The 52,551-nt window shown below is 44.3% G+C and overlaps 3 protein-coding genes and 1 pseudogene across 6 annotated transcripts; 1 reads left to right on the forward strand and 3 right to left on the reverse strand.

Moving 5' to 3' along the window:
- Positions 1–3,461: 3,461 nt before the first annotated feature.
- Positions 3,462–19,061, forward strand: LOC129159803 (uncharacterized). 4 transcript variants are annotated; one of them, XM_070550098.1, is made up of 7 exons: positions 3,462–3,957; positions 13,923–13,979; positions 14,311–14,384; positions 14,555–14,766; positions 14,838–14,985; positions 16,920–17,029; positions 18,373–19,061. In XM_070550098.1, exons 3-7 carry the CDS (start codon positions 14,345–14,347, stop codon positions 18,751–18,753), a joined length of 891 nt encoding a protein of 296 aa, XP_070406199.1. In that variant the 5' UTR covers positions 3,462–3,957; positions 13,923–13,979; positions 14,311–14,344; the 3' UTR covers positions 18,754–19,061. The 4 variants fall into 4 exon arrangements, 3 of the variants coding, with proteins under 3 accessions (XP_070406199.1, XP_054592981.1, XP_070406200.1); XM_054737006.2 differs by having other exon boundaries at positions 13,923–13,974; XM_070550099.1 differs by lacking the exon at positions 3,462–3,957 and adding an exon at positions 5,658–8,450.
- A 1,944-nt stretch (positions 19,062–21,005) lies between these two features.
- On the reverse strand, positions 21,006–24,108 carry LOC129159804 (uncharacterized). The gene is made up of 3 exons (XM_054737007.2): positions 23,646–24,108; positions 21,795–22,321; positions 21,006–21,119 (listed from the first exon to the last, which is right to left on the reverse strand). The coding sequence occupies exons 1-2, from the start codon at positions 23,695–23,697 to the stop codon at positions 21,795–21,797; spliced, it is 579 nt and encodes a 192-aa protein (XP_054592982.1). The 5' UTR covers positions 23,698–24,108; the 3' UTR covers positions 21,006–21,119.
- A 5,516-nt stretch (positions 24,109–29,624) lies between these two features.
- On the reverse strand, positions 29,625–41,727 carry LOC129159800 (uncharacterized). The gene is made up of 5 exons (XM_054737003.2): positions 39,735–41,727; positions 34,824–35,778; positions 32,937–33,104; positions 32,019–32,114; positions 29,625–30,430 (listed from the first exon to the last, which is right to left on the reverse strand). The coding sequence occupies exons 2-5, from the start codon at positions 35,775–35,777 to the stop codon at positions 30,098–30,100; spliced, it is 1,551 nt and encodes a 516-aa protein (XP_054592978.1). The 5' UTR covers position 35,778; positions 39,735–41,727; the 3' UTR covers positions 29,625–30,097.
- A 1,041-nt stretch (positions 41,728–42,768) lies between these two features.
- On the reverse strand, positions 42,769–46,454 carry LOC129159810 (protein NLRC3-like; annotated as a pseudogene).
- Positions 46,455–52,551: the final 6,097 nt, after the last annotated feature.

Genomic DNA, 52,551 nt, shown 5'->3' on the forward strand with positions numbered 1-52,551 from the left:
CTTTGATCCGTATGAAAGACAAGGACGATAACATCATCTTCATCATGTCCTTTCTGTTTCACTAACTGTTCTGTCACAAGAAACTGTTCTAAATAATCTGTAGAAAAGTTTGATTCCAGGTTTAGGAGGAGCTCTCCATGTCTGTTTGTGTCCTCACGTCCTGCTGGACTGAGCTTCTCTGGGCTTTGTGGTCCTGCAGGAACCAGGAAGGAGCTGAACAGCAGAGCTCTGACACAGACGGAGCAAACAAAGGTTTTAGTGTTTAAATGTGCACGCGTTTAAAAATAGCTCTTTACAAAAGTTAAACAATAAATACTAAAATATTAAAGGCTAATAAAATATAGTCTAAACATGTAAATGATTAACTCATTCACTGCCAGCCGTTTCCTGATCACTAACGGCCTTCGCTGCCAGCGTTTCTCACCGTTTTTACTGTTTTTTTTAAGAGTCACAGAACGTTGCGCGCTAGCATGATGTCGACGCCAAAAACACCAAAACAAAGAGGAGACTCACCTCTTACATCAGGAAGAAGCTGCGTGTTTCGAGCGTTATCCGTTCTTTCATAATCCGTTGTCGAATTGTGATCGGCAGACGCTTTTCCGGTTCGCGCCTCACTTTTTTTACAGGAACGGCCCAAAACGATCTCCAAACACATGGATGTGTTGCTTCCTGATCATGTGATCTGTGACATATGCGGATGAAGATCGACTTCAGGGCTGAGATGTTTGTTCTCTCAGCGCGGCGACTCGTTCCGATGCTCAAACAGTAAAAAAAAATGCAAATGACAACTTTAGTCGTCATTGGCAGTGAATGAATTAAAGCAATGAAGACTCAGATTATTTACATTCAACATAACTTTAAGATTCACCGCAGAACAAAAATACGATGCTTTTGACCGCGGCTAAAAAACGGATAAACATCGTAAAAGAACGAGAAGTAAACGAAAAGCATAAAAGTCAAAGGAGGCTCTAAATCTGTAAAACGTTTATAAAATACTAAAATGAATTTAATTAGAAATAATTTTTTAGTCTGACGGTTTCTTTTTTCCTGCTTCAAGACAGAATTTATGTTCCAACATTAAATGCTTTGTTGATGCAGGTTTTGCTTTACCGTCTCCGGTCGCCCAAAGCAAAAGGCTCTGGTAACGGAACTCTCAGTAATGAGACGGGGTTCGATTCCCTGCAGGGCCCTGCTGCTTATGCCGACTGAGACTAACGCTGTTTCACTACACTTTACCATCTACATAAAGATAAACTAGGTTCAGTTATTCATTTTAAGGAATTTTGTCATAAATCATCATAAAAATCTAAATTCCTCTAAACAGTGAAGAGCTGTTTGTCATACGTCACTAAAAAGATGTCTTACAGGGCAGCTCATGCCGCTAGTACGTCGTGATTAGCTGTATTTTAATCAACTTCATATTCAATAATTACAGAAAATTGTGTTTACAGTTGCAGCAAAACGTCTGAACCCTATGTCGGAGTCCTACACACATTTTAAAGCCATGATATGAAATTTTTATATTTTAAAATTTTCTTGAGCCAGTGTGTGCTAAAATGGCCGTTAACAGCAGTGGTATGAAGTTCCCAGCCTGGAGGGCCGGTATCAAGCACGTTTTAGTTTTAACTCCGTTTCGACACACCTGATTTCAACCAGCAGGCGATTAACTCCTTAGCATTCCAGCGTCCCGCCCGAGGGACAAAACCCCATTGCGCTGGAAATTTACGGGGTTAAGCTTCTGCAGAGCCTGAACTGCTGCACAGGTGATTAAACCACTGAATCAAGCATATTGGAGCAGAGAAACCACTAAAACCTGCTGGATACCGGCCCTCCAGGACCGGAATCAAATACTCCTGTTTTAGAGGGTTAATGAACAGCCACCCAGCACACATCGCACCCCTTTGGCCAGAATGTTCTACTTTCAACTCCAGACTGGCATTTGGCTCTGTTGGGACTTAAGCAAATATTGAGCTGACATACCTGGAGCTGCAGTCTGCTTCCAGCACATCTCCTGCATGTTTTAAATCATGAACGCAGCTGATTTATAATATGTTTATTGCCAGACTTAAAGTCCATTTTAAAAGAAACATACAGATAAAAGAAAAAGATACAAGAAAAACACAAGAAAAGAAAGGATACCAATTAACATTAATACCAATAAAAGCCTATATAAAATCACAGGATATAACTGCAGTGGAGGTAAGGGACAACAAAACTAACTAGTTGAGATAAATCCACCCAAACATTTTAACCAGTGCATTCTCAGCCTAGACATATAACGAGAGCAGCTCACAGTGGGATTTGAGAGTGCGACTATAATACTATTGGAAGACTCTTGCAGCCGTCTCATAAACTTGAACATTAAATTTCTTAGAAGTGCCTTAAATGTGCACACGCTCACAGAAACACACGTTTGACTAGCACTGCCTCCCCTGGGAATTTTGAGGAGGATTCTCGTTGCATCATTGTATGCCACTTGTAACCTGTGCAAGCTAGACTTTTTATAGAATGACCACAGATGTGCAGTATAGAGTGGTGTGCAGTATGCTTTAAATAATGCCACTTCAACAGGTGTGGAACAACAGCTGAATGTCCGTGCAATGGTGTTTGCTTGCACATATAGCTTGCAGCACTGCCTGTAAATATCATCATCGTCGCTCATATTGGCTGTGATAAAGTGTCCAAGATATTTTATCTGTTCACAGACTGCAAGACTGTTGCTGGACAACTTAAACACAGGAAAATTAAGCCTTTTATCCTGGGTGGTTCTGTAGGTTAGAACAACACTTTTGCTCGAGTTATATTTTAAATTATATTCCATTCCATACCCAGTAGTAACAGCTAGGAGCTGCGGCTGCTGATTTGTTCAATTTAGTGATGAATCACTCATGTAGACACTGAGGGTGGTTTCCCAGGAGCACTACTCAGCCTAAAACAGCTCTGTACAGCGTGGTTTGAGTCAGCCCATCTGAAAGCAGTTTTGTTCCCACGCCAGCTCCATGAAGCCCCTAGCCAATCAGCGGCCAGAATCACGATACCGGCCCAACTCAGCCTTGCCAGGTACCTCAATGGAGCAGGGACTAAAAATAGGGGAGAAAATACCAAAGCGTGCCCTTGGAAACCGTGGTCGGGCTGAACTGCATCGGTCCGAGTTGCCCTGAGTAGTGTTCCTGGAAAAGCACCTTAAGGCTGCAGAACCAGGCATATCAGCTCTACTAACTCCAACAGACCTGACCGGCAATCTGAAGTTGCAAGTGTGGTATTCTGGCCACAGAGCGGTGAGGGTCTGAGTGACATTTCATTCACCATGTAAAGGGTCATTTTGGCACATACTGGCTCAAGAAAATGAGTTCAAAATACAAAAAAGTTGTAAAGTATCACTTTAAGTTATCTTGGTGTCATGGTCTGGGGTGAGTCCTCCTCTCTCTGCTAAACCTTCTCTGAGCTTCTCCTGCAGGTGGGCGTGTCAAGGAGTGGACCAGCTGCAGCCCATCTGCTCATCAGTTGGCCAGGGACATATAAGCTGCTGGGAGACATCTTTATTCGCTGGATGATTAACTCAACTTCGGTATCTATGACTCCCGAGCCTGATTACTGAGTAATCCGAATAGATATCGTCCAAGTCGTACTTCTAGCCAGATTGCTGGTTCCTGTGTGTTTTTCCAAGCTTGCCTGATTTTTGTAAGCTGCCTCTTCTCCAGATTTCCACCACCACCTTTCACACCGTCCTGCAACCTACCGGACCAGTCCCGCTGTCTTCCAGCCGCTCCCTGGCTGTCCGCTCCATACTGACCTTACCTTACCGGATCCTGCTCCCTATTCCGTGCTCAGCTCCTCCAGTCCTCCAGCAACCTGGAAACCCAGTCTCCTGTGATCCAGCGTGTGTCTCTGTCTCCCACTCCTCACGGACTACCCCCCCAGAACAACTCTTCTCTGGTTTCCCCTGGATCACAAACTGTAAGTCTCGACCTGTACCTCATTTGTCCAGATCCTCAACATCCACTAACTCTTCCCCCATCTCTAGATAACCCCCCGGAGCCACAGCTGGATTTTCCTGCTGCGCTTTTAGTTCACGTTTTATAAACTTTCTTTTTTATACCATACTCCGACTCTGTGAATGATTCTGCATGTGGTGGGTCAGACACCTTCCCCCCTAACATGACACTTGGTTGGACAAGTTTTTGTTTATATTTATACATTGTTTTCATTTTGTTCTCAATTCTCTCAACTACTTAGCTTTAGTAGGAGGATGTTTTATCTCAACAAGCTTTATTCTGTAAGTGAATAAATATATGGGTGCATATAGGACACACCCAAAGCCTTTTCTGGATTTGAATCATTTGGATGTGATACACTGATTTAACTATAACGCTGTTGGCAGACAAAGCAGAAATGTGATCAGTAATTCTCAGTTTTTACTGTGATAAAAGCTGAGCCAATCAGGGGATGGGTGGGCGTGTCTAGCAGCAACTTTAACGAGCCCCCAATGAAACGACTCATTCTGAAAGGTACTGAAAATGTCAAAGAGCTGGTGAGATTGCATTTTCCTGTTTTGTATAGACCACAAAATTGTTCTAACTTTAAAAATATAGTCGCAACACGTCCCCTTTAACATGTGCTTTTGTAGCAGGAAGTCCTTTACAGTTCTCCAATCAGCCCCAAGACAAAATGCACATTGCCGTACATGAAGCATTAAAAAGGCAAAGCGAGGTTTAATTTATACATTTATTCTAATCACAACTGTACAGGAATGTATCGTCACAGCAGAAACGCAACCTAAACCTGACCGTGGAACAACAGCCGTCACAACACATCCAGAACTCCAACAGAAATGTACAGGCTCAGATCATTTCAACTCAACATTTAGATTCCTCTTGATTATCATCATAGTTATTATTATTCACATAGAACTATCTGTCTTTCAAATATCTTTGTTTTAAAGAGCATAAAACAAAGACGGTGGCTGATCCACCGTCTTGGCTTATATGAAGGGAAAACACTGAAAACTGGGGGCGTCGGGAGGAGTGAAGCCAACTTATTACAGCTTATCAGATTTTTCTGTTATTTAATGTATTTATATTAGCTCATACAAGGCTTTGCAGTAGTCACAGAAGGTTGCAGACATTTGGGGGTTAACTTTTAGGGTTAAATCACTCGGACATCACTGACACAAAGGGGCGTTGACAAAGAAATCATGAAGCTGTTAAACAACAGGAATAGATAAATACGAAGGCACGGAGATTTGCAGAATAAACACCAAATTTAGAAATAATGGTGATAAAAGAGGAAGACGAGAAGGAGGTTAAGTTGATTAAAGGCAATTTTACTAACCAAACACTAGAGGGCGCTTTAGGAGCGCCTGTTTTAATGTTGATTGGATGGGCTATATAAAGCCTTGAAATGTGAAGAAATATATTTTTGAAATCACTGTTGTGCCCAGTAGCGGTTTTAGGCACGGGCAGACAGGACAGTTGCCCGGGGCGGCATTTTTTCATGACACAAAAGGGGCGCACAAGCGCTGAGTAAAAAATAAAAAAAGAAATCTGCGCCGCACCGAGGTGTTCTATTATCTGTCATATCACAGTGTCTGGATTGGAAACGGCAAGTTGGCGCCCCCTGCAGCTGCAGGCGCTCCTGCTGACTGAGAATGTTCACGAAGAAGAGGAAGGGGAGGGGTGCGGCGGGGGAATTCACCTCTGGGTCTTTCCCAAATGAAATGAGCAGGTAGAGGCTGAATCAACTGTAACATGGCTATAGTCAATCACATCTTGATGTTCTTCTATTTAACGCACATTTCATTCATAATATCATAAACACAGGCCTATCATTCTTTCAGTTTTTTCTGAATTGTGTGAAATGACCAAATAAAAAAGGAAAAACAATGATTTTGTGGTCACATAAAGTGATAAAGATAAAGGTATGTACGCTCTCATGATGCATGTTTTCAATTTTTTAAACCAGTTAACTGGGGTTTTAACAATTAAATTCGGTCAACTATTTGCTAACAGAGCTAATAGGGCTGAAATATTGAAACGAATATTCAAATGGTTTGAAAAAATTCCTTGAATCGTTTTTTACTGATTCAAACTAGGATTTGTTAAATGCTTGCTGTGGCCTGTGGCCTGCCTGAACAACAACAAACACATGTTGATCATGTTCACATAATAATAAATAAAACAACTCTACAAGCAAACAAAGCTACTTCTGTCTCTGCTTCTCCGTCTCCTATCTCTTCCTCTCTGTGTCAGATTTTTAGTTACTCCTCTGCCTCCTTTAGCGATAATGGTACGTGTAATAAATGTAGCATTTTTGTAGCTTTGGAGGCGAGGGTGTCGGAATTGGAGTCCCGGCTCTGCGCTGTTGAAAAGCCCGTAAACAGCCGTAGCTACTTAGCTAGCGCGGGGCTAACTAGCTCAGAACCATCCCGTAGCGACCCTCCAGCAGAACCCAAGCAGCCGGGACCTCAGGCCGGCTGGGTGACGGTACGCAGGAAGCATAGAACTCAGCCTGTGGGCCACCACCAACCCGTCCACGTTTCTAATAGATTTTCCCCGCTCAGTGACGCACCCACTGACAAGCCGACTCTGATCATTGGCAGCTCCATAGTCAGAAACGTGGCATTAGAGACTCCAGCAACCATAGTTAAATGTTTACCTGGGGCCAGAGCGGGCGACATTAAATCTTATCTGAAACTGCTGACTAAGGATATGCGTAAATACAGTAAGATTGTTATCCACGCTGGCGGTAACGACACCCGGTTACGCCAATCGGAGGTCAGTAAAATTAATGTTGCTTCGGTGTGCAAGTTTGCCAAAACAATGTCGGACTTCGTAATTTTCTCTGGCCCCCTGCCTGATCGGACCAGTGACGTCATGTTTAGCCGCACGCTGTCCTTCAACTGCTGGCTGTCTAGGTGGTGTCCTGAAAACAACGTGGGCTACATTGATAATTGGAAAACTTTTTGGGGAAAACCTGGTCTGATGCGGGGAGACGGCATCCATCCCTCTTTCGATGGAGCAGCTCTTCTTTCTAGGAACATGGCCAGTTTTATTAGTCCTCCATGACTACCCAGGGTCCAGACCAGGAAGCAGAGTCGTAGTTTAACCCACCCCTCTGCAGCTTCTGTACTGTTACCCACCCACTACCCCATAGAGACAGTGTCCTGCCCACGGCCAAAATCACACAGATTGAATATCAGGCTTAATAAAGCAAATCATGGAAATCTCATAAATATTAGAACAAATTCAACCGAGCAGAAAACTAGAAAAATTAAATGTGGGTTGTTGAACATTAGATCCATTTTTTCTAAGACTTTGTTAGTTAATGACTTGATTTGTGATAATCAGATCTCTTTGCTCTCTCTCACAGAATCCTGGCTGCAGCAAGAGGACTATGTTAGCTTAAACGAGTTGACTCCTTCAAATTATTTAAATCATCATATTGCTCGAAGTACAGGGCGAGGAGGAGGGGTAGCAACCAGTTTTCATTCGGACTTATTAATCAGTCCCTTACCAATTAATAGCTACAGTTCGTTCGAACATCTTATTCTTAGTTTTCCTAATCCAGATTGCAAAACTGTAAAACCACTCTTGTTTGTAGTTTTATATCGTCCACCAGGCCCTTACTCTGAGTTTTTGGATCAGATCTCTGATTTTTTATCTGATTTGGTGCTACATACTGATAAGGTCATTGTAGTGGGGTGTAACAGACGCTGTCTATTTTGGTGGCCACAAGGTGGCCTCATCGCTACATCTTGCTCTCCTGGCTCTAACGGAGCCAGGTGCAGTTCATTTCAATCAGTGCGCTCCCTGTTAAAAGGCAGCTCCTTCTGACATTCGAGGAGGGAAGCTTAGAAGAGGCCTGGTGTTAGAGCGAGTGTTCCTCTTTTTCCTTCCTAGAAAACCTGACGTTAAAGTCTCGTTTGATACCTATGTGGTTAGATTATCCTTCCTCGAAATATCAAGCTTGGTTGTGTTTCACTAGCATACTCGTAAAAGAGTTCAGCTCACCCTTTTGGTGGAGTTTTTGGTGTTCCTCCAAATTCCTTCCTTTTACCCGGTTTAGTCCCGGCGCTTTGTGTTTAATTGTTTATTGTTATTTACCCACGTGTTGGATGACCTCTTTGTTTATTAATCTTAGTGTTGTTTGCCCAGTGTAACCGGGTCACCTTAGTTCCCGGAAGTAATTCTAGTTGTACGTGTCATGCCGCTGACACAGGAGAGGCCAGGTGTGTAGTTAGAGGGCTGCTATAATTAGGGCAGCTGGGGTCTAGCCGCAAAAGTCGAAAGCCTCGCTTTGGGTGCAGACGTGGGTGTAGCTAAGTGGTGAGTGATCTGGCTTTGCTTTAGTTTAAAGGGTTTTTTCCTTAATCGGTTTCTCTTTATGAAATGTGAGCAGGACTGAGGGGTGAACAACCGGGAATTTACATTGGCAAGCGGTCGGCCGATGAGGTACTGGTTTACAACATTCATAGCATTTTTGTGCTTCGTTAGAATAGGACTAACAATGCGTGTTTTGTTCACAGATCTTAGCCTGCTACTGTTTTTCCAGTTCTTTTTATTAAACCTTTTCCAGCTCTTTTATTAAACCCTTTTTCCGGTTCTATTTGATCAATAGTCGTCTTCTCTAGAGGGGAAAGGAAGGAACACTTTTATGAGACTGGTGGTTAACATTGAGGACAGTGCTGTCTCTGGGAGGGTGTCACGACGTGCTGCGGAGTGGAGCGGAGATAAGGCGAGGATCCAGACCGGGGAGGAAGCAGGCAGACAGTTAGAAAAAAACTTCACAGGTTTATTAGGACGCACGCTGACAATGAAACAATGACTCCGCACAGGACACAAAACAGACAGGGTTTAAATACAGGAGGACCGGGAGCTAAGGTGATTGGGAAACAAGAGGCAGGTGGGGGTAATTAACGAGACAGAGCTGAACTAAACAGGGAGACAGGACAGGGTGTGACAGTACCCCCCCCCCCCCCCCCCCCTCAAAGGGCGGATCCCAGACACCCACAGGAACAAGGAGCAGGGCGGGAGGAGGGGGACCCGGAGGGAGGGCCCAGAGGAACCGAGGGACCGATGGAGAGGCGGCAGGGAACAGCAGAGTCCGGGGGCCTGCGGCAAATGAGGAGGCGACGGGCGCTTGGAGGCCGGCGCCTGCGGCAGAAGAGGAGGCGACGGGCCCATGGAGGCCGGTGCCTGCGGCAGATGAGGAGGCGACGGGCCCCTGGAGGCCGGCGCCTGCGGCAGAAGAGGAGGCGACGGGCCCTTGGAGGCTGGCGCCTGCGGCAGAAGAGGAGGCGATGGGCCCTTGGAGGCCGGCGCCAGCGGCAGAGGAGGAGACGAGGACGGACCCTTGAGGGTCTGCGTCCATGATAGAGGAGCTCTGCAGGCTGGGCCGGTGACAAAGTCTCTGCAGGCTGGGCCGGTGACAAAGTCTCTGCAGGCTGGGCCGGAGCGGCCCTCAAAACCACCATCGGAACCGGAAACCGTGGAGACGCCCGGCTGGACGGAGTGTCGACCTCTTGAGTGCAGAGAGCATCCCCAGATGAGGCGACTTCAGACGAGGCGACATCGTCAGACAAGGCGACTTCAGACGAGGCGACGTCGTCAGACGAGCCGACTTCAGACGAGGCGACGTCATCAGACGAGCCGACTTCAGAGACGGCGACGTCATCAGACGAGCCGACTTCAGAGGCGACGACGTCATCAGACAAGCCGACTTCAGAAGAGGAGGCGATGTCATCAGAGGAGGAGGCCACGTCATCAGACGGGCCGACTTCGGAGGAGGAGGCCACATCAGACGAGCCGACTTCAGAGGCGACGTAATCAGACGAGCCGACTTCAGAGGCGACGTCATCAGACGAGCCGACTTCAGAGGAGGAGGCAACGTCATCAGACGAGCCGACTTCAGAGGAGGAGGCGACATCATCAGAGGAGCCGACTTTAGAGGAGGAGGCGACGTCATCAGAGGAGGAGGCCACGTCATCAGACGAGCCGACTTCAGAGGAGGAGGCGACGTCATCAGAGGAGGAGGCCACGTCATCAGACGAGCCGACTTCAGAGGCGACGTCATCAGACGAGCCGACTTCAGAGGAGGAGGCAACGTCATCAGATGAGCCGACTTCAGAGGAGGAGGCGACGTCATCAGAGGAGCCGACTTCAGAGGAGGAGGCGACGTCATCAGAGGAGGAGGCCACGTCATCAGACGAGCCAACTTCAGAGGAAGAGGCGACGTCATCAGAGGAGGAGGCCACGTCATCAGAGGAGGAGGCCACGTCATCAGACAGGCCGACTTCGGAGGACACGCCTTCGGACACGTCGACTTCAGAGGAGGCGCCTTCGGACACGACGACTTCAGAACAGGCGCCTTCGGACACGTCGACTTCAGAACAGGAACGGGCGTCGACTTCAGAACAGGAACGGGCGTCGACTTCCCTTGACTTCTTGTCCGAGGGCGTCGGCTTCGGGTCCGGGGGCGTCGACTTCTGGTCCTTCGGTTTTCGGACGGTCGACCTCTGGACCGGAACCGGAACCGTCTACTTCGGGCCCGGAGGAGTCAGCTTCTGGTCCCTCGACTTCTGAACCGCCGAGTTTTGGTCCGGATCCGGTACCGTCTGCTTTTGGGTCGGTAGCAGGGCCGCTGCTAGGAGAGCTTGGAGCGATGAGGAGAGGCGGGAGGTCAGCTTGTCCAACTCTAGCTCCCTGAGGCTGAGCGCCCAACGGAGCTGGGCCAGCTCAGTCCGCTGACCAGCGAGATCTGCTGGGTGAATCCCGCGCTCGCTCCTCTGGCCCAGAGACGAGGAGGATAGAGCATCCAGGTGAGACTCCTGGCGGCTGAGGAGCTCGCGGAACCGGTCGAGCTCCGCCCGTTGTTCTATCAGCCGGGCTGCGATTGCTGCTCCTTCCTCTGCAACCGACGGAGGCTCCGGTTCGGCAGGAGACGGGACTGGTGGTCTGGCCGGGGGCGTGTCCGAACTGCCACGCCGGGCACGGCCAGTGGCGGGCTCGAAGCTCCGTCCAGAAGCGCAGGGCTGCGGTGGCTTCCGGCGTCTCTCCCCACGCCGTGGACCGACTCCGGGGGTACAGATCGCCAGCCTCGTGCCCCCATAGCTGGAGCGATCTGGCAGCGGCTCCCAGTCCAAACATGCCTCCGGTTCCGGGAGGACAGGGAGGAACGCCGCGGCCGAAGGTCGGCGATGCCGGCGGCGGCAGCGAGGCGGAGCTGGGCCTGGAGACGGAGAAGCCGGCTGGTGGGTCGGGGTAAGCCACTGGAGCAGATTCTCCCAAGGCAGAATCTCCCGGCTGGATCCATCAACGGGTTCGGGTGGAGTCATTCTGTCACGACGTACTGCGGAGTGGAGTGGAGATAAGGCGAGGATCCAGACCGGGGAGGAAGCAGGCAGGCAGACAGGTAGAATTAACTTCACAGGTTTATTAGGACGCACGCTGACAATGAAACAATGACTCCACACAGGACACAAAACAGACAGGTATGGCGTCAGAGGCGTGCCACAACACGTGCACGCGGATTGGGTCCACATCGCGCGTGTGAACGGGACTCGCGAGTGAAAATATACATAGCGAGAGGTCATTTGTGCACTGAGAGGGAGCAAACTGTGTCTGTGAGCGCACAAGGATGTGCACAAGTGACAAACCTGCGTGCGCGCGTTGCCAACGAGCACACGGCAGAGGAAAACGTGCGCGCGCGGCAGCCTCTCTGCGCGCTCGGCAGCCTCTCTGCGTGCTCGGTTTCTGACTCTGCTCGCTCGGCTGTAAGGGGTTTTGGCACTCTGGAGGCGTGGCCTGTGGCAGATCTTCTCTGTCCTCTGATTGGTTAGTTTACCCCGCACTTTACCCTCTACCTATCTATATAAAGAAATCTGATATTCAGTAGTTGTTGTCATAGCTCAGCTGGTAGAGCTGGTGACTCTCCCCCCAGAGGATCCAGGTTCGAGTATGGGCAAGGCAAATAGAGTAGATGTTGTGTAATTTTTTCCTAATTCCTGTGATATTATTTTACAGTTGTGACCGTTCAACTGTCATTAAACGTCCGAATGTTTGCTGGGCAGTGTTTTAAAAAGTGCACATAAGCTAGATGATTTTAACCATATAAAATTAATATTTTTTGTGATACTGGAAAAATACATACTGAAATAAAACTACTGATTGAAAACTTTATGACTGTGGTTGTATAATATATGACTCACTAATACACTGCAAAGGCCCTTAGAGTGGGGCTTCCAGAGAGGAAGAGAGAGAATTTGTATTCTGTCAAAGTAGTAATATTACTTCAGCCACTCTTGAGAGGAGACTCCAGGTAAAAATAGACTTGTGGGTGTAGGTATGTTCAAGTTTAAAAAGTTCTTGCCTCATTAATGTATTGTTTATTTTTTTCAGCATTTAATTGACAAATTATCCTTTCAAATAATTAATTGATGAGTTACATAATTGTCCATTTAGAATTGTTGAATGGACTGAGTCAAGTTTGGTGCACTTTATATATTTCAAAACATGTTTTTTTATTTATTTTAATGATTCATATAAATAATTTAAATGTTAATTTAATGAAATATTTCTATTTTTTCATTACCTCACCCTTGTTTTGACAAAAACGGGACCTTGCTGGATAATATCATGGAGAAACTATTTGTTCACAGTACTTGGCTCAGTGAGGATCTGTATACCAAAGGAGGAGATACTCAGAAATCTGTCTGCAGATTGTTACAACCCAGACTGGAAGTGGTGGGCTGTAATAAGAAAGGAGACCAAACAGAGGAGTGGGGGGTTCAACAACTGATTTATTTAACCAAAGTAATGATTTACTAAAGCAAGTTAGTGAACAGAAAATGGCCATCTCAAGGTTTTACTCGGATGTCCCTCAGCAGGGTGCAGCACTGTTGAAGGTCATCTGAATGAAAGCTTGATATGCAGCTTCTTTATGAAAGTGTGTAAATATACAGTGTGGTTGCCGTACATATGTTGAGGTTCTCAGACATCAGGCGTCTTTGCCCAGGCCTTCACTAGTGGGCTATTTTAAAAGTTGGTAAGGAGAAAAACCACAGCATATAGCTGATTGTTTACAAATGCAAGGAGGGGAATAACAATCAAAAAGCTTGTGTTCTTGGACCAGATGAATGGAGTGCTCCACATGCACTCTCAGACATGTTATGGCTTCTGTTTCTATAACTTCACATGCAGACATTTGAGTTTTGCCAGAAAGGAAAGGACTAACCTGGGAATCTGGTGTGTTGAAAATGCTACAACTAGAGATGGTCATCATGGTAGACAGGGGTTTCTTCATTGATGACATTGTGCCCTGCAAAGTGTACAGGCCAGCTTTCCTTTCTGGCAAACCTCAAATGTCTGCATGTGAAGTTATAGAAACAGAAGCCATAACATGTCTGAGAGTGCATGTGGAGCGCTCCATTCATCTAGAACAGCTGAAAAAGAAAAAGAGATATTATGGGTGGTGTGTGTCAGCCTTCAGAAAGATGCTGATCAACTAGCTGAACAGGCAGAAAATAAACCGAGCACGCTCATGGCTCAAATGATAACAAAATCTAATACTCTAAGGAAGAGATACAGGGACAAATGCAGTGAACTGACAGATGTTGAGTCAGAGCTGGAATCAAAAACTAGTGAGCTAAGGCACATGCATTAATCCTGTTGTGTGTGAAAAAAATGCTGTAGCATGTTCAATAACATGTAACTTTCCATGCAACTATGTATTTGCTATGTTCCAGGCATACATTTTTTTGTTGTTTATCTCAGGGTACATTATAATACATTGAATTCTCAGAGGATTTTTTATGTACATACATATCCGTGGATTCTCATGTGTGTTTGTTTATGGCATTAAAAAGGTTAAAAATGGCATTAAAATGGCATTAAAAAGCATTAAATTTGTTTTGCTGATTTCTGCAGAAACCCTGGATAAAGAAAGTCACTCATCCTGCCGGAAAGATTACACACGAGTGTAAGGTGTATGGAGCTTTCAGTGAACTATTTTCAGTTGGTGAAAAAAAAATCATGAATGAAAGAATTTGGAAAATCAACAGTTCATAATTGTTTTTAAGAATAAAAACAACAGGTTTTTTTTCAGTCATTCTTGTGAAATTGATATTACTAATATTATTTGAAACACATGATCAAAATACAGTTCAACCCCAATAAAAAACATAAGAGATGTTTGATGCTTTTGGTGCTAAACTTTGGATCCATGACAGGTGGTCACTAGACTTTTAAAACCAGTCTAGAGCAGTTTCCGTTTTTATCTGCATGGCACAGCATGATGGTTGTTTCTGTCCTCCAGGTAAAGGCACAGTTGAAAGGAACACAAGGAAATCATGGATGGATTGGATGATTTTACAGTATCGATTCTAAATGGTATTTCAACCTTGTGTTTCAAAATATATTCATCTGTGTAAACTGCTGAGTAACTGGATTGTTTATGCTCACAGTTGTTTAATTTAACTATGTTATGTAATCCTTATTCACATAGATTCTGAGATTGGAGATTCTCCTATGTTTTTTAAATGTTTGTTATGTTTTTTTAGCTGACAAGGATAGTCGAGTAACGCAGGCCAGGCATTACAAGACTCTGCAGGCAATGTATAAGAAGCCAAGGCCCAACCAAGACGCTGTCCGGCAAATCCTTGACCTTGAGTTTCAATCAAGACGAGCCTTCATTGACAGTGATGTTCTGAAAGAAGAGGAAAGAGCCGGAAAGATTCTCGAGGCATACCCATGTTTCAAGGAGCTTCACAATGTAAGTGGCTTATTTTTTATTGTTTCTTCCCCATAAAGCAAGCATATACTTTTTTGTTTCTTTCACTATAGGTGATGGACGAGCTGAGGCGCATCCTGGATAAAGGCAACTGCACATTCCTGACAGAATTAAAGAAGCGATGGGATGACTTCTGCTCCACGGTTCAGTTTTACGGTGTTTGGAAGAAGGTGTTGAAGCCACCCATGAACCTGGATGAAGGTTAGTCATTGTGCTGTCATCCACACACCATGTAACTGTTGCTACAGATATAAGTATGATTATCGTTATGTATATTGTTAACACTGATGAAACTGGAATAATTGTACCATATTGGTTAGAATGTCAGATGACCCCTCTTTAATAAAGTATATAGTTAAATATTTCTTAAGCTGAGGAGACCAAACTTTCTCAGAGAAAAAGATGATAGCTGGGGTGCAATGTCACATCCACTCCTGCCGGAACCAACCGGACTCCACCTCCCATCAGGCCAGGAGTCGAACCTACTGCTCCCGTCAGAAGCCAAATTTCCCGCTCCTCTCGGAAGCACACACCTGGAGCAGCTGGCTTTTTCCTGCCTCCCGCTCCAACTCCAGCCGTGGGGTAATTCACCGTCTGTGACAGCATGACTGAGCCCTGTCACGGATGGTGACTTACCCCACGGCTGGAGTCGATGGAGCGGGAGGCAGGAAGAAGCTGGCTGCTCCAGGTGTGGGTGGAGTGTGCTCCAGAGAGGAGCAGGAGATTCGGCTCCGGATCGGAGCAAGGAGTTTAGAGTCTGTTAAGGTAAAAGAGGCTCTAGTCTTGAGCTTGAAGAACCCTCGATGACTGACGGCGTCTGGAAGAATGCTTCCGGCTTTTATGAGTGGCGTAGGGAACGTTGGCGAGTGCCGGAGGCACGAGGCCTGATAGGAGGTGGAGTCCGGTTGGTTCTGCTGGGAGTGGATCCGGCAAGAGTGGATGTGACAGTGCACTGTGTGTCCTTGAACATTGATAAGTTCGAGGGGCAACAAGGACAAGAAGCTTGACCTTTCTGTACATTACATCAACTACATTTAAAATTAAACACAACAACCCATAAAAATAGTCTACAGTGTTTAAATTTATTTATAATTTTATTTATATTGCTCTTTGTGACTGCTAGGATTCTGGGGCCTCATTCACCAAAACTTTGTAGAAATATTCCTAAATTCGTTCCTATGAAAGAAATTTAGATTGTTCGTACAAACAGTCAAAATCCTGATTTATGAAACATGCGGTGGCCTCTCGTACGCACGTTCCTCTATACTCGTCTGATTAAAAATCACACATGCATACCCAGGTGCTCATGTCTGTTCAGTCATTTATATACAGAAACACCCTCAATTAACCATATTTGGTCACGCTACGTCCTCAGCACATTAAGGGATTCCTGTGTTCTACCCAGAAAAAAGAAAACTTGCGAGATCGAGACACTGGCTGCCAAAGTGCAAAAGAACCAAGCTAGTTGCAGAGGTTATAAACACAGTCGGGACAGATGAGAGGTTCCTGTCGGGAATAAATTAAAAATAGAATTGAATACATCGTAGAGTAACGAGTTGTTATTTACATTTAAGAAGTCGATCTGCCTGGTGTTTGTTTTATTTGGAAATGTCTGAGAGTGCAGCCTCTTCTGAGCTGTCATTCAGTCTGGTTACCTTGAAGCGTGTGATTGGGGAGCAGAGGAGGTTCTGGAGGGTTCTAGTTGTAAAATAGAATATGGACTGGATTCGGATTTGTGCGGTTCATCTGTCGCTCCACAATGGATCCCAAATCACAGCATAGCTCCAGATGGATCTCCTGCCAGTGCATTCAAGGACACGAGAGCATGCTCAAATCCTTAATAATAACATAGAAACAATCTTTTATTTAATTCAGGCAGTAAGCAAGTGCCGACTGGCTTGAGATCCAGTCAGCTGCGGAGTCGATGCTCTTGTGATTGACTCTTGAATGTCTAGACCTATAATATAAGATGAACAATTTTTGTCAAATGAGTGTACAAAATAATGCTTTCTGGTATTTAGAAAAATACAGGACTGTTAATGGTGGCACGGGATTATTTGTGAACTCAAGATGAAGCTGTCAATCAGATTTAGGCAGAGTAATGTTGAACTAAAAGTTGATTTACTGTGTTCCAGTGAAACACAACATAGCCCTGTTCAGGGCACTCTCCATGCTCTTCCCATCACCAGCTGTACCCCCCAAGAAGCTGGGACATGCCAGTGAGGCATTAATTCATGTCCTTCAGGTTAGTTTTCTCATTGAATGTCTGCAAGTGGTTTTATTTTGTACATGCAGGGTTTTTCCTGACTCAAATTGAGGCAGAGGTGGTACCATCCTGACCATGCCCCACCACATACTCTGTGCATTCAACTGCCTCAATTTTTCAAAAGCCAAATATGTTATCGTTAAGTGTTTGAATCTAAGCTTCTGTGGATTAATTGAATATTTCATTTGACAACGTTTCAAGTGAAACAAAACTGGTTTGCTGCTAAAAAATATGAAATAAAACATCAAAATGATCAGGCTGAAATAACAGACTCTTATTATGAAAGGCTCAATAATATGCATTAGATTAGTGTTTATTTCCTTTTTACCATCTGATATTTATAGTTAAAATATTTTTATATATTTGACCCACATTTCAGTAACGTTTTAGGTTTGTATTAATAACACTCATCTTAGTCTAAATGACACATAAATATATGCAGTAAAATATAATGTATTTCATTAACATGCATTTGTATTGGAAATGGTAACAACATTTAATTTCTGTTGCTAACAATGCAATGATGGCATGTCTATTATGTACGGGTTGGCAATAATACAGTTTAAATTATGTTCACTACAACGGCTTGCTGTACTTCCTGCTCCTGTGTGTGGAGCAGACTTGTAGCAGTAATGTGACTCGTATCTGCAGCGGTTCTGATCCGTAGTGCTGCAGGATGCAGAATAAACAGGATGGTGGGGACTTTTCATCTCTCTCTCTCTCTCTCTCTCTCTCTCTCTCTCTCTCTCTCTCTCTCTCTCTCTCTCTCTCTCTCGAGGACTTTTCATCTTTCTCTCTCTCTCTCTCTCTCTCTCTCTCTCTCTCTCTCTCTCTCTCTCTCTCTCTCTCTCTCTCTCTCTCTCTCTCTCTCTCTCTCTCTTGGGGACTTTTCATCTCTCTCTCTCTCTCTCTCTCTCTCTCTCGAGGACTTTTCATCTTTCTCTCTCTCTCTCTCTCTCTCTCTCTCTCTCTCTCTCTCTCTCTCTCGAGGACTTTTCATCTTTCTCTCTCTCTCTCTCTCTCTCTCTCTCTCTCTCTCTCTCTCTCTCTCTCGAGGACTTTTCATCTTTCTCTCTCTCTCTCTGTCTCTCTCTCTCTCTCTCTCTCTCTTGGGGACTTTTCATCTTTCTCTCTCTCTCTCTCTCTCTCTCTCTCATAATGTAATGTAATTAAAATTAGTATTAGACAGAGTCTCTAAGTAATTAAAATTAAATGGTCAGTCATGTGGGGACAGCAATTGTGTCTCAAGTAGTTGGACTGCACCAGAAACATTTCAGATTCTCTGTTCTACCATGAAGAAATAATTTGTCCTTTTTCTTTAGCCAACAGAAGATCCAGCCATGTACCTCCAGAAGACATCCCTCTTGGGCCCGGTTTTGCTGTTTGATGGGTCATCCTGTCTTGTGGCACTGGAAACCACTCCCATCACCACATTTGCAAAAGAAGTCGTCGGTCAAGGTTTGCTGTATCTAATGGCATACTGCTACACCCTGCATCTCACTTATCCAAAGTGTGTGGCAACCCTTCTGTCTGTCATTCAGACTGAAGTTTTAAAGGACAATATCCATGAGCAAGACACCACAGGCTCATACACAAAGCCATGGCAGAGTGGAAAAGTTTTTGTTAGAAGTAGCACTGTCCAAGCTAGACTGTCATGTTTGTTCAGAAAAGTTCTTACCCAACATTTAGAGGTTGTGATGTAGACATTTACAACTACATTCTTAATTTTTTTTGTTAGATTCTTCCTGACACTGTATACGTTACCAAAAAAAAATCTGTGTCTAAAATGTTCATCTTAAAACAAAGTTTTAGTATATGAAATGTTGAGGTTCTTCATGTGTTAGAGGAATACAAAACAATACGCTTAAAATTAAGATTTGTTAAGAAAGTCGTTGATCTGTGCGATGTTTGGAAAAAATTTTGACATTTGAAAAGAAATTTCAAATAAAGGTTGTTTATTACACCCTGTGCCTAATTTCTTTTATTATAAATTCTTTGTCTTGATTTAAAACAAAACCTATTAATGATTCTTGATTGCAGAAGATTAATCTTGTACAGTTGCTTGTTCCAAGATTGTTCATCTCAACATGAGAGGGATAAAAAACTGAAAAAAGCACCAACAGGCTAGTTTTGAGTTAATTTTATTTAATTTTGCACTTGAAATTAGTGTTTCACTACTTGTATTAAGAAATCTGTCACTTGTCTAAAGTGTAGATATTTTTTCTTATTATTATTTCTTATTTCTTATTTCTCTCTGTTTTTCTCACCAGAAGAAGCTACAACAATGTTCTGCTGAGCTGTGGTGGCCTCATGGAGGGGGCTATTGTCTAGCACACTGCTGCTAACCACTTAAACTTTCTCCCTCTCCTGATAATAACTTTTTGCTTTCCTTGACAGTGGATGTGCTGTAAGAAATCACAATATAACTATAGACACATTACTTTGTCTCTGTGTGTGTGTGTGTGTGTGTGCGTGTGTGTGTGTGTGTGTGTGTGTGTGTGTGTGTGTGTGTGTGTGTGTGTGTGTGTGTGTGTGTGTGTGTGTGTGTGTGTGTGTGTGTGTGTGTGTGTGTGTGTGTGTGTGTGTGTGTGTGTTCTCGATCCCCAGTGAGTCGTGGAGGATGGCTGCTTATACTGAGCCAGGATTCTCTGGAGGTTTCTTCCTGTTAAAAGGGAGTTTTCCTCTCCACTGTCGCTTTATGCTTGCTTAGTATGAGGATTGCTGTAAAGTCATTGACACTAGTCAGTGACTTGATGCAATTTGCTGGGTTCCTTATATAGGAAACATTTTTTCTGATTGGCTCAATGAACTGACCTGAATTGGAATGTTTATTACATGAAATGCCTTGAGACGACTCTTGTCGTGATTTGGCGCTATATAAATAAACTTGAATTGAATAGAAGAAAACTCCCCAGTCACCACTAACTATCCTGTTTATTTATTGCAGATGGCTGCACTGATTATTTTTACATGATTTGTTCTGTAAAAGTTGGCATTTTTGGTAGTCTACAGTTTTTTTGTCAGTTTAAATTACAATTACAGAGGTAATTCTAAAATATTATGGATCATGATAAAGATCTATTGGAGAGGGGGGGGGGGGGGGGGTTCAAAGGGGGCCTCGCCCGGGGAGTAATTCCATGTAGAACCGCCACTGGTTGTACCTCACGTGTGTTGGTCTCTTATTATTATTATCAAGCATAAAACCTTCATGTGTAGAGATGAACACCGGCGATCTGATTTATGTGCAAGTGTCTTAAGAATTCATAGCTGGTCTGATCCTTAGCGTAACTACGTACTGTACGAGCAGGAGGACACTGACATGAGCAAAAAGCAGGGACTACGCACACGCTCGAAACAACAACACCAACAATAACAGCAAGAGCACCAACAACAACGTGAGAAGAGACGACACGCGGGTCAGGAAGTCCAGCGAACCACTGGCCTCCACTCGTACAGAGGAGAAACGGAGGCTACGACGCATCTGGAAAAATGAATCCTTTTGATATTTTAGAGGAGAGACGGACGCAAAGAGAGCGGTCTGTGTTTCAGTGTGCTTTTAAAAATCCTCATCAGAGCGTGTCGTGTTTGTTCATCTCTCCGTCTACTTGCCTTTGAGACAATTAGTGTGCTTAGTTTCTTAAGACTGCACCCGAAAGTTTGTCTAAGCCAGCCTTTTTTGTGTTGGGATGAATTATTGTGCTTCTCGGTCCACGCAGCAGTCTGAGGCTGGGTGGAGGTAACGCGCTGGGCTGCAGAGGTCAGAGGTTGTGTGGGAGCAGCTTCCTCGCATCAGGAGAAGGAGCCAGAGCTACTGCACCAGATAAAGAGGACTCCCTCTTCAAGGCTACTCAGGAAGCACTTAACATGGGAGGGCCAGACGCTCAAACACGAGCTCCCCAAAGCGCCAGCATTTAGTCTTGGGAGCGCGTCTTCTCACACACCTACATGTCATGAGGAATGGGTCAGGGGGAGGGGGGCTGGAGATCAGTCGAGCATTGCATCCAGTTGGTCTGCCAAGTCGTCAAACATGCTGCCGATGTCATCCAGGATAGAGACGGTTCCTTTTTGGCTGGAAAATTTTGAAAAAGAAAAATGGAATAATTAGCTTTTGTTGAGGCTTCGATAAACATGCTGACAGAATCAATGAGTCAAGTGTGGAGGTGAGTTCCTCCACTGATGGAAAGCAGCTTTAAGATTCAGTTTATGGGTGACATTCACTATTTTCACACACACACACACACACCTGACAAACTCAGAAACATACAATAGAGTCGACTAATTGTAAAGATCAACAAAAAGTAATGATAAATCCCAAAATAATAATATAAATCATGATTTTTGTTTATTGTTTATACTTAAAAAACTCATGTTTTACAATTGTTTTCATTTTATAGGAGAATGACGTTTTACAAAGACCAGTAAAGTACATGAGAAATCATGTTTTTATTAGGTGTCATGGCTGCCATGGAGCTTCATAAAGAAAGTAAAAATCGATTAGACCATCTGGACAATGACTGTTTTCTTCATTTGAGTTTTTTAGTTTTAGGTAATGTAAAGGGGGAAATCTGGAAGTAAAGATGATTTTCTAGATTTTTGCCCCTCATCCAGACCTAATTTCTGAAATTTCATATTAGACTTGTTTATTTCAGAAAACAAAAAGATAATGTGATGTGTTTTATTTACCCGGACATCCTATGTAGAGGATTCTATTTGATTCTACTCTCTAGCATGACTTCATACTCACTCATTTGGCTTGTCCTCCTCCTTTATTTTGTGCTCTACAGCCTGCAGAGCTGCAGCCAAGGAGGCGCTGGTCTCCTCCAAACGATTCTGAATCTCTCCCTCTTTCTCCCCTTCCTCCATGTGACCCACCATCTCCTCCTTCGCTCCATCCCTCCTTAAAGGCTTCCTCGGGTTCTGCCTCCTTCTCTCTCCTCCCCTCCTCCTCTTCCTCCTCCACCTCCCTTCCTCCCAGGAGGTCAATAGTGAGGCCAGCGATGGAGGAGCGAGGAGGTTTGACGGGGTGAGGCGACGGAGTGGAGGGACTCTGAGCTGGAGACGGGGAAGTAGGAGGGAGTCCCGGAGACAGACAGGGGCCGGAGGGGGTGTCAAGAGCTGGAAGAGGGGCTACAGAGGAAGGCTTAGGGGCCGAGGTGGGACTGGCTGCAGCCGGGCTCATGGTAACTGGAGACGCTACAGCTTTGCCGGGTTTGGGAGCTGTCGGAGGCCCGCGAGGCTTCGGTGATACTGGAGGAGGAACGCGCTTTGGCTCTAGACAGAGAAAATGGCAGAAAATATTTTGAATTGAATTAAAAAAAAAACAACTGGGTTATAGGTAGGGCCAGATTAACACTTTGTTGTACCCTGGGCAACAATATTAAAGGGCCCCATCATCACGACCCAAGGATCACCATAATATGGTCACATACAGAATATTTTACTGTAATATGCAGTAAATATACTCAATACTTGAATGCCTGACATCACGTAACCCGCTCAGGGTATGTTTATGTTTATGCTTATTTACTTAGCAGATGCTTTTATCCAAAGCGACTTACAATTTATAACCTATAGGGCATGTTGTGATCTGTGGGAGAAACCGGAGTACCCGGAGGAAACCCACGCATGCATGGGGAGAACACGCAACTCCATGCAGAAAGGCCACAGCCGAGTTTCGAACCTGCGACCTCCGTGCTGCAAGGCAACAGTGCTAACAACTGCGCCACCATACAGCCCAACCTTTGACCCACCTCGTGTGGATTGACCAATGAGGAGAGGTTCTTAACTTGAGGCCCTCTCTTCATTGGTCAGTCTGCATGAGATTGACTCTCAACCGCTCTCAACTGACGTTCAAAGTCGTAGGCAGCGAAGCGTCTCTGTGCAGTGCAAAAGCTCGGGTGGACAGTTTGTTTATTATAGGGTGACCATATTTCCATTTCCAAAAAAGAGGACAGGGGATCTGTGCCTATGACGTCACACTATGGCAACGCCACACAAACCATGTTGGGACCCATTTTTTGTAAGAACTAAATTAATATCAGATTCTGCCAATAAAAGGGCTCTAAAACAATTCATGTGTAAATATTTAGCATATTTATTACAAAATGTCATTTTCTGCTGTAGTGCTGCAAAAAGGTTTTATTAATAAGAAATTATTATACCTTTTGTTTTACTACAGCATCGGTAAGCTTCCTGTGCACAGATTATTAAGGATGCTTGTTTCAGCTGTGAGATTAGACGATAGGATCAATGAAAAAATAAGTTGTCACACACTCCATGGAAACTTTCAGAGAATCCACAAATAGTGGCTTTCAAATGGTTTTGTTACTTTTTGCAAGTTTAGAAAAGCAGCAGATGAGACATCATGTCTGATAATTTAGTTCTATTTCGTCTAGTCTTAGCCCTTAAGCGAGCTGCTATTGGAAGGGTGATCTCAGCATCAGCCAATCATGAAGAGCTTAAATGTACGCCCACCACGTGGGCACCCCTTGTGGGTTATATAAGTGGAACGACCCCACTGTTCGCCTCCGTTTTCTCTTCACGCCAAGCTTAAGAGCTTCCTTTAAGAGCAATTATACAAGAAAAATCTACTCACCGACCATGTCCAGCGACGCCAGGATCTGCCCGGCCTGCCAGACGGGCTCCATCTCCAGCTGCGACCTGCACGCCAAGTGTAAGGTCTGTCTCGGGGCTCACCACGCTGGCCTGGCCTTGACCCCCAGGCCTCGTGCCCGTTTTGTACCGCTCTGCCCGTGGCTGAAAAGGTCCGCCGGGTCGAGTACTTCACCCCCACCACCGACGAGGAAATTCCGGTGGCTGGCATGTACTCGCTGGACAAAGCATTACAGTTCTTCAACGTTGGCCAGGAGCCGGCTGGCTCCTACCGACTGGACGATGTCATCGACAGCAAGGAGTACGACGAAGCTGGCTGCCATAGCCCTTTTTCCCTCTGGTACGACACGGAGGTCGACCGCAAGGCTGGCTGCCATAGCTCTTCTTCCCTCCTGTACAACACGGAGGTCGACCGCGAGGCTGGCTGCCATAGCCCTTCTTCCCTCCTGTACAACACGGAGGTCGACCACGAGGCTGGCTGCCATAGCCCTTCTTCCTTCCTGTACAACACGGAGGTCGACGAGCCTCGTGAGGAGTACGACGAGGCTGGCTGCCGCAGCCATTATTCCCTCCTGTACAACAAGGAGGTCGACGAGCCTCGTGAGGAGCACGACGAGCTTGGCTGCCGTAGCCCCTTTTCCCTCCTGTACAACACGGAGGTCGACAAGCCTCGCTCAGCGGGTCCTTCTGCCCCAGTGGCTTCTCGCTCCTCCCTGCCAGCAGTTAGAGCACTGCTCCAGGAGCTGCCCACCATCATCTCCGCGGCTGCGGCCCGCAAGGGGCTAGCCGTTCCAGAACCGGCTCCGCCTGAGGCAGATGAATTGACGGGAATTTTTGGGGCGACGCAGACGCGCTGTCCAGACCCCGTCTGGCCACGCTTCCCCGCTGCCATGAGCTGCTGGTCCGCCGCCTTCTCCGAGCCTGCCGGGTTCAAGGCGCCAATTTCCACATATGTGCCCATTACCAAGGTTGAGGGCTTCTCCGACCTGGGCTGGCCATCCGTTCCCTCACTGGAGCCGGACTTGGCTTCGCTGTGTGGCGTCGAGGCCAAGAACCACCTTGTTGGACCGCGAGCAGTTCCCTCTTCTAAGCATGACCAGCTGCTGAGGCAGCTCGCCGATCGCACACACCAGTGCGCCTTCCAGACCGGCGCTGCAGGAAATAACATCGCCTTCTCGCCTTTGGCGTTCCCAAAATGGTGGAGGAGGTTGACGCTCCTGTCGAGTCAGAAACCATCATTACTAAAACTGCTGATGCCATCCTCAATCTGTGCGTGGCTGTACTCACCGGTTCTCCTCGCATTGCTGCCTGGCAGACCCTTATCCAGCGGGCCTTGTGGCTCAAGGCCCTGCCCTCCATTCCTGAACACCTGCACAGGGAGATGCTGGAAGGCCCCATCACCTCTGACGTTCTGTTTGGTCCCCATCTTACGAGCGTCATCGAGAGGGCTCAGACGGCGGCTGAACTTTCAGCCACGGTGCGAGACCTGGTCCACTCTCGGTCAGCCTCGCACTCCGGCCGTTCCCCCAGAGGATGGGACGAACGGCGAGGAAACTCCAGGCGCCCAGCTGCATGGCCAGCCCCGCAGAGCCGGCCTCCCACTGAGGCGGGACCAGGGAGTTGGCGGCCAATGGTTCCGAATGAGCCAGCAGACACAGCCTTGGCAGTCTCAGTCACAGGAATCTCGCCGAAAACAACCACGAAAATGACTCGTTGGAGGAATGTGTGTATTTATGACTAATGTTAACTCTGTGAATGATTTTGGTTTTGAAATAAAACCCAAAAAACGTCACATCGAGAGCACAGTCCTACAGTCCTCTGCAGAACCCTCTGCCGAATCCTCACACATGATGTTCCCCGCACCAAGCACTGCAGCACATCTGCATGTTCACACAGTCTGACTCGGTCATGTTACACGGCTTGCTGTAAGGGTGCGCTCCATTTGCGCAACGGCCCCAGCCTACGGCCGGGCCCGACTCATCCCGCTTCCCCCACAGCGTTGGGTGGGACGGGATGTCATGGTGCTGTCGCGACCAGGCGCAAAGCGCGCATGTTGCGCGGCTCCATCCGCTGGCACTTTGTCGTTCCCATGCACGGGCCCGGCTCCCACTCGTCCTTCATCCTTGGACTCCACGCTCTGCGGTGCGGATCAGCCTCTTCCAGCTGTTTCACACTCGCCCTTTCGAGCACAGCCCTCCATGGGTCGCTCCCAGTTCTCTGGTACAAGCGACGGCGGTAAGGGCGCGAACCCAATCCTCACGTGACCTCGAGCACACGTCCGCTGTCGAAACGCGCGCACGAATGCCTCCCTTTCGGCTACTCGCTAGCCCAGCGCACTTTCTCCAAATGTCTGGAGACCGCGCTGCAGCCACTGCGCACGGCGGGAACGAGGGTTTTATTTTACCGGGACGATCTGCTCCGATGCGCCTGGTCCGAGGACGAGGCGTCAGAGCAAACCAGGAAATTAACAGAGCATCTGTCAACCCTGAGGTTTTCTATAAACTGGGGGAAGAACTCCATCCTTCCATCCCAGTCAATTGTGTTTCTCGGGGTGGAGCTGAACGCCTCCCTAATGAGAGCACGTTTGTCGCCCGTGAGAGCGGCAGATCTCACCACGGTGATCTCCCGCGTGCAACCCCGCAAGATCGTGAGAGCCCTGTTAGTCATGAGACTTCTGGGCATGATGGCTGCAGCCCACTCGGCGGTGCTACTAGGGTTGTTGCGCTCGAGGCGCCTGCAACGCTTATCCGCCTCCGGGTACACCCGATACGTCAGAAGAGACGTATGTTGAGGGTTCCCCCCTCAGTGGGCGGGGGCCTCGCTCACTGGGGGAACCCCTGCATCCTCTCACACGGGGTCCCCATCGGAAGTCCTACGTCACACGTATCTGTGTTTACGGATGCGTCACTGTCTGGGGTGGGGGGCACGTGCTTGTCCCATACGGCGGCAGATCGCTGGCCCTCCCACACGCACGAGCACATAAATGTGTTGGAGCTTATGACAGTGAGGAATACACTCAGACACTTTGCTGCCCTTCTCGATGGCCGTCATGTCGAAGTTCACACAGACAGCCAGGTGGCGACAGCCTACATACATCGCCAAAGGGGAGTTCGATCCCTCCCACTATTGCGCGTAGCCACAGGTTTACTGTGTTGGGCACATGTCCACCTGCTGTGCCACCTACATTCTGGGGATCCTGAATGTAGCGGCAGACATCCTGTCGAGAGGGGTCCCCGCGACTCCGACTGGCGTCTGCATTCCGCACATCTGGATAAAGTTCGGGGAACTGTCTGTGGAGCTGTTCACGGCTCGCGAAAACGCTCAGTGTCGCCTGTGGTTTTCCCTGAGTCCCCGGGACCAACCCCCGTTTGGGGCGAACGCCTTCTCACACCAGCCCTGGCCTCGAACGCTCCTGTATGCGTTTCCACCAGTTCCTCTGATTCCCCGTCTCCTGGACCGAGTTTGGTCAGAACAGCTCTCGGTAATTCTGGTGGCTCCCAGACGCCTGTCTGCGTCATGGTTTCCGGACCTGCAAGCGCTACTGTCCGGCTCCCCGTGGAGACTCCCGTGAAGGGAGGACGCCCCTCCCCAGGCGGATGGGATAATCAAACATCCTCCAGAAATAGGCCAACGGCTGTAAGTCTGGCCGCTGAGCGGTCACGCTTAGGGGTTTGTTTCTGGGCTGCCGCATGATGTGGTCACCACGATTCAGAGTGCGCGGGTGCACCATCACATCTTATGCTGCTAAATGGGCAGCTTTCCAGAAATGGTGCACAGAGCGGAATTTTCAAGCGCCCTCCTGCCAGCTGGCGGATGTCCTATCGTTTCTACAGATACTGATGGACAGGGGCCTCGCATTCAGCACTATTAAAACATGCTGCAGCTATCTCATCCTGTCACCAGGATTTTGGTGATGGGTCTGTTTTCAGTCATCCCCTCACAAAACGTTTTCTAAAAGGTGTCAGAAGGAACAGGCCTGTGTCCCGCCCGCTAGTTCCCCAGTGGGATCTAACGGTGGTTCTGCGTGGCTTATTTGAAGCCCCATTTGAAACCTTGGACCAGGTCTCACTCAAGTTCCTGTCACAACTGCCTTGCTGCTGGCACTGGCATCAGTCAAGAGAGCGAGCGACCTAACTCGCCCTCTCAGTGGCTCCCGCATGCCTCAGAATCCGGGAAGATGGAGGGTCTGCTGTTTTATGCCCCAGCCTTTGTGCCCAAAAACATTAATACTTCCTTCAAATCCAGGTCAATTTTCATTGGCTGAACTTTTTCCTCCTCCCCATAATTCTGATGAGGAGGCGACTTCCCATCTTCTCTGCCCGGTGCACGCGCTCGCACGATATGTGTCACGCACTTCAGGGATTTGCCGCTCACAAAGCATGTTTGTGCGCTACAGGGAGTCTTCCCTTGGGCACGCGCTATTGGCCCAGTGCCTTTGACTCTGACTATGTGACGCCATTTCACGCTTACACATCAGCAGGGCGGGATCCCCCTGAGACACTCAGGGCTCACTCAGCCAGAGGGATTTCCTCTTCTATGGCGCCCCACAGTGGTGTGTCAATGGAAGTCATTTGTCAGGCTGCTTCATGGGCTTCACCCTGTTCCTTTACTTGTTATTATTTATGAGATGTGTCTTCAGGATCCATCACTCGTTCAGTGCTTGGACCTCAGCAGGCTGAGTGAATGCATTATGGCACCACATCAGCCTTACTTGAATGAATTTCATCCTCTTGTGGATGATATTTTTTAGTGGGGGCCTCACTTTTATCTCTGGCTGCGTCAGCCTTTTAAGCCCTGGGCTGAGGCTGAGCGACCCTCACTAAAAGGAGACTTGTTGGGTGTGTCCATTGGTTGAGCTAACCAGTGTGGCGTAAACCCATCCAGCTGCGCATTATTCCAATAGCAGCTCGCTTAAGGGCTAAGACTAGACGAAATAGAACATTGGTTACGTATTGTAACCCCAGATTCTATGAGTCTAGTTGCAGCCCTTAAGCCACTGGCCCCACTGGTTCTGTTAGGACTAAGAGCCATCGGAGGCAAACAGTGGGGTCGTTCCACTTATATAACCCACAAGGGGTGCCCACGTGGTGGGCGTACATTTAAGCTCTTCATGATTGGCTGATGCTGAGATCACCCTTCCAATAGCAGCTCGCTTAAGGGCTGCGACTAGACTCATAGAATCTGGGGTTACAATACGTAACCAACGTTTTTCATCTGATGATATTAGAACATGTCAGTGATGTCTGAGGAGCTTTTACAAACACTGTATAACTAATACTCCTGGAGAGGGTATGAATTACAGAGGCTTCTGGGGAGCCCAGTTATTGGGGGGGTCATTTTGCCTTGGCCCCCAAAATGTCTTGAAACAGCCCTGGGTGTGTGACTGAGTTTTGAAGGTGATCTGAGCTGTATCAGATGTATAAATGTGACATGTGTATAACTTATTGCTTTATACAGGTAAAAATGTGTAGTGGAGATAAATCTACCTACATTTTACTTTTTGTTTTGTTTTCTTGTTTTTATTGAACTATTTTCCTGTCCTGTCTGTCTCTCATCTTCCTGCATCTCCTCTAAACTCTCCAGAAAAACTGCTGCCTGGATTCTTACTTTTTCACCTTATCACTGTAAACCCGAATAAGTTGACTGAACTTAAAATTGTTGAGGTAATCAGTTTCCACAAAAGTTTTAAGTAGACAAACCATATATTTTATGGTTGTACTCAAAATTTGTATTTATTGTTAACTTAAAATGTTCAGATAATATTCTATATTTAAATAATTAAGATAAACTTAAAACTTATATATTTTAATTTTAACATTTTTGTGTTACTTGTAGTTAAATTATTTGATGCAACAGAATGTAATTATATTACAACCTAAACTCAAGTAATATGATTATTAACTAATTAAATTACCTTTCTTTTTTAATTGTGTGTGGACCACTCAAAAAAAGTATATGGCGATTCACTTAACATTTTGTTTATTAACATTTTTATGGACTTGTGAAAAACATCACATAAATGTTTTTTTTATAAAACCATCAACATGGAACCACTGACATGGACTGGAGCACAAGTGAGCGTACAAAATGCTGCTAATAACATTTAATAACATTTTTATAAAATCATAAAAGAACATCAGTCCTAAAAGTCATCTTTCTTCTAATATATAAAAATGAAAAACAAAAGGTCAAACACAAAAGAGATTTTTTTAAATAAACAAAAATTAAATAAAATAAATATTTTTTAACAGGTTCAAATAATGTTTATCGGCACCCAAATAACCTTGTATAAAAAAATGAGGTAAACTGATGGGAATTACATCCACCCAAAGCCTGTAGAAAACTTAAAAGTGCTTTAAATAAAATACTTCAAAGAAGGTGCTCAGTAACAGTGTGCCTGTCCTAACAACCAGTTGCCTTGCATATCTTTCATAACTACTCACTCTGTAACAAATCATTTCTAAGAGCATGAAGGCTGGGTTTCAGTGGTTTGCCATCATCAAGCCCCATGAAGACTTTCTGGACAAAGGTGAATGTGTGAACTAGTTTCCTGGGGTAGTCCAAATGCAGAGCATAGATCAAGCCAAACAATAAGGCATATGCATCAGCAAATCTGGCAATATCACGGATCACCAAGTCGCCTTCCACCACAACAGCCATGCTTGAAGGACTGAAATGGACTGGACTGGTCTCAGCAGAGCCGTCAGCAACCACTGTGAGAAGGGCAACTGGAGTGTCAGTCAGGTTCGTCTCATCCAGCGTGCCCGCCTGGAATAAACACAGTATCAATAAGTAAGGTTGACTTGAAGGGCCGTGACAAGCATTATTTGTAATCTAGCAAAATATTCTGCAGTCTTGTGGGTAACACGTTAGTGACACATCAAGAGTCCTCTATTTACTATTCTTTTAGAAAATGTGTAAATTAATTAATTAGATTTGTGTGTTTATAGCAACTAGGGTTGGGTATCGAGCGGGAGACGAAGGCGGGCAAAACAGGAAAGGAATCTAGTAGCGGACGGACATTGTTCCGGGTCTTCGGTAATTGGCGGAGATGTTAGTGAAGGCGGAGAAGAGGGCGAACTAGAGGAAAAACAGGCAGATTCCTCCTCTATTTACAAACTCCTGGGGATGCAACAAGTGGGCATGGTGCGTCGACTACTGGATCTGACGTCAACGAATTTTTACAATCAAGCCGTCGACGTCATCAACGCTTTGCTACAAATCTACCAACAGGTATGGTTTTGTTGGTGCGTTAACGCAAAACTGCAGTAAAACATAAGTCGGAGAAACAGGATGCCAACTCATCACATGAAAAAGAGAACATCAAAAAGAATGTGAGAAAGAAACAAAACGAAGACACAGGAGAGCAACAAAACAGGAAGCAGAAAGTTTGTGCCCCTGCCCCGCGAAATAGGAAAATGAGCGCCGACCAGAATTAACGAGTAGCGTTTAGACTACCGCGTTCTTGCTTCAAATTTAAGGAAGTACCTGGCTGATGCAGAGTTGATGAACTTTTCATGGACAAGTGTTTAAAATATAAATATATGAAAACACATCATGACATGAGAATAATACTTGTAAAACAACGTGTTTTAGCTCTGCTTGTCAGCTACAGAAGAACATTTATAAACATAAGACGTACAGTCGCCATCTTAAAAAAACGGGGCGACGGAATTCTGGTGTAATATGCATGTTCACTACAGTGGACGGTACCGCGGTATGCGTGCGTCTTCCATGGTGAAATATCCATCAGAAGAACGCATCACATTTGTCCCTGTCCTCGTCTTGAATTAAATAAACGTTAATTTTACCAGGTAAAAACACATTCGCTGTAAACCTGAGGGTTGCTAGTCCGTTTGATTGATAGCTGTAGTTCATCTCCGTCCTCAGTCTCAATCAACGTTATTTGAAAAAAAAATAAAGAAATGAGTTGACTTTACATCCTTCTGTTAGTGCAGCTGGCCACGTAGCAAGTTGTTACCATTTTACTGTGAAACCAAGTAAATAAAAGCGATAAAGGGCTACAACGGGCTTGTTTTGACTAGCTTCACTGGAATTTTGACGTGTAAACGGTCTTTTTGCCGACCATCATGGAGAACGGGGCAGTCTCGTGCAAAGGGTCAATAGCGAAATCAGGGTTTCTGTGTGTGCGCAATCTATTTGGGTTTGCCTCCTCCCACCCCCATTTGTGACACACACACCCTAATTTGAGCCCAGGTTTGATCCCCCCCAACACACAAGTCTAATGCAATGTTTGTTAAAGCAATTGTGAAGCTGCTTTGTAATAAAACCATATAAAATAATCCATGGTATGTTATCTCACTGGTAGAATTTAAGTAATGCAAGAGACACTTACATCACATGTCTTAAAGAATTCTGGGTCTTCCTCCCGCAGGTATACTGGAAGGGCACGTAGCACTGCAGTCCGTTTCACATCGACATCAGGTGCTTCCTATAAAGGGAAAAGAAAATAAGAGTTAATTTAACACTAAGTTTACAGGTGTCATTGCCTGGGAATAATACATGTTTATGACACATTAGGCTCTGCATAATTTTGGAGACATTTATTTTGAGACACAACCTGTCTCTCATGACAAAGAGCTTGTTTCTTACTCATTTGACAAAAATCCTAAACATTTTTTTTCAGGGTTATCTAGACTAACACTTTTGTTTTTGCTCCCATTTTTTAGGCCTGTTGGATATACTGCCAAGTTCTCTGAAACGCCTTTAAAGACGGCTTATGGTAGAGAGATGAACATTCCTTTCATGGGCAACAGCTCTGGTAGACATTCCTGCAGTCAGCATGCCAATTGCACGCTCCCTCAAAGGTTGCAACATCTGTGGCATTGTGCTGTTTGATCAAACTGCACATTTTAGGGTGGCCTTTTATTGTGGGCAGTCTAAGGCACACCTGTACATTATTCATGCTGTCTAATCAGCCCCCTGATATACCACACCTGTGAGGTGGGATGGTTTATCTTGGTAAAGGATAAGTGCTCACTAACACACATGTAGACAGATTTCAGAACAGTATTTGAAAGTCATGGGTGTTTTGTGAATGTGGACAAAGTTTCAGATGTTTGAGTTCAGCTCATGAATAATGGGAGCAAAAACAAAAGTGTTGCATTTATATTTGTCTTTGGTGTATATAGAAAACAGATGTTCCCAGCAATTAACAGTAGCCCATAGGCAGTCTAAAAACAAGCAAAATTGAGTGATTAACATAGAAACTTTTTACATTTGTGGTAGCAATTATATCTTTATCAATATTCACCTGATGATCATAATGATTCAGAATGTTTCGCAGAGCCTCCGATATCTTGCCAGTGCATGTGGCCTTCTGTCTGTATAGAGCCATAAGTCGTGGTGTGTGTCTGTCAAGTTCAGCATAGAACTGTTTCTGCAGGTTGATGTTTGTGACTCGGTGGAACTCCGCACAAACCTAAAAATACAGGAACATGAAAACATCCAATATAAAGCAAAATTACTGGCCAAATTGAGAAATCTTATATTTAAAGAGGGATTTCCAAATTTGTGCCCAGTTTTATCTTAATGCTGTCATTTTAACATTTGTTTTTCAATTTGAACTTAACCTTTCCAACACAACTGTATCACAAATCTGAAATAAATTTTTTGGCATCATGAGCCTAATGAATGTAAGAAAACTTCTCTTTAATTCAAGAGAACATCAGTTCCTACATTATAGACTCAGCAAGTTTTATCTGTGGTTGCCTGTCTACTTAAAGCCGGGCGTACACTGTGCGACTTTTTCACTTTTTTGAGCTGATTTTCCACTCGTGCGACAATCCACAAGATCGGGGCGAGTTTTGCGCCGAGTGTCGTGTAGTATACAGGGGGTTACAAGAGGCAATTAACACCACATGACCAGCTATCGAGAGCTCGCACAAACTTCTGGCGTGTTTAATATTTTGCTCGTCCCTCGTGAGGGTATCGCACTTTTGAAGCGGCGCTGCGAGCAGCTGCGACGCAAAAAGTATCAGAACCGCTCACGACGCATACGCAATCCTGCATCAACACCGCTCGCCCGCTATTTCCCTAATAACACACTTTGTTCATTTTAATTTCTACACGTTTTTTACTCACAAAGACTGTCAAGAAAGAGTGTTTGTCGTGTTCAAGTCAAATTAAACTGATCACAAAACACAGATTTACTTTCTTTATTTCATTTTACTCATCCAGCCCCCATAAATCCCTGTGTGTCCTGCAGCACTCCCGAAGGACAACAGGCAAAACAAGACAAAAAAGTCTCACGTGTTGAGTAAAAACTGCTATTTTTAGCATATTTTAGGGCCGACGTGTTGCTACCAGGCGTGCAGTGTGAGCAGTCAGGTCGCATCCAAGAACTGGGTCGTGCAGTGTGAGCACATGACTCGTGAGATCTGCCCTGCGAGGAAGTCGTACAGTTTGAGCTGAAGCTGAGTGCTACGAGTGAAAAAGTGGCACAGTGTACGCCCGGCTTAACTCATTCACTGTCATTGATGACTAAAGTCGTCATTTTAGATCCCACCGTTCACTGCCAATGAAGACTTAAGTCGCCATTTGAATGTTTTTACTGTGTGGGCATTGGAATGAGCCCCCGCATCGTGACTGAAGCTCTCACCTCTAAAGCCGATCTTCATCCGCATATATCACACATGACGTGATCAGGAAGTAGAAAATCCATGTGTTAGATCGTTTTGGGTGGCTGCTGTAAAAAAAAGTGAGGTGCGAACCGGAAAAGCTTCTGCCGATCACAATTCAACAACGGATTATGAAAGAACGGATAATGCTCGAAATGCGCAGATTCTTCATGATTTAAGGTGAGTCTCCACTTTGTTTTGGTTGTTTTGGCGTCAACATCCTAGCACACAACGTTCTGTGACTCTTAAAAAAACTATAAAATTGGTGAGAAACACTGGCAGCGAAAGGGATTTACCGATCAGGAAACGGCTGGCAGCGAATGAGTTAATGTTGAAGCACCACAACTAATAGGGTGCTTAGTTGTAGCGCTTTAAGATATTTTTTCTACCTATTTGAACAATGTTTATAAGAAGTACTTTGTTTAACATGTTAAATAAATAAATCTGAATCTGAAGATCTGCTGAACTTGCATTGTTTCAAGTTAAATTGAATAAGAAAAAAAAATCAGTGCAACACCAACCTGTGAGTGAAATCGCAGAGCTGGCCATTTCTCTAAGAAGTCCTTCACCATTGGGTTTTCTTGAACGATCTCATGGCGACGCAGTGCAAAGGTTGTTTGCATCAGTTTTTCAATCATTACTTTGTTGGGCTCGGTCTTCTCAACCTCATTTTTTATCTGGACTCTCAATTCCTCCAGACTGGCCTTATCTTCTCCTCTTGGAAAGTTTGGGAGGTAGTTTACCTCAGCTTTTCGTGCTCTTTTTATGTTGGAGTGGGGATACTCTCCTTCTGGGTTGTTGATACTCCTTCTACCAGCATTCACGGACACCTCCGCGCATCCGGCTCTGGCTAGCTTGGTGCGGTAATTTCCCATCTTAAATTTTAAACTGGTCTTCCAACCATAACTTCCAGGCTCATTAAGACATGGATGAGTGGTAACAAGAGCTTTTGCTGCCAAACACACATCTCTGTCACTCGGATAGGCTTTGAAGGTGTGCATCACTGAAGCCATGGTCTCCAAGATGTTGTGCTTTTGGGCTCGTGTCAATTTCAGTTGCTTTCCAGACATCTCGTAGGCTTTATTTCCCTTCTCAAGGACATGTTCGACTTCGTAAGAAAAGGTAGGTACTGGGAAAGTGTCAGGCCAACACTTCAGACGCTGAGCTAAAGGCACATGAGGAAGGATGTCTGTGTCAGAACTTGCACAAGAACTGGCATCACTTTCGGATCGCACTATTTTTAATGTGCTCTTCTCTAGTAGCTCTTGAATATCATGTAGACAGGTAAGTTGCCCATCAAAGTCAGGGTCTTCGTATTGTAAGGTAAACTCAAAGTCCAGCCTTGGGTTGAGCTTCTCCCGGAGTATGGTGATTAGTTCTTCCACTGACTCAGGCCGCTTAGTTAGAGAAACCTTCACAACAACATCTGTAGTGCTGTAAACTCTCAGCAGGAATTTCTGAGATGCTGCCATCATCCTGTGTATAAAGCAAGGAATGGAGATGATTAAAAAATACTACAATGGTCTCAACACATATAAAAACAATGAACATCATACCATTGACCTTTTTTTATGTGTCCTTTTATGGCAGAGTGGTACTCAGAATTGGCATCTGAGTACCAAGCAATAGCCCAAAAGATTTACTGTCACAAGTGGAGCAGTACCTCTTGTGGTAATGCATACACATAGCCTTTACAAGGTCTGATAATTGTATACTCAGCAATCATTACAGCTGTCAAAAATGGGGGGTCAAATATACTATAGTCTTGTTTTCCAATTTTAATTTAAAAAGTACACTGTAAATTTCATAACAAAATAAACTTACTATTTATGCTGGTTACTTTGGGTGCATTCTAGCATTTTATGGCCAATCTTTCAACAGTCCAGAACAAAGGTAAGTATTTTACATGTTACATAGTCACAGGCCATCATTTCATTTAGTCACGGTAAAAACTAACCCTATTTCAACATCATAATCTACATTTTCTCACCAGGCATACAAACAATACATAAGAATTTACACAGCAATTATTTTACAAAACAGAGACAAACTGCAGGAGAAATATTTGGAAAAACACATCATGTGATATTAAATCAGTGAGATACATCTAAAAGGAAACAGAACTTCTAGTAGCAAACTACTTTTTACAGACTACTGTCTAATGTTGCTCTCTTAACCCCCCCACCACCACCACCACCACCACGCACACACACATAGCATCTGCATTTTGAAACTTTGGGGTGGAACAAATCTTAAAATATATGTAAATCACATAATGCAAATTCACTTTCAGTGTAGAAGTATAAAACGTTTTGGTGTCAAAAGAAGTTTCCCTTCCACGTAGTATGCAGAAAGGGGTAAGCGGTCATTAAACTCTGACATGCAGTGGATAGCCATACAACTTGGGTAGAGTTCATATGACCTCATATGTTCAGTGTAGTTTGACCTGTGTTCTTTGCAAAGAAATGCAGCATCATTGTTAACAAGGAGGATTTTTTTGATCTCGCTAAACTGTGGCAGTCCCCCATCCTCCCCCACAGACACAAACATTCCAGGGCTGTAAGTTGTGACATCAACAATGATCTTTGATGTGCTGTAAATAATTCTGCTGTCAGTTTTATCCTTTATGTATTCTTGTGCAACTTCAGGAAGATCTGAAACCATGACAGAAGTAACGTGTGTCGTCTGCTGATGCGGCTGAAAAAATGAAGGTGCACTGAGGTAGTAGGCCACCATGTGTTGGTGCCGTGTTGCTAATGTTTTTAACACATTCTTAAAGTTTTGTGTGTCATGTATTACCCTCTTGAAAAAGCGATGCTTACCCTCGAACCTCATTGTCCATAAGTGAACAAGTGGCCCAAAAGCACGTATAAGAGCTGGGTAGTGCTCTATATAATGATGTTTTGGAAGCAGTCTTAACTCAGGAAACATGTCCTGCAGCACTTTTCTGTGGTCATCTATCTTTGATTGCAAATACTGTATGGACTCTTCATCAAATCTTGGGCACAGCATAAGCTCAACAACCTCTTTCAAATCCATTAACACTGTCCAAGCAGCATCTTCCTCAGGGACTACATTACCGTTCATGAATGGCAGTACTCTCAGCAATGTGATATTCTCATGACCATTGCCACCAATGGTCCTCTTTGTAGAGAAGTTCTTTGAGATGGGCTTTGGTTTGTCAACTTTATCGGAGTGTTGGTAAGGAAAGGACAAGATTTTTCTATTCAACTGCTCCAGAGTAAAGTATTTCTGCCGGATCATCTCCTGAATACACATGGCCAACTCCACTGGTACAATTCCCTCAAAAAGGTCATGGAGGACATCAGGAGGGAAGCCTGTGGTTGTATGAAAATACTGCAAACTTTCAGTCAGGATGCAGTTCCGTTGCACACCTGCCTGACTATGACCATCCCCATGTAGAACTTCCTGCACATTTTGGTCATAACTGGCTTTTGTTCTGAGGCTAAACTTGCCATCTCCAACATCATGAGACTGAATTAGGTCTCGTGTTGCATTGCAAAACCTACAAATAAATCCAGTTCTGAAACACTGACTAAACCCAGCCAATGAGTGGGCTGCCAGGTTGTCAGCTACAACGCACATGATAGTCCCTTTAACAGATTTACCGAGGCACTCAATAAATACACCATCTTGCTCAAGAGTTTTTAGATCTTGTAGCAAAGGACCAAATGCTTTTTCATAGCCACACCTGTGGAGATCAGGTACCTTACATAATGCTGCTAGCTGAATGACATGCAGACCTGAACGATATTTACTTGGCAAATCAGCAAACATCCAGCATACTGCACACAGTTTGTGTATTTTCCTTGAAGTGCCCAATGGATTGGCAATTTCAAGGTCATCAATGTACAGTATCAGTGGCAGTGAAAGCTCTGATGAAGAAAACAACTCATTTCCTTGGAAATATGACCCATCTCTGTGGCTTGTGTAAAGACCCTCATAAGAGATATGTGTTTCCATAATTCTGTTAAGAATGTCTGTATGTTGGAACATTTTTTGGATCATCTCAAATATAGGGACATGAATTGCTGTACAACCAGGCTCCAATACATACTGAACAGGCATTACCACAGGGTAGTTCTTTTCAATAAACGTTTTTCTATGTTTATTTGAACAAAAGTCCTCCCCTTTAGCTGTGGCACAAGCAAAAATATTTGCATTATTTACAGCATTCAGCAAATCATTAAGGATAGCCTTGGAAGGAGTAACCTGATGCCTTTGTAATACATCATGCGGAGTCTTTTTAATGAGAGGCTTTGACAATGAAATGATTTGTGCCAGAGTATCAACTATTTCCTGAGATGCCATTTGAGAAACATGAAGAATACTTTCCATCTTCAGGAACAATGAAGACAAGTTCTTGTGTAACTGCTCTCTTAACTGCCTGGTATCACAAACACTGTCTACCTCAGGAAAAGCCAAGTCATCCAAATGCTCATCATTAACATCCTCAATGGCAAAGTCACTAGTGCTTTCCACTGGCCTGCTGTTTTCGTTTGACACAAGGACATCACAAATATGGGGTGCCATTTGTAAAGTCAAACAGTCATAATCTAACAGCAATATTTTTGGTTATTTAGCATATCATTAATTCACTAACTAAATATTTAATTTACTAATTAAATATTTATTTTGGAACTAAATATTTAATTTGTAAATTAAATATTTATTTTCCGAAATAAATATTTAGATCCCAGCTAAATATTTATTTTGGAGCTAAACATTTAGTTTGCAAAATCAGTATTTGGGAAATAAATATTTAAGTCTGACCCAAAAATATAAACTATAGTGTGGAGCTAAATAACATCATGGAAAAGAAATATTTAGCTGGGATCTAAATATTTCTTTGGAAAATATTTAATTTACAAATTAAATATTTAATTTAAATTTTAAATATTTATTTCCAAAATAAATATTTAATTAGTAAATTAAATATTTAGTTAGTGAATTAAACATTTATTTTACAAACTAAGTATTTAGATCAGACCTAAATATTTAGTTTGCAACATAAATATTTAACTATAAATTAAATATTTAGCGTGCTAACTAAATATTTATTTGGAAACTTTAACATTTATAAATGTATGAATAACATGGTGAAAATATGACTTTGAAAAAGTGAACTCTCAATTTTTTCTCTTATGATATGCTAAATAACCAAAAATATTGCTGTTAGATTATGACTGTTTGACTTTACAAATGGCACCCCATAGAAAAACACTATAGTTTGAAATGAAGTAAGAATGTAAAAACAAAAATAACATTTCTTCCCGCTTTGCTGATTTATTGAATCCTTTTTGTGGGTTTTTTGCTCATGAAAGTTAAGTTATGCTTCACTAGTGACTAACTGCAGTAAATGATGCTTTGCTGCAATTATTGTTAACAATATTAAAGTTAGACGTAATTACCACTTTTATCTGAAGAAGCGCGTCTTTATCCCCGCTCCAGCTGCTGAGATCAAAGTTGACAGAAACGGGGATCCGTGCCTGCAACCCGAGCAATTAATCCGCGTATTTCCAGCAGAACACGTTTGCCGAAAGATTTGTGCGATAATCACACTTTCATTTTCCTCATACTCGACTCACGTGACCAGGCGCAAATGTCACGTAACCAACGCAATTGCGTCATGAATATGCAAATTAGAACGTTGCGACCTCTAGTAACCTCTGAGCAAGCGTCAGCAAGGCAGATCAGAACGCTTCATAGAAGCACGTGATCATAAGCTTTGATACGTCATACAGAGAACATCATTTCTTACTACAAGTCATTGTTGGTCAGAGCACTCGACGCGATTTTAAAATGCAATACGATATAGAAGAATACAACTGGGAGTTGAAAAACAAAATAAGCCAAACTGAGAGAGAAATTCAGAAAGTGAAAGATGAAATTTCAGCATTTAGAGAAAAATCTGCTTTTGAGTATAAAATACGAGAAGCCAAACATGCAGAAAATATGCAACAGAGAGGCTTGAAACATGATGCAGAAATGAAAATCCTCCATCAAAAGATTTCTACTCTAAATAAACTCGTTTTAGAGAATGACAGTCGAATAGCAGCGCTCAGAAAGGAAAATGACAACCTGAGCGTTTACAGAAAATTAAAAGAAAAACGCGATTTTGACACAAATAAGATTGAGCGACCTCCGAACAGACCTGAGACTAATAGAGAAAGGAAGATCAGCCAGTTACATAAAATGAGTCAGCTAGCTTTGAAGGACGCCTCAACACAAAGTAATGAGGTAAAACCGGCTGCATTGGGAAAAGATAATGCTAGATATAATATTTTAATTCAAGAAAAGATGCGTTTTTGTGAAAACATGACAGGGGAACTAAAGAAAACAGACGAGAAATTATTAAAGGTAGATGAAAAAATGGCTGCACTCAGGCACATCAGAAGGCTGCAGTAAAGTGAAGATGATTTGAAACAAGAAAGAGAAGAAGCTTTTGTGTTAAGATCTTTTAATCCAGAGACGAGAAGAATAATGAATTTATTTCCCAGAGAGGTACCGATCTCTCAACCAAAAGAGGCTGATGTAAAGAAAAAAGTTAGAGATCCAATGAGTTGGTTACGGGAATAAGAGGGTTAATCCCACAGTGGGGGTGTCATTTTTAAACACAGATGAGGGGAAAGTGTCGAAGGGGCATGCTAGCTCAGGCAAATAAACACGAGCTAAACTTTCTAGGGTCATGGGTCGGGTTGGGGTTGGGAGAGATAAGGCTGAAAGAGAGATGCTAGATCTTACCTTACTGACTTTGTCTCTGCGACACCAGGTTGGAGTAATAGACAACCCTCGCATCTCTGACTACAGAGTTAACGGATGTCAGAAGGTGGACGGGGAGACGTGTTTTCATACACAGGCTGCAAATGCTGTAATTGAGCCTGGGAGTTTACTGCAGGAACTGATCTGGTTCTGAAAGGACAGATGTTGTCCAGAATGGAGAGGCAATACTCGTTAACCTGAGAGGTTAATGATGATAAAAGATAAATGACCCGCTCTTTCTAACACCAGCTGAAAGCTCATTCACGCAAGAGTCTGCCTCTCAGGGGCCACGCCCACAGGGCCAGCCTTTCTGGATGTGGGTGGTGTGTCTCCCCATGAGCCTGGGACAACAGGTCCTTGCAAAGCGGCAGTTGCCATGGGGAACCTCACAGGAGTTGGGAGATTTCCACCAATCAAATTTTCCCCGGCCACCGTGGGATAGTTAGCATGGCTAGTTAGTTAGTTAGTTAGTTAGTTAGTCACTTAGTTAGTTAGTTAGTTAGTTAGTCACTTAGTCAGTCAGTTAGTTAGTTAGTTAGTTAGTTAGTTAGTTAGTTAGTTAGTTAGTTAGTTAGTTAGTTAGTTAGTTAGTTAGTTAGTTAGTTAGTTAGTAATGTGGCTCAAAAAGCTGAGTGCACCCCCACAAATGTCATCAAAATGACTGACTCAGACAATATCAGCCTCAACCCAAGATGTAGTTAGCTAGTATATCATTTAGTTAGTTAGTTAGTTACTTAGTTAGTTAGTTAGTTAGTTAGTTAGTTAGTTAGTTAGTTAGTTAGTTAGTTAGTTAGTTAGTTAGTTAGTTAGTTAGTTAGTTAGTTAGTTAGTTAGTTAGTTAGTTAGTTAGTAAGTAATTTGACTCATACAGCAGCATGCATCCCCACAAATGTTCCATCAAAATGGCCGGCTCAGCCAACATCAGCCTCACCCCAAGTTAGTGGGATGTGTATCTCCCCATGAGCCTGGGACAACAGGTCCCTGCGGAGCAGCAGTTGCCATGGGGAACCTCACAGGAGTTGGGAGATCTTCACCAACCAATGTTTCCCCGGCCACCGTGGTGCTATTAGGATCATGGACAGGCCCTGCTCCCTCACCCTGGGTAAAGTGGGGGGTATGGGGGCCTCTGGAGGGAACGCATGAAGGAGAGACCTTGGCCACTTGTGCACAAGAGCGTCCCCCCCCACCCCCACCCCCCCATCCCCCGTGGGGCGCCACGATCCTGCAGGGAGAATTTAAGTGGGCACTGAGAATTCTCTGTTGATGCAAACACATCCACGACTGCCTGACCGAACCTCATCCAGACCTGATTCACCACTTTAGGATGAAGCCTCCAATCTGCGTAGATTGGATTGCCTCTGGATAGCAGATCTGCTCCGTAATTCAGAATTCCTGGTATATGAGTCGCTTTCAGGGACTGCAGGTTCAAACTGCTCCAAATGATCAGTTTATGTGATCATGTGTAAACAGGGGGACCTCAGACCTCCCTATCTGTTGACACATTTTTAACACAGTGGGGAAATTCACTAGTTACAGGTGTCTTTAGCAACAGGATAAAAACACTTTATGAATTATTTAGTTGGATTAAATCCTTGGGAAATGAGTAATAAGCTGTTTTAGGAAGGTGGAGAGTAACGGGTTACGGCACTGTGTGAAACTTGGGGGGTGGGGTGGGGTGGGGGTGGGGGGGGGCTCCTAAGGCATCTGTTCCTCATGACCTGATGGGAATCAGCCTGTACAGACTTTCCCTCCTGATGCTTTCCAACAGCTGCTTTCCTTCATCACTTTAACAGTCAGTGAGTCACTATGATTTTCCTATATTTCACTCACATTTATGGTGGTGGCAATGTTTATGAAACTTCAGAACTGCTGTATTTGATTTCACTTTTGCATCAACAAGAGTTCAGCAGTACTAACAGCAGTCGTGTGAGCACGGGAATAACACAACAGTCTTGTGTTTCGGTTTATCGTCTGTGAAATATTCACCTGAAATGATAAAATATATACAGCTACTTACAGATAAATAATTAGGTGCATTTCCTGTGCCCTCAGTGACATTAGGCCCAAGGTGAGATTATTATTAGCATAGCGATTAGAAAATAGAGCCAAAGGAACTGTTTTAACATCAGCACGCCACACCAAGCACTACAGCTTTGTCTGCTGTCTGTACAAATTATTACATTTACCTATTTATTGAATCTGAATTATGACTTCAGTTCAAACCAATATAGGGTCTTGAAATGTATTTTCACTGAGTTACTTTTAGCTACTCAAAACACAAACCTAGAGTTATTAGGCTACTTAATAACAACGCTTCATGATTCTTTGAAATTCTTCTACACTTCTTGTCACGTTTAGGAGCAGGAGGTTAGGACCCAAGATGCAGACCCAGGATGACACGAGGCAGGAATGTTAAATAAAGAAGAATCCTTTATTTAGGATGACAAAATAAAAATCCAAAAGGGGCAGGAGGCAAAAAACCCAATAACAAAATGAAGCAGGGAAAAATCCAAAAGCTCACTTCATGAGCAGAGAACCAGAGACCAGGAGGGAGAGACAACAAACAACGCTGACATAAAACAACAATGGACCGACAAGAACAATGAGACAAGGAGGGCTTATTTAGACAGGGAGGAGCAATTAGGGAAACAGGAAGCAGGTGTATGGAGTGAGGCTGGAGGAAGGCAGGTGACAACAATTATCTGGATGGGGAAGAGAACCAGAGGAGGGCAGATAAACCTAACACTATATAAAACACAAAACTAAACCTAAAGACTAAGGGAAGGACTCACACAAACACATACACATACTGACACTCACAAACTCATACACATACAAGAGGCTGTGGCTACAACTTAAGACACACAACAGAGATGCAGACAAAGGACACATGAGGGCGCTAAGAGAACACAAAAGGAGAACCTGGAGTGGGAACTGGAGGAGCTGGGGAACAAAGGGACACAGAACATGACACTTCTATCTCTAATAACCTAGTGAATAACTTCCCTCAGTCCGTTTCTAATTATTCAATCAACTTGCAAAAGCAAAACTTCATGAAGTTATTTAATTTTTTATCTTATTGTTAAAAATCAAATGTTATTGTCCTAAAAATCTTGTCATCTTTCGACTGTAGCATTAAATATTCTTAATAACTAGAAATGTAACATCTGTAAAGCATCAAATCAAATAAATCTGACAAATAAGGGAAAAATGTCTGTGTTTATGTCCCCATCTTCACAGATTTAACAATTAGTCTTAGATACATTCAATTGTGGTGAACTGTTTATTTGCGTTTTATACAAACAATTGTCTGACATGTAAAATAGTAACATTTAAAGTTTGGATGTAAGAGGTGAAAATAAAGATTTTAAAAGTTCCAAATCTCCCAGTTGCCCCTCCACCTTCTACAGGTAAAAATTACATCTAGTTATACATTTATAAGTTGGATTTGACTGAAGATTTGTGTTTTTTTTATCTGAGATTATTGTTTTTATACTTTTATTAACTGATTCAATTATGTCCTCCCACTAAAACTGACACAACCATTTCTTCAGGTCAAACACCTCCAGATCTTTTTCTGAAGACAGTAGGATAAAGACCAGTGCTGACCACTGAGCAGGAGACAGTGTCTGTAGAGAGACGTCCTGAACTCAGAGACTGTTGGATCTCCTCCACCAGACAAAGATGATTCAGTTCATTCAGACAGTAGAGCAGGTTGATGCTTGTCTCCGCAGACAGACTCTCATTGAGCTTCTTGTTGATGTGATCAACTGTTTCCTGATTGGATCTGCTTCCTATCTTCCCCAGCAGGTCTTTTAGGAGAGTCTGATTGGCCGGCCGGGACAGACCAAGGAGAAAGCGTCCAGGTGTCCATTTGGACTCTCAAAGGCCTTGTTCACAGCACTCTGATAGAGATCATTTAGATTTGGACCGCTGAAAAGTTTAGACCACAGAGAATGTTGCTGTTTGTCTTCCATTAGATTGACACCAGAGCTGATGAAGGTCATATCGACATGCAGAGCAGCCAGAAACTCCTGAACACTCAGGTGGATGAAGCAGAAGACCTTTACCTGGTACAGTCCTGTCTCTTCTACAAAGATCTGTGTGAACACTCCTGAGTACACTGAGGCTGCTCTGATATCGATGCCACACTCTGTCAGGTCTGATTCATAGAAGATCGGGTTTCCTTTCTGCAGCTGATCAAAAGCCAGTTTTCCCAGAGACTCAATCATCTTCCTGCTCTCTGGACTCCAGTGTGGATCTGCCTCAGCTCCTCCATCATACTTGACCTTCACTTTGGCCTGAACAACCAGGAAGTGAATGTACATCTGAGTCAGGGTCTTGGGCAGCTTTCCCCCATCTTTGTTTTTAAACACCTCCTCCAGAACTGTAGCAGTGATCCAGCAGAAGACTGGGATGTGACACATGATGTGAAGGCTTCGTGATGTCTTGATGTGGAGGATAATCCTGATGGCCTGCTCCGCATCTCTGAATCTCTTCCTGAAGTACTCCTCCTTCTGTGGGTCAGTGAACCCTCTGACCTCTGTTACAATGCCAACACACTCAGAGGGGATCTGATTGGCTGCTGCGGGTCTTGTGGTTATCCAGAGGCGAGCAGAAGGAAGCAGGTTCCCCCTGATGAGGTCTGTCAGTAGAACTTCCAATGAGGAGGACTCTGTGACATCAGTCAGGATCTTACTGTGGTGGAAGTCCAGAGGAAGTCGACACTCATCCAAACCATCTGAGATGAACACGACCTGGAACTCTTCAAAGCTCCTGTTATTTTTGGTTTCAGTGAAGAAGTGATGAACAAGTTCCACCAAACTAAACTTCTTTTCTTTTAGCACTTTCAGTTCTCTGAAGGAGAACGGAAACATGAAGTGGATGTTCTGGTAGGCGTTGTCTTCAGCCCGGTCCAGAGTGAACTTCTGAGTTAAGACCGTTTTGCCAATACTAGCCACTCCCTTTGAGATCACTGTTCTAACAAGTTCGTCTCTCCCAGGTGGGAGTTTGAAGAGGTCTCGTCTGATTGTCGTTTCTAGTTTTTTTAGTTTCCTGGACGCCACTTCAATCTCTCTGATCTCATGTTCATTGTTGACCTCTCCAGTCCCTCCCTCTGTGATGTAGAGCTCAGTGTAGATCTCATTCAGATGTGTTGGGTTTCCTGCTTTAGCAATCCCCTCAAACACACACTGGAACCTCTTCTTCAGGCCAGATTTAAGTTTACGTTGACTAAATGCAACACAACATAAAGTATGTCAGGGTGTATTTTATGTAAGTACACGGGAAACTTGATACTTCTGCAAATAACTTGTTTGATTAATCTTTGTACCTGTTTGCAGATGGTCAGCCAGCTGGTCCTGCTTCATTCTTTTGAGGAAGTGTTATGGGAAATTTTATGTTAATTAATTCTTGATCATGGACTCAATCAACTGAATGTAAATGTATTGTTCTATGTCTCTTTGCATGACACACACACACACACACACACACACACACACACACACACACACACAATCTCTCTCTCTCTCTCTCTTTTATCTCTTGGTATTAATAAACTCTGTGACCTGTTGTTTGGGGCATTTTGCCACAGTTATAACTGTTTGACGTGTCTGCTCATTGTCTCCTTCTCTCTTCACTATAGGAAATGGGTTATTGATAAACATATTGATAAAATCCATGACATTTTTGGTCATTCAAAAGCCATAGTAAATCATCTTTACTTCCAGATTTCCCCCTTTACATTACCTAAAACTAAAAAACTCAAATGAAGAGAACAGTCATTGTCCAGATGGTCTAATCTATTTTTACTTTCTTTATGAAGCTCCATGGCAGCCATGACACCTAATAAAAACATGATTTCTCATGTACTTTACTGGTCTTTGTAAAACGTCATTCTCCTATAAAATGAAAACAATTATAAAACATGAGTTTTTTAAGTATAAACAATTTAAAAAAATCATGATTTATATGATTATTTTGGGATTCATCATTACTTTTTGTTGATCTTTACAATTAGTCGACTGTATTGTATGTTTCTGAGTTTGTCAGGTGTGTGTGTGTGTGTGTGTGTGTGTGTGTGTGTGTGTTTGTGTGTGTGTGTGTGTGTGAAAATAGTGAATGTCACCCATAAACTGAATCTTAAAGCTGCTTTCCATCAGTGGAGGAACTCACCTCCACACTTGACTCATTGATTCTGTCAGCATATTTATCGAAGCCTCAGTAAAAGCTAATTATTCCATTTTTCTTTTTCAAAATTTTCCAGCCAAAAAGGAACCGTCTCTATCCTGGATGACATCGGCAGCATGTTTGACGACTTGGCAGACCAACTGGATGCAATGCTCGACTGATCTCCAGCCCCCCTCCCCCTGACCCATCCCTCATGACATGTAGGTGTGTGAGAAGACGGCGCTCCCAAGACTAAATGCTGGCGCTTTGGGGAGCTCGTGTTTGAGCGTCTGGCCCTCCCATGTTAAGTGCTTCCTGAGTAGCCTTGAAGAGGGAGTCCTCTTTATCTGGTGCAGTAGCTCTGGCTCCTTCTCCTGATGCGAGGAAGCTGCTCCCACACAACCTCTGACCTCTGCAGCCCAGCGCGTTACCTCCACCCAGCCTCAGACTGCTGCGTGGACCGAGAAGCACAATAATTCATCTCTACACAAAAAAGGCTGGCTTAGACAAACTTTCGGGTGCAGTCTTACGAAGAAACTAAGCACACTAATTGTCTCAAAGGCAAGTAGACGGAGAGATGAACAAACACGTCACGCTCTGATGAGGATTTTTAAAAGCACACTGAAACACAGACCGCTCTCTTTGCGTCCGTCTCTCCTCTAAAATATCAAAAGGATTCATTTTTCCAGATTCGTCGTAGCCTTCGTTTCTCCTCTGTACGAGTGGAGGCCAGTGGTTCGCTGGACTTCCTGACCCGCATGTCGTCTCTTCTCACGTTGTTGTTGGTGCTCTTGCTGTTATTGTTGGTGATGTTGTTTCGAGCGTGTGCGTAGTCCCTGCTTTTTGCTCATGTCAGTGTCCTCCTGCTCGTACAGTACGTAGTTACGCTAAGGATCAGACCAGCTATGAATTCTTAAGACACTTGCACATAAATCAGATCGCCGGTGTTCATCTCTACACGTGAAGGTTTTATGCTTGATGATAATAAGAGACCAACACTGACAAAAAGCACACATGAGGCGCACAACAGTGATTTCAAAAATATATTTCTTTACATTTCAAGGCTTTATATAGCCCATCCAATCAACATTCACACATACCGTAAATCCTCTAATGATAGCCTGTATTTAATTAACTGCCAGGTATCACAGTTTGGCCGGTGTCGTAGTTGGCGGAGGTGAATAATGGCCGTTTTTTTTTTTATTGTGGCCAGGTGGAATGTGGTAACAAGCAAGTACGGGGGGCGGTTGTGTCATCCGTCTCACTTTTGATTTGCCAGTGATAGACCGCGAGGGTAACTTTAACCATGGCAGGTGCGGAGACAAAGAGGAGGCGAAAATTTGATATCAAGTTCAAAGAGAACGTGCTGATTATGCTGCAGAACACTCTGGGGAGCAATAGGGGTTGTATGAACTAGTCACTAGTCGACTTCACCGCTCTATAGTGACTTTTTATGCCCGTCATCAACTAGTCGCTGTCATGTGATAATGACCGGCAAGATGCAGTCCTCGGAAAAGACAGCAGCCTGCTGTCAGAAGGTGAGGAGCTCCTGCACGTCTGGAGACAACGCGCTGTGCCAGAGCGTCGGTACTGACACCCGCCGTAAAACGGTAATTTAACCAAATTGTGACGTTTACCCTCTTGCAATTTAACCTTCCCCTCACCCCCATCCTAACCTTAACCAGCTTGTGCATGCAAAGCTCTGATTGTTGACCCGCTCCATACATCTGCGTCCTGAGCACGGCCACAGTAACATTATCAAATTAGGTGTCGCCACCTCAAAAACTAATTTAACACGCGATCGTTCATGTCGGCTCATTTCCTTTTATGTTTTCTGTCTTTTATGCTTTTATTTGTGCCTGATGCGTTTCGCTGCTGTGGATCAGGGCGAATCACCTGTTTTGTCCTCGGTGACGCACCTCACTGATGTGGCCGGCGAGCACTCCGCTGTTTTTGCGGTCGGTAGATCTTTTAGAACTGCAGTTCAAAGGTAACTCATAAGGTGAATATATATGAACCCAGGTAGCAGTTTTTCTTTAGGATTGAGAGGAGATGCAGGAAGATAATAAACAGATACAGGACAGAAAAATAGTCAAATAAAAACAAGTTATTTTTTGTACCTGGTGGTTGCAACAAACAGACGCCATTGAAGGTAATCAGAAGTGAGGAACAGAAAATGAAATAATTATTTTAATGTTTAGAGCAGCAGGAACTCCGAGAGGCTGCAGGCGCATCAGTGAGTTTGCGGCCACTGCGCAGGGGGAGGGGAGAGGGCTGAAGCAGAAACTACCGTTGTTAAAAGAAATGTGTTTAACTTTGAAAATGTGGGCGCAATTTTAATTGTCAAAAACTCCAGCGAACCATTAGTTCATTTTACTCAAATAGAAATTGAGGCCTGCCTCTAATACTGGCCCTCCTTCCAATAAAGGCCTGGAGCTTGATGAGCTTGAGTCAAATACAGGCCCGGGCCTGTATTAGAAGATTTACGGTAGGTTTAAAACAGGCGCTCCTAAAGCGCCCTCTAGTGTTTGGTTAGTAAAATTGCCTTTAATCAACTTAACCTCCTTCTCGTCTTCCTCTTTTATCAAAATTATTTCTAAATTTGGTGTTTATTCTGCAAATCTCCGTGCCTTCGTATTTATCTATTCCTTTTGTTTAACAGCTTCATGATTTCTTTGACAACGCCCCTTTGTGTCAGTGATGTCCAAGTGATTTAACCCTAAAAGTTAACCCCCAAATGTCTGCAACCTTCTGTAACTACTGCAAAGCCTTGTATGAGCTAATATAAATACATAAAATAACAAAAAAATCTGGTAAGCTGTAATAAGTTGGCTTCACTCCTCCCGACGCCCCCAGTTTTCAGTGTTTTCCCTTCATATAAGCCAAGGCGGTGGATCAGCCACCAGTTTTCATCCTAGTGAAAAGTCCACTTGTATTTTTATGCTCTTTAAAACAAAGATCTATTTGAAAGACAGATAGTTCTATGTGAATAATAATAACTATGATGATAATCACGAGGAATCTAAATGTTGAGTTGAAATGATCTGAGCCTGTACATTTCTGTTGGAGTTCTGGATGTGTTGTGACGGCTGTTGTTCCACGGTCAGGTTTAGGTTGCGTTTCTGCTGTGACGATACATTCCTGTACAGTTGTGATTAGAATAAATGTATAAATTATACCTCGCTTTGCCTTTTTAATGCTTCATGTACGGCAATGTGCATTTTGTCTTGGGGCTGATTGGAGAACTGTAAAGGACTTCCTGCTACAAAAGCACATGTTAAAGGGGACGTGTTACGAATATATTTTTAAAGTTAGAACAATTTTGTGGTCTATACAAAACAGGAAAATGAAGATTTTTGCACAAAACCCCTTTAAGCAATCTCACCAGCTCTTTTTGACATTTTCAGTACATTTAAGATTACACGCTTGCTGGATCACAGGAGACTGGGTTTCCAGGTTGCTGGAGGACTGGAGGAGCTGAGCACGGAATAGGGAGCAGGATCCGGTAAGGTAAGGTCAGTATGGAGTGGACAGCCAGGGAGCGGCTGGGAGACAGCGGGACTGGTCCGGTAGGTTGCAGGACGGTGTGAAAGGTGGTGGTGGAAATCTGGAGAAGAGGCAGCTTACAAAAATCAGGCAAGCTTGGAAAAACACACAGGAACCAGCAATCTGGCTAGAAGTACGACTTGGACGATATCTATTCGGATTACTCAGTAATCAGGCTCGGGAGTCGTAGATACCAAAGTTGAGTTAATCATCCAGCGAATAAAGATGTCTCCCAGCAGCTTATATGTCCCTGGCCAACTGATGAGCAGATGGGCTGCAGCTGGTCCACTCCTTGACACGCCCACCTGCAGGAGAAGCTCAGAGAAGGTTTAGCAGAGAGAGGAGGACTCACCCCAGACCATGACACCAAGATAACTTAAAGTGATACTTTACAACTTTTTCGTATTTTGAACTCATTTTCTTGAGCCAGCATGTGCCAAAATGACCCTTTACATGGTGAATGAAATGTCACTCAGACCCTCAACACTCTGTGGCCAGAATACCACACTTGCAACTTCAGATTGCCGGTCAGGTCTGTTGGAGTTAGTAAAGCTGATATGCCTGGTTCTGCAGCCTAACCCCTGGGTTTCCACAGGAGCCATCAGCAGCACGTTACTGCAGCAGCACGTCTTGCTCACGTAAACTGCTGCCTGGCCCTTCCCACGAGACGCTAAGCAGCAGGGGAGCAGCTGTCACCGACAGAGCGCGAAGTCACACGAGTGACTTCGTCAGTAAACACAACAACAAGCAGGAGAAAACTACAACATGGCTCCAAAAGGTTTGTGTTTTATGTTCTGTCCGTTTTATAATTGCCAATACGGACCTGAAAAACAAAGGAGACCGCTAGCTAGGTGATAACTTCTCACGGGGCCGCACAGTTAGTAACTATTTTTAAAAGTAAAGCAACCGGAAGGCAGTACGTTTCTTTATTCTGAAAATCTCGGGAGCTTCGCTCCATTTCCGCGTCCGATTTCCTGTCTTTCCTTCCCCAAAAATGTTGAACTTGACCCGTTTCAGAGGCGTCGCACGTAGAAAATAGAACCGGCGCGTAAAGGCTGCGACATGCTGCTCCTGAGGCGCGGCTGACTCGCACTGCTGACGGCTGCTGACGGCTCCAGTGGAAAAGGTTCTGTTGACCACAGCGGCTCCTATCAGCAGCTATGACGTGCTGCTGCAGTAACGTGCTGCTGACGGCTCCTGTGGAAATTCGGGGTTAAGGTGCTTTTCCAGGAACACTACTCAGGGCAACTCGGACCGATGCAGTTCAGCCCGACCACGGTTTCCAAGGGCACGCTTTGGTATTTTCTCCCCTATTTTTAGTCCCTGCTCCATTGAGGTACCTGGCAAGGCTGAGTTGGGCCGGTATCGTGATTCTGGCCGCTGATTGGCTAGGGGCTTCATGGAGCTGGCGTGGGAACAAAACTGCTTTCAGATGGGCTGACTCAAACCACGCTGTACAGAGCTGTTTTAGGCTGAGTAGTGCTCCTGGGAAACCACCCTCAGTGTCTACATGAGTGATTCATCACTAAATTGAACAAATCAGCAGCAGCAGCTCCTAGATGTTAGTACTGGGTATGGAATGGAATATGATTTAAAATATAACTCGAGCAAAAGTGTTGTTCTAACCTACAGAACCACCCAGGATAAAAGGCTTAATTTTCCTGTGTTTAAGTTGTCCAGCAACAGTCTTGCAGTCTGTGAACAGATAAAATATCTTGGACACTTTATCACAGCCAATATGAGCGACGATGA

This window comes from Nothobranchius furzeri, chromosome 4 (assembly GCF_043380555.1).
Source record: "Nothobranchius furzeri strain GRZ-AD chromosome 4, NfurGRZ-RIMD1, whole genome shotgun sequence".
Classification (NCBI taxonomy): domain Eukaryota; kingdom Metazoa; phylum Chordata; class Actinopteri; order Cyprinodontiformes; family Nothobranchiidae; genus Nothobranchius; species Nothobranchius furzeri.

Coding starts and splice junctions, on each gene's coding strand:
- LOC129159803 (XM_070550098.1), top strand. CDS start 14,345: ATGGATGGATTGGATGATTTTACAGTATCGATTCTAAATG. Junction 14,385..14,554: donor TACAGTATCGATTCTAAATG/GTATTTCAACCT, acceptor ATGTTTTTTTAG/CTGACAAGGATAGTCGAGTA. Junction 17,030..18,372: donor CATTAATTCATGTCCTTCAG/GTTAGTTTTCTC, acceptor CTTTTTCTTTAG/CCAACAGAAGATCCAGCCAT.
- LOC129159804 (XM_054737007.2), bottom strand. CDS start 23,697: ATGGAGCCCGTCTGGCAGGCCGGGCAGATCCTGGCGTCGCTGGACATG. Junction 22,322..23,645: donor GGCGTCGCTGGACATGGTCG/GTGAGTAGATTT, acceptor TTCTCTGTCTAG/AGCCAAAGCGCGTTCCTCCT.
- LOC129159800 (XM_054737003.2), bottom strand. CDS start 35,777: ATGATGGCAGCATCTCAGAAATTCCTGCTGAGAGTTTACAGCACTACA. Junction 33,105..34,823: donor CTCTGCGATTTCACTCACAG/GTTGGTGTTGCA, acceptor CTGTATTTTTAG/GTTTGTGCGGAGTTCCACCG. Junction 32,115..32,936: donor TGAATCATTATGATCATCAG/GTGAATATTGAT, acceptor TTCCCTTTATAG/GAAGCACCTGATGTCGATGT.